This window comes from Marmota flaviventris, chromosome 8, assembly GCF_047511675.1.
Source record: "Marmota flaviventris isolate mMarFla1 chromosome 8, mMarFla1.hap1, whole genome shotgun sequence".
Taxonomy (NCBI): Eukaryota; Metazoa; Chordata; class Mammalia; order Rodentia; family Sciuridae; genus Marmota; species Marmota flaviventris.
The window spans coordinates 131537186-131588390 of record NC_092505.1 but is presented as its reverse complement, the minus strand read 5'-3'; the positions used below and the strand labels follow the sequence as shown (position 1 = coordinate 131588390).

Here is a 51205-nt window from a genome sequence, read left to right as displayed (position 1 = left end):
CAAATTTGTCAACAAGAAGTAATCTTCCTGGGTTATTCTCTTAGAGGTGGCAAACGATGGCTCACTGAGCCCAGAAAACGAACTGTTGTGCAGATACCACCCCCATCTAATAAGAGACAACTCAGAGAATTTCTTGGGACTGCTGGCTTTTGCAGGTTATGGATTCCTGGGTTTGCGTCTTTAGCTGCCCCCTTATACCTGCTGATAAAGGGGGATGCCCAATTTCAATGGACCCCTAAACACCAACAGGCTTTTGATAATATCAAAAAGGCGCTGCTATCTGCTCCGGCCTTAGCACTCCCAGATGTAGAAAAACCCTTCACTCTCTACATCGAGGAGAAGAAAGGAATAGCACGGGGAGTGCTCACTCAGACTTCGGGACCTTGGAAAAGGCCGGTAGCATACTTATAAAAAAAACTGGACCCAGTGGCTAGCGGGTGGCCCCATTGCCTAAGGGCTATAGCAGCAGCAGCCCTTCTAATAAAGGACGCTGATAAATTAACATTGGGGCAAAAGCTGACCATTATAGCCCCCCATGCCCTGGAGAGCATCATCCGTCAGCCTCCAGACAGGTGGCTATCAAATTCTAGAATAACCCATTACCAAAGCCTCTTGCTTGACAAAGATAGAATAACGCTGGGACCCCCTGCTCCACTTAACCCGGCTACGCTGCTGCCGGAAGAATCATCAGGACCCATCGCTCATGATTGTCAACACATACTGGCAGAGGAGACCAGTGTACGAGAGACTTAAAGGATCAGCCACTGCCTCGCCCTGAGGTCGTATGGTTTACGGACGGGAGCAGCTTCCTCCAAGACGGTAAGCAGCGGGCTGGAGCAGCAGTAGTTAGCAAAACTAATGTATCTGGTCCTCAGGCCTCCCAGAAGGGACATCAGCTCAAAGAGCAGAACTAATTGCCCTTACGAAAGCACTGGAGCTAGCAACAGGCAAAAGGGCCACCATATACACTGATAGCCGCTATGCATTTGCCACTGCTCATGTGCACGGGGCTATTTACCAGCAAAGGGGGCTATTAACTTCCGCCGGGAAGGAAATAAAGAACAAAGATGAGATCCTCCACCTTCTCTCGGCAGTAAAAGGCCCTAAAGAACTAGCTATAGTGCACTGTCAGGGGCACCAGAAGGGGAACGACCTCGTGGCAGTTGGAAACAGACAGGCAGATGAGGAAGCTAAGTTGGCAGCCCTAAGCGGAGTGATCCTGTTAACTGTTTCCACGCCGGGGGAACAACAACCAGGAGACTTGGCTGCACAGGAACATTCAGGCAACTTATCGCCCGGGGACACAGGCACAGAACTCTGGGAACCTACAGAATCAAGTTTACAATTTCAAAAAGCCCAACTCTACATCAAAGATGTACACCAGCTCACCCATTTAGGCTCAAAGAAGTTACAGGCACTCTTAAAAGACAAAAGAAAGGACTTATTGTTGACTGACACGCAGAGGAAAGAAATAGCTGAGCAGGTGACCAGAGCTTGTCAAGTCTGCCAATTAGTTAATACATACCCATCCAAGCTTCCTGTAGGGAAGCGTTTACAAGGGACCAGACCCAGACAATTCTGGGAAGTGGACTTCGCTGAAATTAAACCAGCAAGGTATGGACTTAAGTATCTCCTAGTTTTTGTAGATACTTTTTCAGGATGGGTCGAAGCCTTCCCCACGAAGAAAGAAACGGCTCAGACGGTGGTCAAGAAGATCCTAGAAGACATTTTTCCAAGGTTCGGCCTGCCTAAGGTAATAGGGTCCGATAACGGACCGGCGTTCATGGCCCAGGTAAGTCAGGGATTGGCCAGGACCCTGGGGATTAATTGGAAATTACATTGTGCTTATAGACCCCAGAGCTCAGGACAGGTAGAAAGGATGAATAGAACTATTAAAGAGACCTTAACGAAATTAAGCTTGGAGACCGGCATAAAAGATTGGACTATGCTCCTACCTTATGCACTGTTTTGTGCAAGAAATACCCCCTCTGCCTCTTTGTGTAACCTCACCCCCTATGAAATTCTCTATGGTGCCCCTCCTCCAATAAGGGACCTAACCCCGACCATGAGACATAACAATTCCTTTCACACCCCCTTGCTTGACAGACTTAAGGCTCTCGAACAAACCCAGCAATTCCTGTGGAAGCAGCTGGCTACTGCCTATCAGCCCGGAGACGAAGGAACCCCACATCGATATCAAGTGGGAGACTTCGTCTACGTGAGACGGCATCAGGTGTCATCCCTAGAACCCCGCTGGAAAGGACCATACCAGGTGCTACTCATAACACCTACGGCGGTGAAAGTGGATGGAATCGCTTCTTGGATCCATGCCTCCCATCTCAAGCCTGCGCCCTGTCCAGACTCCAGCTGGAAACTGGAAAAGACTGGTAACCCTTTCAAATTGCGTATTCGCCGCATGGATAGGGCTATGGATTCTCCCCATGACCAGCAGCAGTTCTAATCCCCATCAGCCTGTTCAGCAACAATGGCAAGTTATAAATCCCACTGGACAAGTAGTATGGTCCATTTCACAGACAGCCCCCTTATGGACTTGGTGGCCATCTCTACATCCGGACATTTGTCAACTGGCCATAGGCCTCTCTGACTGGGACCTCCCTGACATAGAGGACCCCGCGCAGATCCCGTTCGACCCCAAACTAGGGCAGCGTTCCCCAGGCGGACATATGCACTGTGGATGTCATCGCCCTCATCATAGGTGTAGACTAGCCAGCCTTGATTACTGATTTCCAAAGTCGCAAACAGGCCCGAACCTGTGGAGGGCCCAATGACTTTTATTGCAAATCTTGGGGTTGTGAACAAACGGGAGCTGCATGGTGGAAACCAAACTCCCCAGACAACATGATTCAGGTAGGGCGAAACGACACCTGGATAAACCCTAAGAACTGTTTAGTTAGCCAAGTGTCAAGGACTCGCTGTGAAAAAAGTAGTCTATGTAACCCCCTCAATATAACTTTCACTTCCAAAGCAAGGGGCTACCTCAGAACGACATGGCTTACGGGAAATACCTGGGGAATGCGATTCTATGTTTATGGCCCCACTTATGACTTTGGTCTCTGGTTCACAATCCGACTTAAGCAGGAAGAAAATCCCACCGCAATAGGGCCCAATCCCCTCAAGCCAGGAATTAAGCCTCCTAAACCTCCCATGCCTAGAGCTACCAGATCCCCTCTGCCATCTCATTCCACCCGGTTTCCGTCTTTGCTTACTCCCCCAGTCAGGAGTATAGCTGACTCCTCCCCCTGGGAATTGATTAAAGGAACCTTCACGGTACTGAACTCCACACAGCCAGATCTCACCCAATCCTGCTGGCTATGCCTGACTGCTGCGCCCCCTTATTATGAAGGGATAGCAGTTAATGGGACTTATGCTGTGAAGACGCAGAATTCCACCTGTAGTTGGGGCGAAAATCCTAAGTTAACTCTCCCAGAAGTAACCGGGGCAGGTTTATGTCTAGGGTCCCCACCCAAAAGTAAACAACACATATGTTCCCAGATAGGAGAAATCAATGCTACGCAGGGCTTTCTAGTCCCTGAGAAAGGAACTTGGTGGGCATGTGACTCAGGATTAACTCCTTGCATTTCAGCCCAGGTGTTTGACAGCTCCGTAAACTATTGTGTAATGGTGCAAATACTCCCCAGGGTGCTTTATCATGATGCAGAATCCTTTGAAGGTCTAGTAGGGGGACAAACAACCCGTTTCCAGCCGAGAACCAGTGTCCCTCACTCTAGCCATCCTATTGGGAATAGGAGCGGCTGCAGGAGTAGGTACGGGAGCAGCCGCTATGATGGGGGTCACAACAAATGGCCCAGTTAGAAACAGCAATAGATCAGGACTTGAAGACATTAGAGACCTCTATCACAGCCTTACAGGAGTCTCTAACCTCTCTCTCTGAGGTTGTTTTGCAGAACAGGTGGGGGTTAGATCTCCTCTTTATGAGGGAAGGAGGCCTCTGTGTAGCACTAAGGGAAGAATGTTGTTTTTACGCTGACCATACTGGAGTTGTAAAAGAATCCATGAGTAAGTTAAGAAAACACCTTGACGAGCACCAGAGAGAAAGGGAAACTCAACAAGGGTGGTTTGAGTCTTGGTTTGCCCAGTCCCCCTGGTTAACTACACTCCTATCAGCCCTAGCTGGACCCTTGATTATTCTTATGCTGCTACTGACTATGGGACCCTGTTTGCTTAACCGTATAGTTTCTTTCCTCCAGGCTCAGATTGGACAGGTGAAACTCATGGTACTCAGACAGCAATATGCTCCACTGGCAGTAATGGAACATGAAACCCTTCAATAATCATGATGCATTACTTTTAAGATTAAAAGTAGTCAGAAAAAGGAGTGGGGAATGTAAGGGTAAAAGAAATTAAAGTTAAAGTGTAAAAGACCGGGCATTGTAAAGTTTCTAAGCTGCAAGGTCTGAGTTAAAATGTAAAGGATTAGGTATTGTTAGGTTTCTATGCTACCTGCAAAACCTGAAATCCCTGTAGCTGTTAGGACAATACTGGAACTGCCCAGTAAATATTCCCACTGACTCCCTGGTTGTCTAATAACTTGGGACTCTGTGTAACGTGTCACGTAGTCATTTAGGCCCTAAAACTGATCAGTTTGAATGTGTACCCCATTTAGAACTGACCTATCACCCACGCCCGACCTGTTCCCGCCAATGAATGAACTAATCATGTTTAGGAGTTGTTGTTCAATTTTCCTGCGCCTCATGATGATTTGTTCTGATGTATACAAAGCCCTCTGCCCTCCCCAAAAAGTGTACTTAAGCAGTGCTCAGCCCCTGCTCGGGGTTCTGGCCTGCTTTCCCCTCCCGGGTGAGCCTGGAGCCTCAGCGCACTGAATCAGATCCTCAATAAATCCCCTTCTGCCAATTGCATGAGTGGTCACTTGGTGGTCTCTTTCTCCGACGCTTCGCCGGACCCTTACACTATTTTAATGATGAAGACTCAGAGATTTTGAGTGGTTGAGTAACTTATTCAAGGTCACATAGTCATGAGTTTGGGCATGTAACTCAGTGGTAAAGCACTTGCTTCCTTGTGTGAGGCCCTGGATTCAATTCCCAACAGTGTGGGCACCTGGGCGCACCGCACACACGCATATGCATGCATACACACACACACACACACACACACACACACACACTGAATTCAAGCTCTGCTTCTGAAAACCTCCTGTCCTGTTTGTCCTGTTTCCAGGACAAAGGGCAAATAACCATTTACATTTAACAAAGGCCATTGTTGGCAAACAATACCTCCTTGTTATGGAAGGAAGCAGGGTGGAATCTTCTCACAAAAGCCTGTCTGCTCAGAGACAGGGGAAACTTCTCAGGCCCCAGGCTCTATCTACAGAATTGTTTCCCAAGGCTTAAAAACCCTTTTAGACTATTTGATCTGTAGTCTGGCCCACTGGTTCTAAATCTGCAATATTGAAAATGTAATTAGGGAGTCAGAGGCTCAGCAATTTAGTGAGATCCTGTCTCAAAATAAAAATAAGAAGGATGGGTTGAGGAATGTAACTCAGTAGGTAGAGTGCTTGCCTCACAAGCACAAGGCCTTGGGTTCAATCTCCAGCATCACATTAAAAAAAAAAAAAAAAAAAAAAAGAAGGACCGGGGTGAGGTTGTGGCTCAATGGTAAAGTGCTTGCCTGGCATGTGTGAGACACTGGGTTTGGTCCTCAGCACCACATAGAATTAAATAAATAAAATAAAGGTGTTGTGTCCATCTACAACTAAAATCCCAGTGGCTCAGGAAGCTGAAGCAGGAGGATTGCAAGTTTGAGGCCAGCTTCAGCAATTTAGTTAGGCCCTAAGCAACTTGGCAAAACCCTATTTCAAAATTAAAAAACAAAAAGGGTTTAAAAATTCAAAAGGGTTGGGAATATAGCTCAGTGCTATAAGAAAAAGGGCTGGGTATGTAGTTGAGTGGTAGAGGGCTTCAATCTCAGTATTGCAAAAAAGAAAAATGTAAGTCAGTGTCCTATGATAGTTGCGTCTATCCTGAACATGGACATACTTTCTTTTTTTCCCCTCATCATTATTCCCTATTGTACTAGGAATCATAAGTAATCTAGAAATGATTTTAAGTTTACAGGAGGGGGCTGAGGATGTGGCTCAAGTGGTAGCGCGCTTGCCTGGCATGCATGCGGCCCGGGTTCGATCCTCAGCACCACATACAAACAAAGATGTTGTGTCCGCCGAAAACTGAAAAATAAATATTAAAAATTCTCTCTCTCTCTCTCTCTAAAATAAATAAATAAATAAAAAGTTTACAGGAGGATGTGTGTAGGTTATATGAAAATAACTATTTTGATCACTTGCCAATTTTGTTATCTATGGTGGTCCTGGAACCAATCATCAGCAGATACCAAGGGCAGATACCAAGGGAGGACCATACTCTGCTCTGGGGGCCCTTTGTTACCGCTGTTGACCGGTGACAAGTCCTTGCTTCCCCAATGTTGAAGAATAACACCAGAGAAGCACGCCGAGGCAAGATCAGAGTAGAAATTAGCAGTTTAATAAAGGACAGCAGAAAAGACTTCTCCTGGAGGAAGAAGGGGACCCAAGAGGTGGAATCCGTGAAAGTGCAGTTGTCTCCCCATTTTATAGTTTTTGGTGATGGAATGTAGGTGGGAAGGCCCGAGGGGTGGGACAGAGGTGGGCCAAAGAAGTAATCTGGGCAGGAAGCACTTCTGAGGCAACATCTTCAAGTTTGCTGTTCATTAACATTTCTTTGAGATGGGCTATCTTCAAATCTGCTGGGGTTGTTCATTAACATTTCTTTGGGATGGGCTATCTTCAAATCTATTGGGGGCTGTTTCCTAGACTTTATTAACATTCCAGGAGAGTTGCTCAATTTTTCCGGGAATTCATTCTCATGGCCTCCATTTTAGATCTCACTTGATATTAGACCCGATTTACCTAACTACACTAACTACCTAATTTTAAATCTGGCTTCACCTTCATCAATCACTTGCCTATTACCAGCTGAGCTGGTGAGCTGCTTCTACTCTCCACTCCTCCAGCCTCCAGCATTGCCAACACCCAAGGCTCCCTCGCCTATGCAGCCCTGCCATACTCCCACTAAAGCTATCCTCAAGAAGTAATCTGCACTTCACAGCTAGAGGTGGGGGGAAGGGAGAAGGAAGAAATGGAAATGGGAGCTTGCTGAAAGCTTGAAACTATACTTTGAGTTAAAAGCTTTCTTTCATTTTTTTTCCTTCTCCCTGTTTTCTTTTCAATTGACCAGCATAAACTGACTCTGCACAATGGATGGCTCATTTGACTTCTAGCCAAACCTCCAGTGGCCATTCAATTTGCCAGCATAACCAGCATAACTCCCAAACCCTGATCCATATCTTAATGACTAAGTGTAAAATTAGTTAAAATGCACTGTCTTTTTCCCCTGCACTGCTTATTCCCAGGTTGTGGGAAATGTCACAATTAAGAGGTAGGTGCCAGGAAAATATAAAGCAGAGACTGGTAATGACAGAAAGTATATGCATAGACCTTCAAACAATAAGCCTCTTATCAGTCTTGTTTTCTTAGATTCATTGGTCTGGGATGCTTGGTGACCTCCAGAAACTGACACACCACATTCCAGAAGTGGCCATTTTTCAAGATTAGTTTCTGCCAGAAACTGAGATAACATTCTCACAAAAGATGCTGTGTACTGCTGGGGATGTAGGTCAGAGGTAGAGCACTTGTCTAGCATGCATGAGGCCCTGGATTCAATCCACAGAACTGCAAAAACAAAACAGAAAAACACCAAAAGAGTCTACAAAAAAAATGTTGTATAAACCTCTTCGCTGGTCATGATGGCTCACGCCTATAATGCCTGTTACATAGAGGTTGAGGCAGAAAGATCCCAAGAGTGAAGCCAACCTCAGAAATTTAATTAGATTCTTACTAAAAATAAAAAATAAAATCAAAAGGGATGGGGTTGTAGGTCAGTGGTAGAGCATCCCTGAATTCCACCTTCAGTACTGAAAAGCAATACAAGAATAAAAACCCTCGTGGTACAGGCAAGACGCAACATTAGCCTCCCATCTTCCAACATGCTGGCTTGTTGCTAATAAAACATTTTCATCTCCAACCACTCTGTCTCCTGAATTATTGGTTCTTCTGGGTGGCAGCAGAAATAAATCTTTTGCAGTTACCAGCTCACTGCAGAACTGTCCATCTTCCACCCCTCCTCACACTCTGTAGCATTTGTGGCAGATGCAGGACAAGTTGGTACAAATTCTGTGAGGCATTAGGGGCTGAATGGTAAAGAAGAGCAAACACAGGACTCTGGGCCCTGAGGTCTAAGATGTCAAGGACAAGTGCAAGGTGGTTGTTCTCTCAGAATAGAAGCTCCTCTCTGAGAGGCAGCTACTTCCAGCTTGGAGTTGATGACTGACACCTTCTGGATTATCTCAAATATTGCATAAATTAAAAATAAAAATGTCGCTGGGTGTGGGAGGCCGCCATGCCATGTGACCAGCATTTTCCTTTCCTGATTGGTGAGGCTCTGTGGGTCACTTCCAGTGATCTGGCCACATCAAAGTGGCCGTAGATGGTGGCCTTGATCTTGGAAGTCACAGAATGTGTGACTGTGTCTTCATGCATAGGTGTGCCTTCCTGCAGCCTCATGGGTAGAGCTACGCTCACCTGTTCCTTTGTGATATTACCCCTTTGCCTTGTTTGGGATAGAATATTCCATGGAAACGCCCTTTGTGTGTCCCCTTCTCTTACTCTGCTTTTGGGTGTGGCCTTCCTAGATGTCAGTCAACTTGCTGACAGAAGACATCATGAAGCTAGACTCAGCGCCTTGAAACCTGACCCCTTGCCTCATTTGAATGGCTTCTCCTCAATAAAAGAGGTCAGCATATGCAAGCTCTCTCTTTTCTGACCCGTAAGGTCAGAGGAACCATCACAGGACCCCCCCAAGAAAAAGGTATCTCTGTCCCTTGTGTGGTTATTTCGTGCATCCCAGTTCCCCTGGAGTGACCCTAAGTGTTCTAGAATGTGCCAGCTGGGCATTACACCTGTCATCCCAGCAACTTGGGAGCTGAAGAGAAGGATCAAAAATTCAAAACCAGCCTCAGCAACTCAGTAAGGCCCTAAGCAACTTGGCGATGTCACAGGAAAGCAGGGAGCTGAAACTCCAAACCTTGGTTTTTGTGATGCAACAAAAGAAAATTTAGGGCTGGGGATGTGGCTGAAGCGTTAGTGTGCTCGAGTGCGGCCAGGTTCGATCCTCAGCACCACATACAAACAAAGATGTTGTGTCCTCTGAAAACTAAATAAATAAATAAATAAATTCTCTCTCTCTTAAAAAAAAAAGAAAGAAAAATTTAAAGTTAGACACCAAAAGTCATGCAGGAGAACTTATTATAGATGAAAGTAAAGTAAAAGCAAAGTGAGGGTTAGGGCAGAGAGCACTCTCAAGAGAGACAGTGGGCTGTCTCCAAGCAGAGAACTACAAAGGAGATCATGTTGCTACCGCTGTTTACCTGTGACGAGTCCTTCCCTTCCCCGAATACTGAAGTATAACACCAGGGGACAGCAGAAAAGACTTCTCCCTAGAGGAAGTATAACACCAGGGGACAGCAGAAAAGACTTCTCCCTGGAGGAAGAAGGGGCCGAAAGTCCGGACTGAAAGATGTGGAAGGGGGAGTTCTTCCCTTTTTTATAGCTAAGGTCTTTTTAGTTTTCCCACTTTCATGTCTTTTGTTTCCCTTTATCTTGCAGTGATAGAATGCAGGTGAGAAGGCCCAAAAGGTGGGAGACAGGTGGGCTGAAGGAGTAATCTGAGCAGGAAGGGCCTGGGGTGGCTTTTGATTAGCACTTCCCTGTTTGCTGGGAGTGTTTCATTAACAGTTCCTTAGGATGGGTTCCAGGCCTTGGGGACATTAAGTGCTGCTCTGTTTTCCTGGACTCCATTCTCAATAATGGCCTCCATTTTCTTTATTTTACTCTATATTAGGCCCGATTTACCTAACTATACTAACTGTATCTGTAAATCTGGCTTCAATGCTATCCCCAGATTTATTATTGTTTTATGGTTAACTTGAAAACTTGGGTCCTCCTTCAGCAACTTTGCCAAACAGGTGTTCAACTCCCCCTTCAAATCAGGAGGTGGAGTTTTTGACTTTAGTTGGTCCTCTCTGGAACTGTCATGGTGGCCAGTCTATTTAGGGGAGCTTCATCTACAAGTCAGTCCCATGTTAATATGGGGACTGGGGTCAATAGCTGGTCAGATGTTACCTTAGTGTGCCTGCACTACTAAAGGAATCTTCCTTTCCTGACAATTGGAGACACTTATAGCCATAATGCCTAGCTTCACATCAACCTCAGTGGATCCTGTCAAGCATCCCATTAAACCTTTTCTCTCTTTTTTTTTTTTTAAGAGAGAGTGAGAGTGAGAGAGAGAGAGAATTTTTTAATATTTATTTTTTAGTTATCAGCGGACACAACATCTTTGTTTGTATGTGGCACTGAGGATCGAACCCCGGCTGCACGCATGCCAGGCGAGCGCGCTACCGCTTGAGCCACATCCCCAGCCCCAATCCTTTTCTCTTGATGTGTTTTAAAAATAGCTCTCTTGCTTTTGTTTTTTTTTTTCTACAGATTAACTTTCACCATTTGATTTCTTAAGATAGTTTAAAGAAGGACCCTAAAGTAGTTTAAAAAACACTTTATGACCTTATCATAAAGAAGAACCATAAAGTAACTCATGAGCACTTTATGACATTACCTTATGCTGCTTATTGCTAGCTATACTTAACAGCGAGACCCTGTCCCAAATAAAAATAAAAAGGGCTGGGGATGTTAGTCTGGTTAAGCACCCCTGGGTTCAATCCTTGTACTAAAAAATAAAAAAGTCATTTCTATTTTCATTGTAGATTTTGAGATGGATTTTTTCCCCCAGGTTTGCTATGAGTGCTGCTATGGTTTGAATTTTGGTATCCCTCCAAAAGTCATGTTAAACTTAATCTGCACAGCAATGGTATTAAGAGATAGGACCTGTAGGAGGTGAATAAGTTATGAGAACAAGGTTAAGGGGCTGGGAATTTGGCTCAAGCGGTAGGTCACTCGCCTGGCATGCATGCGGCCCGGGTTCGATCCCCAGTACCACATACAAACAAAGATGTTGTGTCCGCCGAAAATTGAAAAATAAATATTAAAAAAAAAAAAAAGAAAACAAGGTTAAGACCTTTTATAGCCATGGCATGGTGGTGCATGCCTACAATCCCAGCAGCTCAGAAAGCTAAGGATTGAAAGTTCAAAGCCAGCTTCAGCAACTCAGTGAGACCCTGACTCTAAATAAAATACAAAAAAGGGCTAGGATGTAGCTCAATGGTTTAGTGCCTCTGGGTTCAATACCTGGTACCGAAAACAAAAACAAAAAAAAGACACGTTAGGGCTGGGATTGTGGCTCAGTGGTGGAGCACTTGCCTCACATGCGTGGGGCCCTGGGTTCCATCCTCAGCACCACATAAAAAAATAAATAAACAAATAAAAGATATTGTGTCCACATTCAACTGAAAAAAAAAAAGACACTTTATTTAAAAAAATTATTCAAACAGTGTTTGGTACCTTTTACCCTTCTACTTTTTTTTTTTCTTTTTCTCTTGGTACTGGGGATTGAATCCAAAGGTGCTTAACTGTCACAAAGCTGAGGGCCTCTGGGGAAACTGAGGCAATATGAAGACTCCTTCTTCAAACCCTGATTCTTGGGATCAAGTCAGAAAGATGTAAAAGATATCTTCAGAATAACAGGAATGAGTTTATTCTAGGGATAGGAAAAAGGAAAGAGGACATTCTCAGGGAAAGAGTGGGTCTTTTCAGAGAAGAGGGACAATATGCCTCTCCTGCACTCCAGTTACATTGGGGATTCCAGGGAAGTTTCCAGAGAGTATGCTGAGATCCAGGTCTTGACTTTTTTTTTTTTTTTTTAAACATTGTTTTTAGTTGTAGATGGACACAATACCTTTATTTTATTTATTTATTTTTATGTGGTGCTAAGGATTGAACCCAATACTTCATGTGTGCTAGGCTAGTGCTCTACCACTGAGCCACAATGCCAGCCCAACCTCTTGACTTTTGACTGACAGCAAGATGACATCAGGTTTCAAGTCCCCACTGCCATAACAACTCTATGTCACCTTGGTTTATGCTGAGCAGTTCTAAGTGGATTCTTAATCATTTTTATAGGTTTTATGGTTAGGTGGAATTATCCTTATCTTCTGGGATCTGGTGTGTGAAAAGGGTCACAAAAGTCTCTCCTTTCAAAGTAACTGGGTTCCTCTTATCAATGTTATTTCCTGCCTGAATTTCCTTGCAGATAACAGGTAGTTTGCTGAGGAATGTGACATATTCTTTTAGGCCAGGCAGTTGCAGATAAATTGCTTCTTGGAAAAGAAAGCAAGTAGGGGTTAGCATAGTGAGTACATTTTATAGAATTATTCTCTTAACCTCGTGTTCCCACCATTCTCATCTTTCTGTCCCCTAACATAACTACCAAGCCACACCCCAGCTCTTCTAATTTTTTATTTTGAGACAGGATCTCACTAAGTTTCAGCTTTGCTAAGTTGCTGAGGTTGGCCTCAAACTTGCAATCTTCCTGCCTCAGCTTCCTGACTCACTGGTATAGTGGCACCCCTTCCTCCACAGAAAATCTTAACTAAGCTTCTCCAGAAATCTTCACCATAATTAATTTTAGGACCCTCAGCAAAAGTCTCTACAAAAAAGTTCCAATGTAGGTAAACTTCCTATTTTCCTGTTGCTCTATTTTACTCAGCCACTGGCCTTGAAGAAATTAGCACTCCAGGTGCTGAATGCCCCTTTATTAGGTTTTCACAAACATTTATCCAGTATAATAGTTTGTGGAAGTGTGTTTGCAAATGCAAAATGTGATTTTAAAAAAAGACAGATCCTTTAACAAGGTCTCTGGCTTTGAGCTGGAGCTTCACAGAGAGGTCTACATTTCTAAGATAAGAGAAGTTAACAATTGGGCTCCATGGTAATGGCTGGCAGGGGGAGAAAAGAAAGGGGAGAAGAAGCTCTCCCCTTCTCAGGTGTTGTCCCTAAAGGTTAACTTGCCCAGAACAGTGAAAGAAAAAGCTCCTTTAAGTGAACTTCTGCAGACTGTGAACTTCTGAGCCCCTCCCCTTACATGCTAGGTATAAATTTCTGAAACTACCTGAACTCAGGGTTCAGGGGATTAATTGACTACAGTGAAAGCTGTACCCTCTGAACCTGGCTGAAGCCAAATAAAGCTGTTTCCTGCCATTTCGGTGCCTTGCCTCATCTGTCCCTACAACACTGGGATTATAGGTAAGCACCACCATGCCCAGTTTTGTCCTTCCACCTTCTACCATGTGAGGTCACAGTTTGTCCTCTCTGGAAGATGAGACAACAAGTTGCCACCTTGGAAGCCAAGAGAAGGCTATCACGAGACTTCAATCCTGCTGGTGCATTGATCCTGGATTTCCCAGCCTCCAGAACTTTGAAATATAAACTTATTTTTTTTTTACCACTACTAATTGCTGTTTATCTTAATACACAAAATAGGAAACATAATATCAATAACAGCTCTCAGATGGCCTACATAAATCTATAATAGGTACTAGATAGTGCTTCCCCTGCCACTTTGTCCTAGACTGGCTCCAGTTTTGTTGTGTTTCTCAACTAAGGGTGAGCTGCCCAAAGGCCAACTCCAGCCTAATGCCTTTTTTTTCTTTTAAACATTTATTTTTTAGTTGTAGGTTGACACAATACCTTTATTTTGTTTTTATATGGCGCTGAGGATTAAACCCAGGGCCTCACACATGCTAGGTGAGGGCTCTTCCTCTGAGCCACAACCCCAGCCCCAGTGCCTTTTTTTTTTTTGTCTCACAAGTTAAAAATTTTTAAATAGTCAAAAAACTTTAAATAATATTTCATGACATGAAAATTATATGAAATATAAATTTCCTATAGTAAAATAATGTTGTAAAGTAACTGTTGGATATGGAAAAATGAAAAACCCCAAATATTGGGGCCTGGAAAAAAGGGAGTGAAAAAGAAAGTCATACATTGAAAGCATGGATCCTTTCCCAATACATTCTTTCCTGGTGACAAAGCAAGTCCTGGGGAGAAGGACATCAAAACTAGAATGCGAAGAGACTTAAGCATTGATTGCTCCCAGAACAAATCCTTTCCAGATGCTGGTCACAGACCCCTGACCCTCCACCTTGCCCAGTAAAAATAAAAAACTCCCAATTCCTGAGTGCTCTAACTGACACACTCAATAATTAGTAAAACAGACCCCAAATTCCTGAGTGACCAAACTGACACACTCACTAATTAAGTCACCTCTCAGTATAACCAATATAAACCCAGACTCCTCCTTTGGCCAGTGGCTCATTTTCCACCATGAGAGTGGGTCCATAAGAGGCAGATCCTTTTGTGCTAACAGTAACCATACTCTTATCATTTTCTGGGGCTGCTTTTGCAGAGCTAAGAAGTGCAAAAAAGACCCTATGTCTTCATACATGACTAAAACAAAACAAAACAGGGCAAGCTGTAAAACAGTTCATGTAAATGTGTGTTTTAAGTTTGTTTTTTTTTTTTTTTTAAAGACCCTATAACTGCCAAAACCTAAAAGTCACTGTATGGCCCTTTAAGAATAGGAAGGTAGATGGGGCTGGGGTTGTGGCTCAGCAGTAGAGAGCTTGCCTGGCATGTGCAAGGCCCTGGGTTTGATCCTCAGCACCACATATAAATAAAATAAAGGCATTGTGTCTAACTACAACTAAAAAATAAATATTAAAAAAAAAAAGAATAGGAAGGTAGAGCCAGGCTTCATGGTGCATGCCTGTAATCCCAGTAATTTGGGAGGCTGAGGCAGGGGGATGTAAAGATGGCCTTAGCCTAAGCAACTCCATTTTAAAATAAACCTGTGTCTCACCAGGCACAAGTCTACAGAACCCTCCAATATGTTATCAAGCACTTTCCACAACTCTAATTAGAGTCAGAGTGAAGTCACTTGATATAAACATGTCATTTGCCTTAACCCTGATAAGAGTTAGAAGGGTAATATCAGGGCAGAAACCACCAGACTATATGTCCTGACTCTAAGATGTAAGATGTCACTAACAAACCTGGTAACAGCTGATAGGGACCAAAAAGGTGTGCAGAAGCCCCCAAATTTACTATAAATAATGGAGCAAATGAATAGACATTTGAATCAGCTGATACTGATGCACACATGCCAGAGAGCCTGATGAGGACCTGGACTGGCATCCCAACTCTTCTCATCATCTGCCTAATCCTCTGCATCATCCTCACCACTCTCAAACTCTACAGCAGCCTCTTGACTCTGGTGAGAATGGTGATGTCCCCTTATGACAGTCTCCTCAACCAGCCTTCAACTTCACAGCAGGAGAAGATTCTGTGGGTTCCAGACTTGATCGCTGTGGTCTGAGTGTCATCTGCTGGACTTACGACTTTAGATCTAGGGCTGGGGTTGTAGCTTAGTGGTAGAGTGCTAGCCTAGCATATGTGAGGCACTGAGTTCAATTCTCAGCACCATATATAAGTAAATAAAACAAAGGTTCATCAACAGCTAATATATAAAGACTTTAGATCTAGCACTTAAACTTAGCATGCAGAGGGGGATATCTATAACAGATCTGTCATGATTAAGTATGTTTGCAGTGCTTAGAGTTAACTTAGAATTGTTTGCTTTGAATTAATTGTGCCTATTGCAGTGTTTGTAGTGCCCAGCATTAAGATTTGTCATTTTCTTGATTAAGAACCTATAGAGTGAAATTGTATTGAGTGATCTGAGTGAACAAAACATTGAAGAGGGCAGAAGAGTATGGACATTCTTTATTTCTCCCCCTCAACTGCATAAATCACATCTTTGTCTATCATGAGAGGGGACTGCAAGTTTGAGACCAGTCTTGTCAATTTAGTGAGACTGTGTCTCTAAATAAATAAATAAATAAATAAATAAATAAGGTCTGATGGGGGGAACTTGGTGGTAGAGCATCCCATGGTTCAATCCTCAGTATGTATATATATATATATATATATATATATATATATATATATATAGAATAGGAAGGTAGGGTTGGGGGTGTAGCTCAGTGGCTTAGTGGTGGAGTGCCTTCAGGAAACCCCGAGTTCCTTAGCCAGTACTGAAAAAAGAAAAAAAGAAAAAGAAAACAATGTGTTGGGTAATCTCCAGAGCAGAATCCAAAGCAGTGGTTCTCAAATTTGAAGTGCTTTAGAATCACCTGGAGAGCTTTTTAATTTCTATACCAAAATTTCTGATTCATTAGGTCTAGGGTGGGGCCTCACAGTTTGCATACCATCAAGTTTCCACATGATGCTAATGCTGCTGGCTTGGGACCATACTTAATCTAAAGAGGAAGAAAACATATGGGGCTTATTTACTTATTATTTTTGCAGTACTGGGGATAGAACCCAGAGGCATTCTACCACCAAGCTACATACATTCCAAGCCCTTTTTATTTTTTTACGCTTTTTTTTTGATGGGTACTGAGGATGGAATTTAGGCACCCTCAACCACAGAGCCACATGCCCAGCCCTATTTTGTATTTTACTTGGAGATCTCACTGAGTTGCTTAGCACCTAGCTTTTGCTGAGACTGGCTTTGACTCAGCCTCCTGAGCCACAGAGATTTTTGAACCACGACACAAAGACCACCGACTCCAATTTTAAGCCAAATTAAAGCAAGCTTATATTGTGTACACAAGAGAGAACTGGCCAGCGGCTGCCTCACCCAAAATGCAGGGCCTGAGGCCAACCCCCCAGCTCTCTAGGAAAAAGGTTTTATAGCACAAAATGTTATGAGAAACCAGCCTCTACCTCAGAGCAAGGCCTGTCCAGGGAAGGGGGCGTGACCCTTGTTCTTTGAAAGACCCACAGAGCACTCCTAGGCACATACCCACCCTGCTGAGTTGTTTATCTACAAATAACTGGAGAGATCTGCAGAGCCAGGTGTCCCTGACTCAGTCAGGGTAGGTGAGGACCCATAGCAACCCCCTAGTGACCACTAATCAGCATGAGACAGAGAAAATACCTGGATGCAAGATGACCCTCCCAGTAGTTTATGGTGGTTGATAACATGTTGGAAAACCATGTAGTTCAACACGTACATCCCTCGTGGCTTAAACCAATCAGTTCAAATGAATCCCCCTCTTGTACTAACCAATCACCCCTACCCAAATTGTTCCCGCCAGTGAATGTGCTAATCATGTTTTAGAGTTGTTTTATGATTTTCCTGCCGTGGGTGATGGTTTGCTAAGAGATGCTATGATGTACTTGAAGTCCCTGCCTTCCCTAAAGAGTGTATAAAACTGCTGCAAACCCTGGGCTTGGGGCCTCTCAGCGTCACCAGTTGCTGTGTGCACTGAGGACCGAGCTAGCTTGCAATAAACGCCTCTTTGCTGCTTATATTGATCTTGGTCTCTGGTGATCTTTTGGAGGTCCCGAATTCGAGCATAACAGTTACAAAGGGGGGTGTCTTGGGGACTTATAGCTAACAGGGTTCTGGCAAGAATAATACAAAGGCAGATAGCAGGCTAATAATCTACATGGCTTAACATTTCAAGGTAGGGAGTAAATTGAGATTCCAACATCAGAATTTATGAGGTACTGCTAAGGTTTCAGGGAGGGTTATTATCTGGTTAAGGAGAACTAGGCATGGGTGAGTTTTGAGCATGAGCAAGAATTCCAAACAAGATTAGCCCTCAAAGTATGGTCAGGCCAAATAGAAATCTTAGTAAAACAGAAATGAACTTTTCATAACTTTGTGACGAGATGGCTCCCAATCTTAGGATAGAATTAGGTTAGATTCATCAGGATTACAGATGAGTGCCACTGCACCCAGCTTCCCTTTTTATTTTTTGAGACAGGATTTCCCTAAATTCCTGAGACCAGCCTTGAACTTGCAGTCCTCTGGATTGGGGTACAGTGGTACAATGCATCCGGGTTCAATCTCCAGTATCACAAAACAAACAACCAAAATTTTCCAGTGCTTCATTCATTCTCCCGAGTAGCTAGGATTACAGGTGACAGCCACTGCACCAGGTCATATACCATTTATTCATGAAACTGCCATTTGCCCAGCCTTAGAAATCTTGACCATAATCCCCTTTCTCACCCCTTTCCTATTGATCAACAAACCCTAGCCAGGTACTGTGGTGCATGCCTGTAATGTGAGAGACTCAGGAGACCAAGGCAGGAGGATTACAAATTTGAGGTCAGCCTCAGTAACTTGGTGAGGCCTTAAGCAATTAGGGAGACTCTGTCTCAAAATAAAAAGCAAAAAGGACTGGGGAATCTGAGTCTGGTTAAGCGCCCCTGGGTTCAATCCCTGTAGCCACTTCCTGTCTACCAAGGCCTTCTACCATGATGTTTTGAGTCTAGAGCAATGGACTTAGTTGACCATGGAATAAACCTCTGGAACTATGAGTCAAAATAAACTTTCCTTCCTCTAAGTTGTTCTTGCTGGATATTTTAGTCACAGCTACACATAGCTGATATGTTAGATCACAAGTTCCAGCCAGTCTGGACTGTCTCAAAATAAAAAAATGAAAAGGGCCGAGGATATGAGCACAGTAGCTCATGCCTGTAATCCCAGAAACATGGGAGGCTGAGACAGGAGGATCGAAAGCTTGAGACCAACCTCAGCAATTTATCAAGGCCCTAAGGACTTAATGAGATCCTGTCTCAAAATAAACCATAAAAAATAAAAGTTGTCAGTAGAGATGCTATAGAAAGTCTTTACACTGAAAGAGATTGTGTTCTACAAACCTCCTACCCTCTGCCTTTTTCATTGCTTGGTGTCCCTTATGACAACTTGTTTAAAATTTCCAGTGGTAGCCAGGTGTAGGGGTGCATACCTGTAATCCTAGCAACTTAGGAGGCTGAAGGAGAAGCATTGAAAATTTGAGGGCTCAGCAAGACCCTGTCTCAAAATAAAAAGGGTTGGGCTACAGTGGTACAATGCATCTGGGTTCAATGTCTAGTATCACAAAACATACAACCCAAAATTTCCAGTGCTTCATACTTTGGGCCTATAACATAGAGACAGAATTTTTGTTTTTTGTTTTTTTGGTATTGGGGATTGAATTTAGAATGTGTTACTACTGAGCCACATCCTCAGCCCTTCTATGTTTGTATTTTGAGACAGGGTTACACTAAGTTGCTTTGGGACTTGCTAAATTGCTAAGGAAGATCTTGAACTTACAGTCCAAATCACTAGGATTTCAGGTGTGTGCCACCGCTCTTGGCTCAGAGACAGGATTTTAATTGGAGTCTTTCACATTAGGCCAGAGAATGTTAGTTTTCTCCAATTCCATCATGATTTTTAAAAAGCATACCTCAACATAAAAGAAAACAAAAATTGAAAACTATTTTAAAGTTTTTCCTCAAGGAACTCTGCGAGGACTGTTGGTTAAAGTCGCTTGGAAATAAAGACATATGAGCATACATAGGAAATGAGCCTGAAGAGATAGGAGGAAGCCCTCAAACAGAAGACCCCAAAGAACTACTTTAGCTGAGTGCAGTGGCACTTGCCTGTAATCCCAGCCACTGGGGATGCAGAGGCAGTGTCGTGAGGGGGCAAAATTGCGACATATGCAATTGAGAGGAGAAATAAAGAATGTCCATGTGCTCCTGCCCCTTTCAATGCTTTATTCACTCAAATTACTCAATACAGTTTCACTCTATAGGTTCTTAATCAAGAAAAGGACAATCCTGAATGTTAGGCACTGCCATAGACATAATCAATTCACAGCAAACAATTCAAGATTAATTAATTCACAGCACACAATTCTAGATTAATTCTAAGCACTGAAAACACACTTAATCATGATAAGCTAAAGACAGACATTCCCTCTGCATGCTAAGTTCAAAAGTCTTAAGCCTTAGGCTTTAAGTCCAGCAGATGCACACTCACTTAGACCACTGTGATCAGGTCCGGAACCAAGGCAGGCTTTTCCTGGTGTGGAGTGGACACCCGGTTGAGGAGGGGGTTGTAGGGAGGAGTTGCAGCTCACACCAAAGTCTAGACGAGGCAGTAGAGTTTGACAGCAGTGAGGATCATGCAGAGGCTCAGGAAAGGATGACAAGTGATGGGATGTCAGGTCCTCATCAGGCTCTCCAGCTCGAGTGCATCCTTGTTTCGGCTGGCCGAATCCCTGTTCATTTGCTTTATCATTTATACTAAATTTTAGGGGGTTTGACCCCCCTTTCAATCCTTATCAGCTACCACTGAATTTCTCAGTGACATCATTTACCCTGGGGTCAGAAACATCTGGTCTGGTGGTCTCCACCCTGATCTTCTCAATTTTCCCTCTTATCAGAGGAGGACAGCCTGCAAGGGGCTTCACTCTGTTTATTAGGGAGAGGGGAAGCAACTTGTTTGAGGCCATACTGGAGGGCTCTGTGAGTGTGCCTAGTGAAACTGGTTTCAAAATGGAGTTTTTAAAATGGAGTTAATTAGGCTCAGGCCCAAGGCCATCCTAACAGGCAGGAAGATGGCAAGTTTGAGGCCAGCCTCAGAAATTTGGCTAGCCTCATCATGAAAAAACAAAGCTGGTTGTGTGGGGCACACTTGTAATCCCAGTGGCTTGGGAGGCTGATGCAGGAGGATGGCAAGTTCAAGACCAGCCCCAGCAATTTAGTGAAGGCCTAAGCAACTTAGTGAGACCCTGTCTCAAAATAAAAAATAAAAAGGGATGGGGATGTGACTCAGTGGTTAAGTACCCCTGGTTCAATCCACAGTACCAAAAATAAATAAATAAACAAAGTGCTGGGGACATATAGCTCAGTAGAGCATGCCTGGGTTCAATCCTCAGCAAAAACCAAAAACAAATGAACCAAAACAAAACAACACTTACTACTCCAGATAAGGGTATAAATCTCTTCAGATATATCCTTCTTGAGCCTCCTCCAGAAGATTCTAGGAGTGGCTTAAAAGGGCTGGGGAGATGATCTTCTGGAAAGAATGGCTGAAGGAAGACAATACTTTATAACAACTCCCTGGGTGTTGGGCAGACATCATGGATTTTCCTTCTTCTAGGACCCAGAGGTCCCTCTGTTTCTGGTCAGGATCCCTTAGAGATAAACAACTTAATTCTCTCCCATGCAATGTAGAACTGCTGGGGAGCACACACCCACAGGCAGCAAGAGGGCCCAGGAACCAGACTGGTCCAATAGGTGCAAGGCCCCTATGGCCTGGGCCAGGAGCATTGCCAAGGTGCCTGGGAAGAGTCACCCAGCACATGTCAGTTGCCACCAAGGGTGGGCTAGGGCATCTGCTTCCTGAAACTTCCTTCCGTCCCCCGAATTCCATTCTGTCCTGTTTTATTTTCTGGGGAAGTCTCTGAGTACCCCAGCTACCCATACCCTTGCCCTTTTTCCTTCCTCCTACCCCTCTTCTGACAGGCTACCTTGCCAGCTCATCATCTCAGGCCTCTCCTCACCTGGTGGTGGGGGCAACACCTGAGACCTCTTCCCCACACTGAGAAGGCTTCTGAGGGGCTCTCTTTCACAATAGCGCCATCAGCTTCCCTTATAAAACAGCATCTCAAGAAAGTACCACCACGTTTGTAGTTCCAGCTACTCAGGAGTCTGAGGGCAGTAGGATTACAAATTTGAGGTCAGCCTTGGCACTTGCAGAGACCAGAGATCCTGTCTCGAAACAAACAAAAAGAAAAAGTCTGGGGATGCAGCTCAGTAGAGCAGTTACCTAACATGTCTAAGGCCCTGAGGATTCAACCCCCAATACAGAAAAACAAAACCCAAAACACATGTATGTTGTTGTTGTTATTATTATTATTAGCTGGAGGGACTGGGGATTTAACCCAGGGGCATTTTACCACTGAACCCATTCCTAGTCCTTTTTTACTTTTAAATTTAATTAATTAATTAATTAATTAATTAATTTTTGGGTAATAGAGATTGAACCCAGGGTTGCTTAATCACTGAACCACATCCTCATCCCTTTTTAAAATAAAAAAAAGGGGGCTGGGGTTGTGGCTCAAGTGGTAGAGTGCTCGCCTAGCATATGTGAGGCACTGGGTTCGATCCTCAGCACCACATAAAAATAAAATAAAGATATTGTATCCACCTAAAGCTAAAAAATAAATATTAAAAAAATTTGAGACAGGGTCTCCCTAAGTTGATCAGGGCCTCCCTTGGTTCCTGAGGCTGGCCTCGAACTTGCAATCCTCCTGTCTTTGCCTCTGGACTAGGATTACAACACATGTGCCACCATGGTTGGTTATTATTATTATTATTATTATTATTTATTTTTTAGTTCTTGGTGGACACAACATCTTTATTTTATTATTATGTGGTGCTGAGGATGGAACCCAGCGCCCCACGCGTGCCAGGTGAGTGCGCTACCTACAGCTTGAGCCACATCCCTAGCCCTGGTTATTATTTTTAATGTCTGTTTAGAAATACTATAAATTCTTTATATAAATTCTCTTATCAGTGTCTATTTAGATTGCTTTACATTCATGAAAACTCTAAGTGGATATCTCTTCATGTCCATTGAAAGGGATCAGATTATACCACTTCAAAACATGCGACTTTGGCATAAGACTTATTTTGAGATGAAGGAATTTGGGAAACAGTAGATGTTGGAAGGACCTCCTGCCTTCCCCATTTTTAACCTAAAAGTGGGATATAAATTTCCCATGAGAAAGGTATCCTCCCATAGCAGGAAGAGAACATGCTTAGCACTGGAGACAGGCAGTGGATTCAGAGATGAATCTGTACAAACAAACCTTAGTAAAATAATGCTTATCTTCCATCAGTGTTCCACATATATTTAGTATCCCACAATTAACTGATCCTAAAAGCTCAAGTCCCTTTTAGTTTTGTTAAGTCTCCACAAATTATCATTCCTTGTTATAAATAATATATAAGATCTCAAGTCTTACCATTCCTATGGAGTTTTCATTTCATTTTGACAAGGCTTTCCATGTGCATATGAAATAAACCCATTTCTCTTATTACTTTTTTTTGGACAGTTTAATCTACAGGGCCCCAGTAGCAGAACCTAAGAAGGCAAAGAAAAAATCTTTCCTATACCATCTTTGTCCACATGCCCAATTATTTCCATGGAGTGAAATTGCCTGTCCCATTTTTTATATTGATACTTATTGCCAAAGTGCACTCTAGAAAGTCTGTAGTCAAATATTTATTCCTACTATCAAGCTATGTGCAAGTGTTCTGAGAAGCCTTGTTTTCTTTCCCCTTCTTTTTTTGGTAGCAGAAATTGATCCCAAGGGTGCTTAACCACTGAGCCATATCTCCAGACCTTTTTATTTATTTTTTAAAAATTTGAGACAGGGTCTCACTAGGTTGCTTACAACCTCACAAGTTGCTGAGGCTAGCTTTGAACCTGGGATCCTTCTGCCTCAGCTTCCTGAGCCACTAGGATTATAGTTGTGTGTCATCATGCCCACCAGAAGCCTTGTTTTCTTGGTCCTAAATTCCGTTGCTTCATTACTTCCACTCACCACTACCTCTTTTCCTTTTGAGAAATCCTTTCCACTTTTCAGCTGAATCCTTCCCCTGTTCACCTGTTAATTCATTTTTAAAAATGAAAACAGAAATTCCAGGCTCTATTTATATCTGCTCAAATGCAGGGAAGAAGAAATACATATATGAATTAGATCAAGTCACTACCTTGCAGGAGCTCACAGTCCAGTGAGCACAGAAACCTTGCTGTTGTAAAGTGCATCTTTGGAGTAGCTTCAGATGGCAATGGGAAATTAACAAATGGGTACAGTCTCCTGCTTACACTGTGACAGAATAGAACTGGCACAGTAAATGGTGTCTGTTTAAGGGAATTTCTATCACTAACTAATGAGAGGTATACAAATTTAAACTCTCAGTAGCAGTGCAGAAATATAATCAGAAAAGTAGAACCACTTCTTACTCTTCCCAGTAGCTACAGCAATTGGTTCATATAAAGGTACTGAGGAAATGTCTGTTGAATGATGGGGAAATGAATACATGCATGGATGGATAAAGACAGCTTACTGTAAGCAAGGAAAAACTATGAAATTTAAAGTATTTACAGTCTCCCCTCACATTGAAAAGAGTAGGTCCTCCTGAAGTTCTCTTATTTTGGTGATGGAGTGGGGAATCATTTGGGAGAAGGAATAAAATGTCCTCTCTTATAAAGGGAAAGAAAAACAGGGAGAGAGCTGGAAGTGTGTGTGTGTGTGTGTGTGTGTGTGTGTGTGTAGTTCATGACAAGGACAGAGAATGGTTTCAATTCCTATGGAGAGATGTAGCAATGGCCAAAGCTTAGCAGGTGGAGATAAATAGGTTTCAATATTTTAAGGAAATATGCCATGCAATTTGTTATGCAACTCCTTCCCTCATCTTCATCAGTAAAAAAGTGTGTTCTTTTTTGTGTTTTTGCAGTATGGTCAAGACTTGACTTAACAAATGTGGGGAGGAGTCAGATAGCTAGGCTCAAGGCAGGTGAGAAAGAGCAGGGGCAATAAGGAGGATCCAGGGTCATTTGTGATACACACAGTGTGCTTGTTTGAGGATTAGATCAAGGAACATCAATCTCTTGCTGAGCCAAACTTGTATTTGGTGGTCCATGGAGGTTATGGGGTGTGAACTGAAGTTTTCTGGAGAAGTTGCATCTATATTAAAGATCCTTCAGCCAGGTATGATGGTGCATGCCTATAAACCCAGCGGCTTGGGAGGCTGAGCAACTATGTGAGACCCTGTCTCTAAATAAAACATAAAATAGGCTGGGGATGTCACTCAGTGGCCCAGTGCCCCTGAGTTCAATCCCCGGTACCGAAAAAAATAAATAAATAAAAATAGAAATAAATCCTTCAGACTGCTTGATCTTGGCTAAGTAGGACATAGTGATTGTGGAGAGATGAAATGTTGTACATCAAGAGTCAAAATTAGGGGCTGGGGATGTGGCTTGAGTGGTACCGCGCTCGCCTGGCATGCGTGTGGCCCGGGTTTGATCCTCAGCACCACATACAAAAAAAACAAAGATGTTGTGTCCGCCAAAAAAAAATAAAATAAATAAATAAAAAATAAATATTGAAATTCTCTCTCTCTCTCCTCTTAAAAAAAAAAGACTCAAAATTATCTTGGGCTATTTTAAATTCTTTACTAGCCATTTACCTTAACTTTTTATCTGACCTAATATCCTTGTAACTAATAAACTTTTTGGAATATATTATTTCTAGCTTCCACCAACCTTAAAGCTAAGAATGCTAGAAGATAAAATCTGAGCTGGGAGTGGTGGTGCACACCCATAACGTACTCAGGAGGCAGGGCAGGAGGACAGGAAGTTGGAGGCTGAGTTGGGCAAATTAGGGAGAACCTAAGCAACTTAGTGAGATGTTCTCTTAAAAATACAAAGGGGTGGGGATGTTGCCAAGTGGTTAAACGCTTCTGAGTTTAATAACCCTCCTCAAAAAAAAAAAAAAAAAAAAAAAAGCAATTAGAGAAATGCAAATCAAAACTGCTCTAAGATTTCATCTCACCCCAGTCAGAATGGCAGCTATCAAGAATACAAAAACAAAAAGTGTTGGCGAGGATGTGGGGAAAAAGGCACATTCATACATTGCTGGTGGGACTGTAAATTGGTGCAACCAATATAGAAAGCAATATGGAGAATCCTTGGAAAACTAGGAATGGAACCACCATTTGACCCAGCTATCCCACCCCTCTGTCTATACTCAAAGGACTTAAAAACAGAATACTACAGGGACACAGCCAGAGTGTTTATAGCAGCACAATTCACAATAACTAAACCAACCTAGATGCCCTTCAGTAGATGAATGGATAAAGAAAATGTGGTGGGCTAGGGATGTGGCTCAAGCGGTAGCGCGCCCGCATGGCATGCGTGCGACCCGGTTCGATCCTCAGCACCACATACAAAGATGTTGTGTCCACCAAAAACTAAAAAATAAACACTAAAATTCTCTCTCTCTCTTTCTCTTAAAAAAAAAGAAAAAGAAAAAGAAAATGTAGTATATATACACAATGGAATATTATTCAGCATTAAAAGAGAATAAAATCATGGTATTTGGAGGTAAATGGATGGAGTTGGAGAATATAACGCTAAGTGAAGTTAGCCAATTTAAAAAAAAAAAACCACCAAATGCCGAATTTTCTCTGATATAAGGATGCTGATTCATAATGGGGTTGGGGGTGGGGGGCATGGGAGGATTAGATGAACTCTATAGAGGGCAAAGGGGAGGGAGGGGAAGGGAGGGGGAATGGGGGTAGGAAAGAAGGTGGAATGCTATGGACATCACTACCCTGTACATGTACATGTATGTATGAAGACAAAAATGCTTTAATGTACATGTATAAAGCACATTAAGACAAGAATGGTGTGACTCTACTTTGTGCACAACTAGAGATATGAAAAATTGTGTTCTATATATGTAATATGAATTATAATGCATTCTGCTGTCATATATAACAAATTAAAAAAAAAAAGCCCGGGGACAAAGCTCAGCGGTAGTGTGCCTGTCTACCACGAGGGAGGCTCTGTACTCCATCCTCAGTAGCTCACACTACCTCTTTCACAGGGGCATATGCCAATTTAATGTAATTTGAATCCCTGTTCCCAGGCCATGGTCATTCATATTTGACTCAGGATAAACTGTTTTTTTTTTTCTTCTTATTTCCTTGAAAGCAGAGTAGTCATTTTACACAGGGGAAACGCCAACGAGTTGTGGGATCATAGCCATCGGCGGGGCAGGGCTCCAAGGGGTGGGTTGGGGGAAAGTAGCGATTCTGTCCATTTGCCCAGCTCGATACCTGGCTCCTAACAAGAGTTTAGAATATATTTAATCACTGATTACATCCTACAAGGTAAAAAAAAAAAGGGGACGTATAACTGAAATCCATTGAGAACTCAAGGCAAAGAGGAAGACTTGGTGTCCCGTAAGCATCTTTTCAGGGCATCCGGTCCGAGCAGAGTCAGAACCTTACCAAATACGCGTCCCTCATTCCCACTTCCGGACTCCGTTCTGCCCACCCGCGAGTACTTCCGGTCGCCAGCGCTGGAAGCTGGGCCCGTAGCTGTGGAATGGTAAGTCCTTGCGGCTGGAGCACACATGACTTTCCGAGGCAATCCCGAGTATAGTTGAGGGCAGGTCTACAGTAGCTGGCCCTTATTCTTCGCGTCACTACCTGGCATTACACAGCAGGTATTTCCCTTGTGAAGGCTCCGGGCCTCGACTTCGGGATGACGTCACTTCCGAGTCATCTGCGGTCAGCGAAAACCGGAATTGGCAGTCCCACCTGGTGCCGGGGAGGAGTCAGCGCTGATCGTTCTGTTTTTTTTTTTTGTATTTTGAACTAGAACTTCCTGGGATTACGATGCTGTTATCCTGAGTAGAATTGGCGGATTTGACAAATAAAGATTCAGGATGTCCAGTGAAACTGAATCTCAGATAAACTATTAATAATTTTTAGTATAAGAATATTCCAAATACTATGTGGGACACTTTACTACAATATTACTTATCTGAAATTCAAATTTTACGGGAAGTCCTGTATTTTATCTGGCAAATTTAGCCTTGAGCGTTCCCCTGCCCTGGATTCTGGTATTTAGTAGCAAGATTGAGGTCATTTCGGCCTTTGTCCGCATGGAAAATAGTTATACGGTTCACTCAGGCTATGAAAGCCAGCCTGATGGGCAAGCCCCAGGGATCCCCCTGGCGAAATCCGGTCGTTTTTCTGTGGAGGTGCTTTTTGTGTTCCCTTTCACCACAGGAGTGGAGCAGGGTTAATCTTAATTTATGGAAAAGCTGAGAACTAGGTAATGTAAGTAACACAGGTATGGAAATTGCCATATTGTTTGGGTATGGGATAAACTTGTGTTTTGTGTTCTCTGTGTTAACATTGGATGGCTTCAGAAAGCCTGAGGGTGTTGAGGGGTGAGCTAGGTCGACCGCTTGGGATCAAACTCAGGACTTTCCCACTTGTTAGGCAGGTGCTGTCTATCACTGGGCCACGCGGAGCCGGCTACCTCTCCTCTACCCGGCAAGCATTAATCTTTAATCTTTTTAAAAATATATTTATTTATTTGGTTGTAGATGGCCCAATACTTTCTCTTTCTTTATTTATTTTTTTATGTGGTGCTGAGGATCGAACCCAGGGCCTCCCATGTGCTAGGCGAGCCACAACCTAAAGCTCCCCCGTCCTTTTTTTTTAAAAAACGGGGATTGAACCCAGGGGTGCTTAACTGCTTAGGTCCATCCCCAGCCTTTTGTTTTATTTTTTAAACATTTTAAAATAAATCTTTTTTAGTTGTAGATGTACACACTACCTTTATTTTGTTTATTTATTTATTTATTTTTATGTGGTGGTGAGGATCAAACCCAGTGCCTACACATTAGGCCAGCACTCCACTGAGCCACAACCCAGGCCTCTCAACATTTTTTTATATCTTTATTTTATTCATTTACTTTTTTATGTGGTGCTGAGGATCAAACCCAGTGCCTTTCACATGCTAGGCAAGCGCTCTACCACTGAGTCACAACTACAACCCCTGTTTTTTGAGATAGGGTCTTGCTCAGTTGCTGAGGTTGGCTTTGAACTTGCCATCCTCCTGCTGCTAAATTACAGGTGTGTACCACTGTGCCCAGCCCAAATGTTAATTTTAATCTCACCTCAACTCATTTTTCAAATGAGTCCCAGTGGGAGAAATGGAGGTGCATCAGCTACCCAGAAAACCTGTTGGTAGAGCTGGAATGCTGACTCTCCTCCTCCACACTTGCTGATATAATCAGCTTGCAGCATTAATGGTAGTTATTCATTAAAGTAGGTGATTTTTTAGGGATTGGAGTGTAGCTCAGTGATAGAGTGCATATTTAGCATGTGAGAGGCCCTGAGTTCAATCTCTAGCACCAAAATATAAAACAATGAAAAAAATTGATGTCTTTTTATAGATGAGCCCTTTGGTGTTTTATTGTCCTAAAACCCCTCTATTGCTCCCTGACCTTCACCTCAAACCTTTCTGGGCCCAATGGGGAAAATGAATATTTGGGCTCAGTGATAGGAACCTGACTTTTTCCTGCTTCAGCCACTGGGCTCTCACTGCTACAAGTGGTGTGACTCAGGACTTGTTTTGCTATGTCAGAGCCAGAATGGGTGTTTTTGGCAGGGATGGGTCTGTCCAGCTTTGTGGGTAGAAGGGCATCTTTTCCTCTCCTGCAGATCGGGTTCCATAGTACGTGGCCTCAAGCAGTGCCTGGGGACTTCCTTAAGTTTCACTGTGAGCTAGCCTTTACTTCTGACTTGTACCTGGTCTTCTTTGCTGGACTTACCTGAGTGCTGGGATTCCTCAGCTTGTGTGCCTTGAGAATGTACTCTGGACCTGGCCTATCAGTGCACTGATGAACATGTAGCCTCCCCACACAGACCTGCATTCCCAAGCTTCCCAGCCCAGTCCCATGAGCTAATGAAAGAGAGCAGGTTAGAGGTCAGTGGACTCAGGGTCGGTTGATGTGACCAACAGCCTCCTGGCAGCAGAAATGGTAAAGAAGCAAGGCTGGAGTGCCAGAAGTGGGTGTTACCCCCTGGACCAGGGCTTAGAAATGCTGGAGGTGGAAAAGGGGGAGTGGAAACCCTCTGGTAGGAATTGCTCCTTTTGTGAATGATTAACCCCAGCCAAGGGGGATGATCTAGGAGAAGGGCCCAGTCAACAGGAACTTTGGACTTGGGACAGAGTGTCTGGAAGCCTGATGTATGGTCTGCAGAAGAGGAGGACTTGGCTGGGTGGTGGGCTGGGATCCAAGGAGGAGACTGAGGTCAGGTAGCTGTGGGATTGAGGAAGTCCCCTTGAGCTATCAGAGGCTCATTCTTGCAGCAGCTGCTATGGGGCCCACTGGCCCTAAGCCCTCAGAGGGGTGGTTGTGGGGGGCCTCCCATCTCTAGCCTCATAATATGCTTTCTTCCCCCAGGCAGCCATGGATGCAAGGTGGTGCTGAGAGCAGTGGGGCATGGCTACAGCCCTTCAGGTCCTGCCCTGTCTGGTTCGAGCCCCCTTGCGTCAACTCATCTGGGGGGCTCCAATGGCCCGGCTGGCCAGTGGTGTGGCATTGGCAGAGCATGCACAACAGTTGTTTGAGAGTGCTGTGGGTGCCGTGCAGCCAGGTCCCATGTTGCAAAAGGCACTGTCTTTGGACCCTGATGGCAGAACGCTGAAGGTTCGGGACCGGAGCTTTCAGCTGCGGCAAAACCTCTACCTAGTGGGCTTTGGCAAGGCTGTACTGGGCATGGCAGCAGCAGCTGAGGAGCTACTGGGCCAGCATCTTGTGCAGGGTGTGATCAGCGTTCCCAAGGGGATCCGTGCTGCCATGGAATGTGCCGGCAAGCAGTAAGGAGGCATGGAGGGCTGCTCCCCTTTGTCCAACTGGAGGAAGGGAATACATGGGCTCAGACTTCCCTTCCTCACCAGCTTACCTTTCTTCCTATGTCTGGTCTGGCTCCAGGATGGGTGTCGGTGGTCATCTTTGTTCATGCCCCTTCACCTATGCAGCTGAGAAATCAGATACGAGGAGAGGAGCCCTCTGCATCTCTTACTTTCTATTTGATTCCTCTTCAGGGAGATGTTGCTGAAACCACACAGCCGTGTCCAAGTATTTGAGGGTGCAGAGAACAACTTACCGGATCATGATGCACTGCGGGCCGCACTAGCCATCCAGCAGCTGGCTGAGGGACTTACAGCTGATGACCTGTTGCTTGTGCTCATTTCAGGTTAGCTCAGGACAGCAGGCTGGAGGGTGCTCCAAATACCAGGTTTTTGAGAGATTGATCTGATTAACTCTCAGTCAAGGGGGATGATCTAAGAGTTGGGAGCAAGGGAGGAATGTGTGGAGTTGGGAGCAAAGGAGGCAGTGAGGAACCTGGAGCCTCCTGATTGGCCTTGGGCCAGTTATCTGTCCTTCCCTGAGCTGCAAGATCCTCCCTAACACCAACTCACATTGTTGGGTGATGATAATTAGGTACAGAGGGGGAACCTAACACGGGACCTGGTATATCAGCAGAGCTTTTCGATCTATTGTTGCTGTCTGCACCAGTGTCAACCAGGGCTCGAACCTAGGTCTCCAACTCTTTCCTTGGTCTTCTGCTGTTTACCTCTGTTCCAAGTTCTTAGGGAATGGCAGGGGACAACATCTGGTAGCCAGGGTGTGGTAATTGTCCTCATGGGGCAGTCTAACTCCACCTTCCCAGACCACTTCCCTCATGTGGCCTTGACCACCACTGCTTGCCTGGTTCCCTGGGTTGGGATGTCTCCTGTGCCTGAGGCTGTGTCTCTGCAGGTGGGGGCTCTGCTCTGCTGCCTTCCCCCATCCCACCTATCACACTGGAGGAGAAGCAGATGCTCACTAAGCTGCTGGCAGCCCATGGAGCCACCATCCAGGAGCTGAACACCATGCGGAAGGCCTTGTCACAACTGAAGGGTGGAGGGCTGGCTCAGGCTGCCTATCCTGCCCAGGTACGTGAGTTGCTTCTTCCTTAGGCAGCTCTGGACTACTGCCTACATGTGTCTGGGACATGAAAGCCTAGACCAGCATACAGGCAAGGACCTGGTATGAGAGTTTACAGGACCAGGCTGGGGGAAGGCCTGGGAGGGGCCCCAGAGGGATAGAGGGAGTTCCCATGGCCAGGTGTTCTGTGAGCCTGCCTGAGAATGGTTAGATATGATCAAGGAAGTGTACCAGATGATGGATACCTAAGGGGAAGTTTGTTCTTATGCTCTCCGGGATGAGAAGAAGGTGGGATTGACCCTTGCCCCGTGGCCCTTCCACAGGTGGTGAGTCTGATCCTGTCAGATGTGGTGGGGGACCCTGTGGAGGTCATTGCCAGTGGCCCCACTGTGGCCAGCGCCCACAATGTGCAAGATTGCCTGCACATCCTCAATCGCTATGGCCTTCGTGCTGCCCTGCCACGTTCTGTGAAGACTGTGCTCTCTCGGGCTGACTCTGACCCCCGTGGGCCACACACCTGTGGTCATGTCCTCAATGTGATCATCGGCTCTAATATGCTGGCATTGGCTGAGGCTCAGAAGCAGGCTGAGGTGCTGGGCTACCGGGCCATGGTCCTGAGCACAGCCATACAGGGTGATGTGAAAAGTGTGGCCCAGTTCTATGGACTGCTAGCCCGAGTGGCTGGAGCCCGCCTCATCTCATCCACGGCTGGTGCTTCTGTGGAGGAAGATGCAAAACTCCATGAGCTGGCAGCTGAGTTCCAGCTCCCAGATCTGAAGCTGGAGGAGGTTCTGGAGGCTGTGGCAGAGGCTAGGGGCCCAGTCTGCTTGCTAGCTGGCGGTGAGCCCACGGTGCAGCTGCACGGCTCAGGCAAGGGTGGCCGGAACCAGGAACTGGCCCTGCGTGTTGGAGCAGAGTTAGGAAGATGGCCACTGGGGCCTATTGATGTGTTGTTTTTGAGTGGTGGCACCGATGGGCAGGATGGGCCCACAGAAGCTGCTGGGGCCTGGGTCATGCCTGAGCTTACCATCCAGGCTGCTGCTGAGGGCCTGGATGTGGCTACCTTCCTAGCCCACAATGACTCGTACACCTTCTTCTGCCGCCTTCAAGGTGGAGCACACCTGCTGTACACAGGGCCAACAGGAACCAATGTCATGGACACCCACCTTCTGTTTCTGTGGCCTCAGTGACATCATCGGTCATATTTTGAGAGTACAGAAGAGGCGTTGGGGCGGGGTCTTAGGGAATACCAGAGTTGGTCCCCAGGGCCTCACCAGGCTTTAGGGCCTACTTTCTGTCATAATAGCAATTAGCTCTGAGGATAGAACAAGCCCCTTGGCCAGTTTATTTGTCTTTGTTGTTCTTTCCTGAGCAGTCTCTTTGCTCACCTCCGCCTTCTGTGGAGTGAAGCTAGAGAGATTGAAAATAAAAAGAACCACACTGGCTGCGCACAGTGGAGCACGCCTGTAATCCTGGTTGCTCGGAGGCTGAGACAGGAGGATCGCAAGTTCAAAGCCAGCCTCTGAAATTTAGTGAGGCTCTAAGTAACTCAGTGAGACCCTGACTATAAATAAAATACAAAAAAGGGCTGGGGATGTGGCTCAGTGGTTAAGTTTCCCTGAGTTCAATCCCTGTTACCAAAAACAAATAAATAAAAGGACCACTGGATTCTCAGTGCATCTTCCCTCAGTACAGACTCACAGGGAGCTGCTGGGGAAGGGAGTGTGGGATGGCTATAGTCATAGTGCCAGGATCTGACGGAGTTTCCCATACCCCTCTCATCCTGACACACTCAGGACGAGGCTTGCCTGTTTTTCTGAACTCTATGTGAGTTGAGCCTGGATCCCAACAGCCTTGATGTAGGCAAGCAGAGATCCCAGGGAGGACAGGCCTAGGGACTGTCACCCATTCAACCATGATTCCCTGTGGCATCCTTTGCCATAGTCTGTCGTACTCCTGCAAGTATGCCTCACTGGGGTGGATGTTTACTACCTGCCACCAAGAAATCTCTTCTGTATCTGGATGCTCTTGGCTTTGGTTGAGCTGAAATCTATCTTATCTCCTAGGCCTCTGTTGTCTAGGAGCTCCTCTAGCCCACAGGACACTGGACCTTATTTTCTTGTGCCAGCCCCATTTTCCTAAGCTGAACATCCCCAGGTCCTTCAGCCACTCCTCTGGGAACACAGTTTAGGCCCTGGTCTAGCCTTGAGTGATGGTGTTCAGGACTGGGATGGTGGGTGGGTCAGAGCAATGAAGGGGTCCAGAAGGCCCTTCCCCTGTTAGAGTCGATGGGCAAAGAGGTGAGTAGGGAGGAGAGCAGCAGTGGAATTGTTCCCTTGGCCTGGCTGGCAGCCTGGCTTGACAGAAGGAGGTGCCACTATCCTGGCTTCCTTCGGGCCTTCTTGTTCAGTATTGGAGCCCTCCGCTGGCTATCCTCACCGTGCGCCACGGCTCCAATCCCTATATGAGTGAGCAGTAGAATCACATAGGAATAAAAAGCCATAGAGAACAGTGAGGCCTGGGGCTGCTCCTGTGGGTCTTTCCCCAGTCCTGAGGGTAACGGGCTCTAGGCCAGAGATGGCATGCCCTCTTTCTGGGAAGAGCCTCCCTTTCCCACTTAGACTCTGGACAGCCTAACTAGCAGAAGGTTCAAGACTTGGGGATATGGCTTATACAGAGCAGGCTCTGGGGATTGGGAGGGAGGTGAACAAGGGAAGCTGGGCTCTGGGGACCCCCTTTAGGAAAAAGGGAGAGAGTTCCTTTCTTTTCTGTCCTGATGTGGATTGCCTGCTGAGCAGGGTCACAGGGATACTGTTGTCCTTAGATGTGCCCTTTCCCAGACTGAGTCCTTGCCTTTGGGAATGTGAGTGTTAGCACAGGATACCAAATTGTAGGCAAGAGCGTGTGGAGGGCCTGAGGGCCTGTCAGTTTTGTCCCTGGTGTGCATGTGCATGGTGGGCATAGCAGGAGTGGGACTGCACCTGTGAGTGCTCACACAGGTAATCAGCACAGCTCAGCTGCTGCTAATGCACATCTGCCTCCATGCCTGCTGAGATCTTTGCATGTGAGTGGGGTCTCCTTGGAGCCTTTCCTTGTCTACCTTGATCTCCTCCCTGTACCTGGGTTTGTAGGGAAGGCCAGAGTCTGAATTGGGTCCCTTACTGGTTTGTGAGCTTAACCCATTGTATTTGTTCACTGAGTACTCCAGAGATGGTAAAGGATATGTCTGACCAGTTTAGATGACAAAATGAGGTAAACCCCTGTGGTGAGTACACAATAGGACTCATAGTTTGTTCCATAAATGTTGATTATAGATCATTAAAGTGTGCCCCCTTTTTCTTTTGGCTTCTGTCCCTCTTGGCTCAGGTTCCTGTTGCCCTTGTGTTCACTTCATTTCCATCTCCTGAAGCTTTCCCTGGCTGGAAGTTTTCGCCACCAATAGTGCCCCATCTTCGGTTTTCTGCAGCCCTCACAGACTCCTCCATTCTCTGCACTTGGCATGAGTTCAGCAGTGAGTCTGGACAGCCCTTTAGAGTCAGCTTATCAAACCTCTTTTGTCTTATAGCTGGAGAAATAGAGAAGGTGGCTTGTCTGGGGCTGCATAGCATGTCTACCACAGAAGCAGGGTGAGAACCTGATTGGGACCTGGTTGGTAATCCTTTGGTAACCTCTGGGGCTCAGACACCTTGGGGACAAAGCAAGAGCTCAACCAGAGTCAGGGAATATTCTTTTGCCTTCTCTGCTGCCCTTCAATTCTCTGCTACCCTTCAAGGGCTTGGGGATGGTGACATGACCACTTGGCCTCTCTAGAGATCCATAAAACAGATTTGTTCTCTTAAGTACAGAGGGGAAGCTCTGATGTGTGGTTTGGTAGAAAACCACATGCAGCTGAGTGGGATTTTGCATTACATATGTGGCTATATGTACACCTGCATGTGCATGCATGGGTGTGTGTGTGTCCAGTGCAACCCATGACTTGTTGCTGAGAGGCCTCTGAATTCTGCTGTGCCCCTTACCAAGTGGAGACATATGGTTTGTGTAGTTAGAATGTTTGGGAATAAATTGGACAAGAAGGCCTTAAAGGCTGGCAGAGGCTAGTTGGCAAAGGGCCTTGTATGCCCAATTGAGGGAGTTAACTTTACATTAATAGTAGTGGCAGATTTCATAAGGATTTTGGCAGGGTGAATTTTTTTTTTTTTTTTTTGGTACCTGGGTTTGAACCCAGGGGTGTTCAACCAGTGAGCCATATCCCCACCCCTATAGCAACCATCATGCCTGGCTGTTTTAGCACTTGATGCTGTGGGTCACCTTCTTTACTGTAGGGGGTAGTGGATGAAGGCATGCAAAGAGATAGGAGGTCAGAGGTGGATACAGTGCATCATGGGACTCCCAGAGCCCCTTCTCACCTCCTTTTTGTCCCACAGCCTTTAGCTGGGCAACACTTTAAGACTTTGGAACCAACACTGGAAGCCCCAGCTCAAACTTCATTAGGAGCAACTATCCCTCTGTCCCTGGGAATGTTATTGGGGCCCTGAGGACTTGGGGCCTAAGGGACTAGTCAGCTGGTAGATGCTTAGAGGTCATACAGACCTCTCACTCATGTAGGATCTCACTAGGGTGGCAGTTAAGTGACCTGGAAAGGGCCCTGGAATGGAAGTCAGGTCCTAGGTCCTGGTCTTAATGCCTTCCTATCTCCAGGCCCCAGTTTTCATTCTGTCTAATGGGGGCAATATCCTTGCTCTGCTCACATCTTCAGCAGGACAGGTGGAAAGCTCTGTGTGGGTAGAAGGGTCAGGGAGAGAGGGGAGAGGTATTGGTATCTTTCAAAGGGAATCACAGGGAGATCTCAGCTCAGGGAGGCCCCCTTCTTGCCAGGCAGGATCAGGGTTAGAGCTAGCTGTGGGTGTTACTCACAGACAGGTCAATTGAGCAATCTCCTGCCGACTGGCATTAGACTAGCACTGACAGGGCACAGCTTTTTTAAAAATGTTATTTTAGTTTGCTGTGCTGGGGATTGAACCCAGGGCCTTGTGCATGTTAGACAAGGACTTTACCAGTGATCTATACTTCCAGCCCAGGACTTGGTTCTTTAATGGCACACTGTGCCTTGAGAGGTTCTGGAACTAGGGATTGGGGTCACCTGGAGCTAGAGTAAGCTGATGACTCAGTCTGGAAGAGCACTTCTTCTGTTTTAGGGAAATAGGCATGCCAGCCTCCCTCCCTTTGGGTTCCGATCATGTGTGAAGGATGTGATGAGGCCCAGACTGGGGAGGGGAGACTGTCCTGGCCCCAGCCTGGGAATCCTTAGCTGGGTGAAAGGACTTAGGGTGTGTTATGGGAGAAGAGGGGCTGTGCGTGGGTGCGGGGAGGGATACTGACACTTCCTGGGTAGTGTGAAGCCAGTGACCTAGGTAGGCTGCCACTTGTGAGATAGGACCATGGAGCTGCAGTGAGCTGTACCCAGCTGGGAGAGGTGGACTTTTTATGAGAGACAGCAATGTTTGAAGGTCAGATCCCTCCCAGGTGAGTACTAGAGCCAATACTGAGGCTTTGCTCTCCCACTTCCCCTGGGAAAGTTGTGGGGAACAGTCAGCCCTGCACCAGCTCATGCCCACAGCTCTTGATTCCACCTCTGTACATTTTGCTCTGCCAGAGAGTCAGAGGGTAGGAGTAGTGGTGGCAGCTGCTTCTCTGTTCAAATGAGGAGGCTCTGGCCAAAGATTAAGAGGGAGTTGGCTCCTGGAAATGTGTTCCATCTGTCCTGTCCTAGAGGGGCCACTACTGTTAGCATCTCTGCCTTATGAGATCATACTCATCACCATGATATGATCTACTATTGGCTTCTGGGGGTTCAGGGAGCTGTAGGACCTGGTCCTGACCTGACCAGGTAGCTTGGGGCCAGCCCCCAGAATGCACCCACAGGGAAGGTCTTCCCTGCTGTCCTCATAATCCTGGCCTCCTCCCTCCTCCAGAAACCAGCAGAACCCTTGGAAGGGTATGAGCTTCTCAGTCCTGATCCTGGCAAGCCCTGCCTTCATCCCTAGTTCCAGCAGAGAAAGGGGTGGGGCCAGCATGGCATCTGCCCCTTCAGACCACTTCTATCACCTGCCCAGATCTCCCGTGGCCCTGGGCTGTCCCAGTAAATGCACTTGTAGCTTCTCTTTAAGAGTCAGGGCTCTGTTGCCACCTGTTCCCCACACCTGCCCCACCCCTGCTCACAGACCCCCATTCCTCCCTGTCCAGCCCAGATCCAGGAAACTGACTGCAGAGACATCTGGGCACTGGCCTGTGATGGTGGGTAACACCGTCCTTGGGACCTTGTCTGGGGGGAGCTGGTCAAAGACCCCCAGAGGAGGGGAAAGAGTTTAACCTCCCCCTGTGACTCTGTGGCTCTGGGGATCAGTAGTTCGGAGGGAAACCTGTGAGCTGTGGCAGAGGAAAAGCTCTTTCCTCTGTCTCCCCTGAACCTGGGCAGTGGGAACAGATTCAACACATTATGACCGGCAACCAAACCCCGCCAGGGATAGGCACTTGTGGTGGCTCACAGCCCTATGGTTTATGCCACTCCTGCCACCTAGCAACCCTATAGCTACAGCCCTGCCAGAGGCAAGGGTCAGAGTCCTGAGCTCCAGGACTGGGTGTTCACTGAAACCTTCATAGGTGGGATATCCTGATCAGCCCAGCCCCCTCCACCCCCTTTAGGTCCTCCTGATAGTCTCCTTCAGCCCAGGGCCACCAACAGAAGCCAATCACCCCCGGTAGGAATAGCCTACAACAGAAGCCAAGCACTCCGGGCAGGAACAGCCTACCAGCTCCGGTCAGCCTATCCCTTCACCCTCTGTTCCTGCTGACCACCGGGGCACCTGCAGCTGGCACTCTGCTGTTCCCATTGCTCTGGGCAGAGAAGCTTTGCGGTGTGGACTGCCCACTCTCCCCACCTGCCGGCCCCCCCCCCCCCCCCCGGGCTTTGACTGCCCCATGCCTATGTCCCTGAACCCCAGAGCTCACCTCGGTGGCGCTGTCTCCTCACCAGAGGCACTGCAGTGTGGGAACTGTCCCGAGGAGCTGGTTCTCAGCTGAAACAAAGAGGTGGGGGAGAAAGAGGGGGGCAGCAGGAGAGGGAGAGGGTGAGCTGGGGAAGGAGTGGAGGCTGGAGGGGGACTAGAAGGGAGAGGATGAGACAGAAGAGAAGGGAGGGGAGGACGACACGCCAGCCAGCCGCGGAGAGATAAAGCCTGACTCCTGGGACTGAAGGGCTGAGAAAGGAGGGAAGAGGAGATGGGGAGGGGGCGGAGGAGGTGAGGGGGCCAGATCGGGAGAGGAGAGGCTGTTGGGGCGGGGGAGTAGGGATGGGATGGGGAGATTTGGGCAAGTGAGGGGGCGTGGGCAGGAGGGGGAGCAGAGGGAGAGGCTGGGCTGCAGGGCAGGCTGCTGACCGCTGGTGGCTGGGCTGGGTGAGTAGAAGAGCACCACTCCTGTCCCATGCCAGGTTCTGGTCCCAGGGGAAGCCAAGACTTGAGTGGGTAAAAGGTCATGCAGGAGTGGGGCTGGGAGGGAGAGGTACAGGGCAAGGCTCGCTCACTAGGCTGATGGGCTGGCTTGGGAGAATAGGGCCAGTGACAAAGGCGGGAGAACAAAGGTGTTGAAGGGAGGAATCAGCCCTGCTGACCCCAGGTGCGTGATCCCTGAGCATCCTGGGCAGTCTGCTGAGTGGAAGGCAGGGCTACTCTGGGGCAGTTCAGGCTGAAGTGGCAGCCTAAGGTGGAGGGGAGAGGAGATGGGCTGTGGGGACAGGCAGAGTTAACCCTCACTCATTGAGAGCTCTGAAAACCCTGGGCCACACACCATGACTGACCACATATCAGGATGCTGGGGTCACTATCTTTTGGGGGAGTGAATGGTTGATTGGGATGGGGGCTTATCCTGGGGCTATGGTTTGAAACCATAATGGAGAATGGGTAGGGGAAGCCCCCTTCCGAGGAAGAGCATCTGGGGTCCTAAGGGAGGACGGGAGGATGGTGGTAACTGGGGAGAAAGTAGAGGGATGGGGATGAAAGGAGTGGAGAAGCAGGGTATAGGAGGGGATGGGGTGGGAAAGAGGCTGTTAGGGATTGACCCAGAGCAGTTGCCCTTTCCTAGACCCACCCAAACCAGAGGCCTCTGCACCACAGCCCACAATTCTTGGGCTTATGGAGACCTAATTAAAGAGGAATAATGATCCACTTCCCTCTGGCTGCCAAGTGCTGCTGTGACAGGCAAGAGCACTGCCTGGGGAAGTCAGATTGGGCTCAGTCTGTGTCAGGGAGGGCAGGTGACACACACACAGAGCACCCTGGGATGGTCCAGCCTCCTCTCAGGCTTTGAGGCACAGAAAGTCCAGCCACCCTCCCACATACACTCATCAAGGGAATTTCCCCTTCTTGTCCCACTAGACTCCTTGTGCACATTTTCTGGAGAGTAGCCAGAGGGGAGCTGTGGGCTTGCCTAAATCTGCCAGGGAGATGGGTCTCCCAGACTCATCCTCCACGGGGGCTAAGAGCTAGATGCCACTTGGACTTAGCCTAACCCAACACTTATCACCTCCTCAGGGAAGCCCTCCTGGCCCCACCCAGCAGGGCCACATCAACCCACTGCCACTGCTCCAGCTGACTCCCCCAGGAACCAGGAGCCTTCAGAAAGGAAAGGGCTTTTCCATTCCTTCTTTATTTTACTTAGAAATAATTTTAAACTTACAGAAAAATGTCCAGAATAAGAATAATATGAAAGGCATCCATATATCCTTTACAGCAAATATTCAACTGTTGTTAATATTCAACTATTGTTAGTATTTTATTCTGTTCTTTTTCTCTATATTTACACACGCACACAGTTTTTTTTCCTGAGCCATTTGAGTAAAGTACAGATGTTTGAAAGGCTGGTTTCCTACCTGTCTCTTGCTCTGCAGCCAGCCCAGGGGAACCAGACAAAGTGGGGAATGAATGAATGCTTGAGACAAGCAGCAAATGAATGAATGGCTGTCATCTACTGGAAGCCTGGGAACTGGCTCAGGCCCCCTGGGAGTTGGGGGAGTCTAGGGCTGGGGTAGGGGGAGGAGGTGTGCTGGGTCTGTGGCCTTGGGAAGTAACTAAATGAGTGGGAAGGAGCGTTGCCCATCAAAGTTGAGCATGTGGTGTTTGCTTGGTGCAGAGCTGTAGCATATGTCTGTAGAGTTGGCAGCAGGCAGGCAGGACGGAGCTGGGAGAGCGCTGATGGCTACATGGACGCACCTGAGCACATTTGGGAGCTGGGCACTGTCTGGCCTTTAAGGATGTGAGAAGACCCAGCTGCTGGAGGACTAGCCCCAATTCCAAGGCTTTGGAATCCTCTCCATAACCCCAGTGGAAGGACAGGGCAGGCATGGGGCCCACCTGAAAGCTGGTCCATGCTCATCTTCTTAGGGCAGGATGAGAGCTTCAGCCATGCTTGGGCTTCCATCTTGGTTCCTGACACAGGGCTGGCATTCCTCCTACATCCCCAAAGTCTCCAAATGGGTTAATGTTTCATCTGGAGAACTTCCTTCAGAGGTTGCTGTCTTATTTCTCCTAACTCACACCCAAAACGTCGTGGTTAAGAAGTTTGATATTTTAGGAATCACGCCTTGAAGATGAACTGAGCTCTGACCCCCCCCACTTGTTAATGACTTCTTCCTCCTCCACGAAGCCCCCCAGGCTTCTTCAGATATCCCACCTCACATGCCTACCTGGGGATGACTTCCTTGTTCTTCTATTGGTTCACACTGGTGTTGCCCTTAGGGACTGGGGCTTAGCTTGGTTGTCATACTATCTCTCTCCTGTTGCCCAGGCTAGATATATAATTGGTATCCTATAGCTGGATGCCAGTGCTTTAGTTGATCCTGACTGGACTTTGGGTTCCTTTGATGCCCCTATGCCCAGAATGTCTGAAAACACACAGGACCTGGGTTGACTGAGATGGGGAACAGGAAGAGGCCCCCGCTGAGAGAGGAAAAGACTTATTTAAGATCACCAACCTGTTGGGGCTGGGATTGTGGCTCAGTGGTAGAGTGCTCGCCTAGCCTATGTGAGACCCTGGGTTCCATCCTCAGCACTACATCAAAATAAATAAATAAAGATATTATGTCCAACTAAAAAATAAATATTAAAAAAAAAAAAAAAAAGATCACTAACCTGTTGGGACCAAAGCCTGGGCCTTTGGCCTGGATCTCTGACTACGTGGTTAATACTTCTGCTTCCTTCCCTGGAGCATAGACCTTGAGTTTTTTAATGAATGTCTCTGGAAAACTGGATATTCATATGCAGGAGAAAGAAACTAGACCCTAAGGCCCAGGATTCTCCCTGAATTCTATCTGGTGACCCCAGGGAGGGAAGCACCCACCTGCATCTGTTACCTCCAGCCCACCCATGTAGAATCTCAGGGGACACCAGCCTCCTCTCTCTGTGCCCATCCCCCTGAAGAGATTTCAGCCAATTAGCACGTACAGTATTTACTTAATTAGGGTAATGACATAATTAGTGTAACTTGGGCTCCATCACATGGCTTCAACATGCAATTAGGAGCTGTCAGCGGGAGGCAACATTGTGAAAATGCTCATTCAATTTTGGTTCCAGCATGGAGGCCTCAGCAGCTGTCACTGCTTGGGAGTGAGGCGGTGGGCGGGTGGCAGGCTGCTGTGTGTGGGGTGACCGTGGCAGTTGATAGCCTGGCAGTAACCAGAGCAGAAAGGCAGTTCCCAGGGCTGATGGAGTCCCTGACTGAGCCTACTGTCATCACATGGGCATTGCCACCCCAGCCCCCAATACAGGGCAAGGCAGTATCTGTGGGTTGGCTGGGGTGACTGAAATTGGCCCCTCTGCTCACAAGTTTTCTGCCTTGAATGCCACCAAGAAAGCTGTCTCTCTTTAGGGCTTTTCCACTTCCAAGAGCCACTGTCTTGAGAGGCCGCTGATTGGTAGAAGTGGGATGATTACTTTATCCTCTCTGGACTAGTGGGGAGATGGAAGCTTTGAACAAGGAAGGTGGTAGATCCAGTCATGGCTGTGCTGACCCTAAGAGGCAGTATGCATGGCTGAGAACTCTCCAAACCAGGGCATATCACCCTCAGCCCCGGGGGATTCTCCTGTCCTGTGTGTTCTTTTCCTGAGGAGGGTCCAGGGCTGCTTTTACAGTTACTGAGGGGGTCCTCAGGCTCCTGGCACCCTTATCTTTCCCTCTGCCTCCCACCAGTCTAAGAGGCAGCATTCTGACCCTCCTGAGACTGCCAGTGGCCTTCCCACTTGTGAATATCACAGCCTCAGGGATGGAGAGGGAGCCCATTCCCTGGTCTCCCTGTGTCCCTTACTCTGCTAAACAGTGTTGGAACTGTAAGCCTCCTAGGAGACTAGCCTAGTGTGTAAAGCCCACCATTCCCTGCTCTCATCTCAAAAGCAAACCCAGTGAAGTCACCAGTGTTGGGTTTATAGGGCACTTCATGACTCCATCTCATGGGCTGTGACATCATGCTGTTAAATAGTAAGAACATCACCACTTCTTAGGTGGGGAAATGGAGAAGGCAAGAAAGACCCTGTAAAGGGCAGTGCCAAGTCTCAAACCCCCACTTCTGTCCTATAGGTCAGTGACTCCCTCTTACTGAGCATTTGCAAATCTCTCTTGGCCTGGCCACATGGATCTAAACTGATGAGAACAGGATCCAGCTTGGGTACTACTGAGTAGGGAGGTATGTGATGGTCCCCAGAGCTCAGGCCTCCTAGACAGGAGACAGGGACACTCCAGTTTAGAAGGGCAGTGGCCCAGCCTAAGGCAGAGGAAATTGCTGGTGGGGTTTGTCTTCCCACGGGCCCTGACCTGCAGGCAGGGCACAGGCAGGGCAGGCAGGAGGAGGCTGGCAATAGTCACAACAAAATAAAAACTACATTCCCACTGTCAGATTTCTGTTAAGACCTGGGCATCATCTGTGAGATAATGAGATGAGGATCCACAGCAAGGGGCTGGGCTGCCAGAAGAATAGAGGAACCACACCCACCTCTGTCCAGAGAGACACTTAGCCCAGTTCAGCCTGGCTCCCAGGGGTTTTTCTGCCTCAAGAAAGAGGGTTTTTTGCTAATCACAGAGGTGCACACGGATAATCCCAGCTACTTATTTGAGGCAGGAGGATTGCAGATTTGAGTCTAGCTTAGGCAACTTAGGGAGATGCTGTCAAATGAAATGAAATAATAAAACAGGCTGGGGATGTGACTGAGTGCTGGCCTAGTGTTTTAGTCAGCTTTTTCATTGCAGTGACCAAAAAGACCTGGCAAGAACAATTTTAGAGGAAGAAAAGTTTCTTTGATGTTCACGGTTTCAGAGGTGTCAGATGGCTGACTCCATGGCTCTGAGCCTGAGATGAGGCAGAATATCAGGGAAGAAGGGGGTGACAATCAGGAAGCAGAGAGAGACTGCTCTACTCACCAGGGATAAATACATACCACAAAGGCACGCTCTCAATGGCTTATCTCCTGCAGCCACATCCTACCTACCTACAGGTCACCACCCAGTTAATCCAAACAAATGGATTAGTGCACCGATTAGGTTAAGGCTCTCATAATCCAATCATTTCACCTTTAAACTTAATTGCATACATTTTCATACATTCATTGTTCTATACATGAGCTTTTGGGGGACAGTTCATATCTAAACCATAACACTTAGCATGCGCAAGACCCTGGGTTTAATCCCCTGTACTAAAAAACCAAAAAAAAGGTGGAGGGTGCTTTTCTTTTTATTTATATTTAGTTGTAGGTGGACACAATACCTTTATTTTATTTATTTCTTTTTATGTGGTGCTGAGGATCGAACCCAGTGCCCCTTACGTGCGAGGCAAGTACTCTGTCGCTGAGCCACAATCCCAGCCCTGGAGGGTGCTTTTCATGCCATGGAAGTGACTCTCCATCAATACCCTGAGCAGCTGTGAGACAGAGCCCACATCTGGGAACCCCTATAAGCCTACTTACCCTACTTCTTCCCTTTTGCAGATATTTGTCTTCAGCTCAGCCTTGTTGGCCTTAGCTATTGGAACAGGGATGGGGGGGGCAATGGTCAGGCAGAGATTGAGGGTTACTGCCTCTAGAGGCTCATGGTCTCAGGGTCTGTACAGACACCGGCCCCAGTAGTTCCCTTCAAAGGGAGGACAGAAGTTAATGCCTACTAAAGTCAAGGGTCAAGCTAAGCTCACAAATTCCAACAGGTAGAGCTCCTGTTCTCCATATTGGTCATATATGGCTATGAGAAGTAGTACCTGCAGACCCTGAGGGATGGGAAAAAGGGTACTTGAGGTGGTAGGATTGATGTGAGCAGGGGCTGGGAGGCCACAGTGGAGTGTGGGATCTGGGAATGGCATACTCAGGTATGAGGTGTAGGCCCTGGGGAGCTTGAGGAAGGGACTGGGGACTTTGGTTGTTTGTGGAACTATAAAGGCATTCTCTCCACATCCATTCATCGTAAAGGCCTACTGTGTAGCCAGGCCTGTGGCTTTCTAGGCTAAAGATTCAATAGGGACCAAGGCAGAAGAAGTCCCCACCCCACTCATGGAGCCTCTGCTCTAGTTGGGGGGAGACAGGAGGACAAGAACATTGTCAGATGCCTACCAGTGCTATGCAGAAGATTGTAACAGAGTGGTGTGCTAGGACCTGTTGGTGGTGGAGAAAGTAGGTTTGGGCCAGGCCAAGGCTGCAGTGATCAAGGGATACAAAGATCAGGGGCAGAAGGAGCAGCCAGTGCAAAGGCTGCCCAAGTGAGTTTGGCAAGGAGAAGAGAAAGTAGGTGAATGGGACCAGAGAGGCAGTCTGGGGCTCTGTAGGCTGCATGGGCTAAGGACCAGGTAAGTTATTATAAAAGAGATGGGGAGTCACTGGAAGATTTTGAGGACTTGGTGCTCACTGGGAGGTGCTGGGAATCTGGTATTTGGGAATATTATTAAAGACAGGACCAAGGGCATTCTTGATAGGTTGGCTATGGTGTGAGAGGGAGGGTCATCAAGGGCATTTCTTTAGTTCCTGGCTTGAGCTCACGAGCAAATGGTGTAACCATTTGTAGAAACGGGATGCTGGGAAGTACAGGCTGGTGACTGGGAAATTGAGGTTTCTGAGTTGTCCATGTTAGGGTTTAGATGCCTGGGGATGGATGGGGTGGAGTGCTAAGGCAGTCATTGTCAGATTTAAGTCTGGAATTCCAAAGAAAGAGGGCTGCCTTGATTTAATTCATCTTTAGCACAGAGATGTGTTATCTCTATATTAGGACAATGGTCGCCCTCTAGTCCTGGAAATCCAGAGATTCAAGTGAACCAGTGAGCTGAGCCTTGCCCGCCCCATTAGAGGACTTGGAGGAACCCCTGTCCTCTCCTGCCAGAGATCTGTGAATATGAAAGAGAGCCAGATCATGCCTGTCATATTCTTAGCAGAGCCCAGTGTGGCTTCAGCCTTTCGGTTCAGGCAAGGCAGCCAGAATACTAAAGCTGGGGTTGGGGTGGTGGGGAGACTGCTATCCCTGCAGTGGTGGCCTGTGGCTCCTGCGTCTTCCCTACTCCTGGGAACTTAGGTCCTTGGCGCTCACTCTTGGCAGACGGGCATCACTTCTGGGTGTCACTGTATAGGGAGAAGAAGTGGCTGACTTTGCTACTACCAAACCATCCTCTAGGTTCAGGGCTTCTGGATGCCAAACACATTAGCAGATAATTAAGTAAAAATAGGCCTTCAGACCAGTGTAGCTCATTAAGGCCTAATTAAGTTAATTAGTTCCAGGTGTGGATGTGAGGCTCAAGTGAGGCAGCGGCTGTTGTCTGTTGTAATTGCATTTTCTCGGCAGCAGTGGCAGTGATGGTAATGGTGTGGCAGAGGCAGCGGCTTCCTCGGAGGCCTGGACGCCTGCCAGGGTGTTCAGGAAGCTGCCACTGAGCTGGGAGGACTAGGAAGAAGCAGTGGAGCGGTCAGAGACCACCCACAGAGTCTGGAGGTTCAAGGTCTCCCAGGCCCAGAGAGACCTGCTTTTGCACTTGCTCACTTTCTGCAGGAGGGGTAGTAGAGGTGGCTGGTGCTTTGGACTCCGATTTTCTCACACCCCATTGTGGTCCCCATTGAAAACTGTAAAGTGGCTTTACACAAAGAGAAAATGTAACCCACAAGAGGTGGTTGAGACTCTAGGAATCCACCTCAATCACCTCCTTTTATTTGGCTTGAGACCCTAATTCCTGTCCTTTCTGGGTAAGTGCATGGATCTTAGAGATGCCCTCTCTTCATAGTTCAAGACAGGAGTGGGGGCTACACAGCTCTGCAGAGGAAACACTGGCACAGTCACTCTTGCCCCAAATATCTCCCTGAACCCACTTTCAGCCGTGTCTTTCAGACCCCATACTGACTGAAGACCTGCCTGGGTAGCGTGGTCATCCTAGCCTTGCTTCCACTCTCATTTATCCATTCAGCTTTCATTCACGAGCATCTCCTTTGGGGCAGGCAGTAGGGCTGGGTGTATTAGGTAGTCAGGACAGCCTGGACCCTGCCCCATGATACCTTTGGTCTTTTCAAGGAGACACACACATTAATGGCTCTGGCCATACAATCTGTGGCAATGGTCACCTGGGGGTGCCTAACTCAGACTCGGGAAGAAGATGTCTGAGCTGCAGTGAATACAATGTAGATGAGGAGAGGGTAGAATATGTGCCAGCAAGTTAAAGGACTTTTCTATGGTCAGAGGGTGGCACAAGGGTACCAAATAGGATGAGATGCTGTGGAGGGATCTAAGCCGGGCTACCGGGTGGAAAAAGAATTAGCAGCTGCAGACTGGGAGGCATGGGAGGAGGTGGCCCGGGCCGCAGCTATGGATGGATTTGAGGGATATTTAGGTGCACTAAGGGAACTTGGTGCACTGGTTGAATGCAATGTATATGGAAGGAGGAAACTGTCAGTTCCCCAGGGAGGGGCCTTGGGAGTGGGCTTAGGCTCTGAGATATCCCCAATAGGGCTGTGACTGGGGTGAGGCAAGTAAAATGCTGGTCTACAAAATTCTACTCAGCCTTTTTTCCCTGAGTCCTGTCACAGTTTTCCTTAAGTTTCTCATTAAGATAGAGAATTCTCCTGAAGATGGGGCAAAGGGGGATATTTTTGGGTAAGTTGTACCCTCTTCAACCCCCGCCTGGGAGGTGCTATCTTCCCTGCAGTTGATGGAGCCAACCTAGCATGGAGCAGGGCAGGATGGACACCTTATGGTCTCTTGCTCTGGACAGGTACGCTGTGTTGCCAGACTGAAGTCCACCTGCTCACTTCATGTCAGGCCAGTTGAGAGAGAAAGAAAGGCAAGAAAGATAGTTTATTGGAAAAGTGGGCTAATCAAGAAGGGGGAAGACTCTTGTCCAAAGTCCATCTTGTCAGGAGGCTGATTTAGGGGTGGTTTATATAGGAGATGGGTGATCACAGACTAGTGGCTGACTTCTCACAGGTGGAGGTTAATGGCTGAATGTCACAATTTGATCACGAGATGCCTTTCAGTTCTGCAAATCTCAAGAACAAAGATCAGACTTCTTCAGGCTATTCTTGATTCTGATTAGTCTCCGCATTCTATGGTGGACAAGCTAGAGGCCTCTCCTAAAGGCCCTTTTTTTTTTTGACCATCAGACTCACAATGAGGAAATAAAACACACTTCATCTGATTATTGTGGAAAACAAGAGTCAGGTGAAATTACACAAGGAGTCAAGCATGAGATCTTGTCTCAATGCTTGGTTCAATTCTCTACTGTGGGATTACCATTCCACAATCTTGTGGAATTTGTGTTAATGTTTCAAACTGGCTGGTTCCTGCTGAACTGGGGTATCACAAGGGGAAAATAGAGTGGAATAACCTGACCTGAAGGGCCTTAAATACTCACAGCTGTTTGGTGGTGAATTTTAAATTCAGACTAAAGAATTATCCTTCCAAGTATCAGAATAGTCAGATAAAGCAAATACAAAACATACTTTTTTGTTTTAAGGGCTCAATTACTCAGCCTTTTTATTAAAAAGGAATATAAGGATCAGTGCACCTGTTTGGTGACTGGTCCTTACTCCCTCCAGGTCTTGAGCAGCACTTGGTTCCTGAAGGCGAACGGGTGCAGAATTTCATTGGATGGAAATCTAGGACTCGAAGAAGCAAACTGCTGCACATTATTAGCTACTTGAGTTAAGTTCTGATCATATTTAACAAGTTTTTTTTTTTTTATATTCAAAGTGAGGAGACAGTGTGCTTACTGTGGACATCTGAAAAGCTCCCCTGAACGAATTTTAAATGGGTTTAATTTCAGGCCACTTGAGGCAGAGCCTTGTCCCAGGTGAGGTGCTCTTCCTGGCGAATCTTAGCTAAAGCTTTTTTAAAATTTATTTATTTATTTATTTTTGCTTACTTTTATGGTGCTGGGGATTGAACTCAGGGCCTTGTGTATGCTAGGCAATTGCTAGAGCAGTGGTAGGACACTGAACTATATCCCCAGTGTTTATTATTTATCTATCTATTTATTTATTTATTTAATGGGTACTGGGGATTGAACTTAGGAGCATTCAACCATTGAGCCACATCCCCAGCCCTATTTTGTATTTTATTTTGAGACAGGGTCTCGCTGAGTTGATTAGTGCCTTGCCATTGCTGAGGCTGGCTTTGAACTTGCAATCCTCTTACCTCAGCTTCCCAAGTTGGCGGGATTATAAGTGTGCACCACTGTGCCCAGCTCTTATTTTTATTTCGAGACAGGGTCTTGCTAAATTTCCCAGGCTGGCCTCAAATTTGTGGTCCTCCTGCCTCAGCCTCCAGAGAAGATGGGATTACAGTACTCAGGGCTAAAATGTTTTTTTTTTTTTTCCACTCTGGATAGAACTTGGCAGCCAAATGGGGGACTTAATATCTTTTAATAAGAACTTGACAACTTTTGTTGCCTTTTCCACATGGGTGGGGTAAGCTTCTACCCCTGCTTAGAAAGTGTCTACCTGCACTAAGATATATTTATGAGTTCCAGACACTTTAGGTATTTGGGTAAAGTGTACCCAATCTTTAAGATGACAGATCCCATTTTTGGGGGGGAAGTTTTCTTATTTTTGGATTGTTATTGGCACGTTATACAGCCTTCAGTGATCCATCCTCTGGATAGATATTAACAAGTATGAGCCCACCAGTAGGACTACAATCAGTCAGTCAAAGTATTCCTTCCATAGCAGGTGCTTTTCTGAAAATATTTTACAACAGCACAAGTAATGTTTTGAGCAACAGCTCAGTGCCCTGTGCATTTAATTTCCACTTATTATCTTTATTCACATGGATGAATCCCCATTCTCTGGTCCTCTCTTCCTTCTTTTTAGTGTTAGGAGCCTAAAATCAGATAAGTCTACACGAGGGATTAGAGAACCCATCATCTCATTTATCTTAGTGACTTGCTTTGCTATTATGTCAGCCAAGCAATTTCCTTTGATCATGTGAATGTCACCCTTTTGGTTTCCTGGGAAGTGCATTATGGTTACTATTAAAGCGGATGAAAAAATAAACAGACACTTCTCAAAAAGAAAAATGAAAGGTTAACAAGTATATGAAAAAATATTCAACATCTCTACAACTAGAGAACTAACTGCAAATTAAAATTACACTGAGATTCCATCACTCCAGTCAGAATGACAATTATCAAAATTTCAAGTAACGATAATGTTGTCAAGGATGTGGTCCCATTGTTGGTGGGACTGCAAATTGATGCAACCACTCTGGAAAGCAGTATGGAGATTCCTTAGGAAACTAGGAATGGAACCATCATTAAATTCAATTATCTTACTCCCTCAGTATTCATTCAAAGGATTTAAAATCAGCGTACTACACTGACACAGCCACATCAATGTTTACAGAAGCACAATTCACAATAGCTATGCTATGGAGCCTACCTAGGTGCCCTCCAACAGATGATTGGATAAAGAAAATGTGATATATCTACACAATGGAGTATTAGTCAGCCATAAAGAAAAATGACTTTATGACATTTGCTGATAAATGGATGAAACTGGAGGCTATCATGCTAAACTAAATAATCCAATTCCCAAAAACCAAAGGTCAAATGTTTTCTCTGATAAGCAGATGCTAACACACAATAAGGGAGGAGGGGAGAATAGAAGTTCAGTGGATTAGATAAAGGGGAATGAAGGGAAGAAGCGGGGGACAGGAATACAAAAATACGTTTCTATATACGTATATGAATACACCACAGTGTATCTCACCATTGTGTACATCCATAAAAATTAGTTAAATAAATAACTATGGCTAAATGGCAGAAAGATCAACAGAGGGAAGAAAGCAGGGGAAAGGGTTAGGGAAGGGAAAGGAGAGGTACTGGGGTCTATATTAGAATAAGATATATTCCATGCTTGTATAATTATGTTAAAATGGATTCTACTGTCACATATAACTAAAAAGAACCAATTAAAAAAGATTACTAGAGTTAAACAATGACTTTCTAAGATAACATAGTTAAAGATCAGGATTATTGATTACATCTGTGATTATTTTAATACAGAAAACCTCTTAAAAAAATAAAGGGGATGAGACCACTCCAGCAAGGTTAAAATTTTCTGCTGGGTGTTTAATGTCTTTATGTCAGTGGTAAGTAACTCATGTGTCA

General features: G+C 46.2%; 1 protein-coding gene and 1 long non-coding RNA gene across 13 annotated transcripts; one reads left to right on the top strand and one right to left on the bottom strand.

Moving 5' to 3' along the window:
- Window positions 1–19705: 19705 nt before the first annotated feature.
- Window positions 19706–27125, bottom strand: LOC139706734 (uncharacterized). Of its 4 annotated transcripts, none has more exons than XR_011708386.1 (3): window positions 27038–27125; window positions 21514–21725; window positions 19706–20226 (listed from the first exon to the last, which is right to left on the bottom strand). It is a non-coding gene; the product is annotated as an uncharacterized lncRNA (long non-coding RNA). The 4 variants fall into 4 exon arrangements; XR_011708385.1 differs by having other exon boundaries at window positions 21514–21721; window positions 27038–27124; XR_011708387.1 differs by lacking the exon at window positions 27038–27125 and adding an exon at window positions 22981–26045 and having other exon boundaries at window positions 21514–21721.
- On the top strand, window positions 27048–33213 carry Glyctk (glycerate kinase). 9 transcript variants are annotated; one of them, XM_071615663.1, is made up of 6 exons: window positions 27307–27869; window positions 29474–29589; window positions 30016–30431; window positions 30660–30811; window positions 31378–31553; window positions 31869–33213. In XM_071615663.1, exons 3-6 carry the CDS (start codon window positions 30055–30057, stop codon window positions 32733–32735), a joined length of 1572 nt encoding a protein of 523 aa, XP_071471764.1. In that variant the 5' UTR covers window positions 27307–27869; window positions 29474–29589; window positions 30016–30054; the 3' UTR covers window positions 32736–33213. The 9 variants fall into 9 exon arrangements, with proteins under 9 accessions (XP_027789773.2, XP_071471764.1, XP_027789774.2 ...); XM_027933972.3 differs by lacking the exons at window positions 27307–27869; window positions 29474–29589 and adding an exon at window positions 27048–27137; XM_027933973.2 differs by lacking the exon at window positions 29474–29589.
- The last annotated feature ends 17992 nt before the right edge of the window (window positions 33214–51205 follow it).

Bases quoted from the DNA above. Each gene is read 5' to 3' on its own strand.
- Glyctk (XM_027933972.3), top strand. From the start codon at position 30,055: ATGGCTACAGCCCTTCAGGTCCTGCCCTGTCTGGTTCGAGCCCCCTTG. The intron at 30,432-30,659 runs GTAAGGAGGCAT...ATTCCTCTTCAG, and splicing joins ATGGAATGTGCCGGCAAGCA to GGAGATGTTGCTGAAACCAC. The intron at 30,812-31,377 runs GTTAGCTCAGGA...GTGTCTCTGCAG, and splicing joins GTTGCTTGTGCTCATTTCAG to GTGGGGGCTCTGCTCTGCTG.